The sequence below is a fragment of the Vigna umbellata genome, chromosome 1 (assembly GCF_029865625.1).
Source record: "Vigna umbellata cultivar VRB3 chromosome 1, Vumbellata_1.0, whole genome shotgun sequence".
NCBI classification, from domain to species: domain Eukaryota; kingdom Viridiplantae; phylum Streptophyta; class Magnoliopsida; order Fabales; family Fabaceae; genus Vigna; species Vigna umbellata.
The window spans coordinates 93486706-93558794 of NC_142165.1; the positions used below are offsets into that span (position 1 = coordinate 93486706).

General features: G+C 31.9%; 6 protein-coding genes across 7 annotated transcripts; 4 read left to right on the forward strand and 2 right to left on the reverse strand.

Moving 5' to 3' along the window:
- Positions 1–5921: 5921 nt before the first annotated feature.
- LOC124834316 (uncharacterized) lies at positions 5922–15081 on the reverse strand. The gene is made up of 12 exons (XM_088104815.1): positions 14899–15081; positions 14580–14817; positions 12907–12985; positions 12441–12524; positions 8313–10578; positions 8050–8185; positions 7835–7923; positions 7500–7735; positions 7206–7292; positions 6777–6876; positions 6427–6613; positions 5922–6340 (listed from the first exon to the last, which is right to left on the reverse strand). Exons 5-12 carry the CDS (start codon positions 10542–10544, stop codon positions 6255–6257), a joined length of 3153 nt encoding a protein of 1050 aa, XP_087960941.1. The 5' UTR covers positions 10545–10578; positions 12441–12524; positions 12907–12985; positions 14580–14817; positions 14899–15081; the 3' UTR covers positions 5922–6254.
- Positions 15082–20191: 5110 nt separating this feature from the next.
- LOC124847522 (ATP-dependent caseinolytic (Clp) protease/crotonase family protein) lies at positions 20192–23320 on the forward strand. The gene is made up of 8 exons (XM_088104816.1): positions 20192–20455; positions 20540–20709; positions 20969–21043; positions 21469–21559; positions 21674–21725; positions 21978–22081; positions 22489–22565; positions 22871–23320. Exons 1-8 carry the CDS (start codon positions 20275–20277, stop codon positions 23045–23047), a joined length of 927 nt encoding a protein of 308 aa, XP_087960942.1. The 5' UTR covers positions 20192–20274; the 3' UTR covers positions 23048–23320.
- A 1194-nt stretch (positions 23321–24514) lies between these two features.
- On the forward strand, positions 24515–24994 carry LOC124823875 (uncharacterized). The gene is made up of 2 exons (XM_047296181.2): positions 24515–24706; positions 24788–24994. The coding sequence occupies exons 1-2, from the start codon at positions 24515–24517 to the stop codon at positions 24992–24994; spliced, it is 399 nt and encodes a 132-aa protein (XP_047152137.2).
- A 7850-nt stretch (positions 24995–32844) lies between these two features.
- On the forward strand, positions 32845–41405 carry LOC124847351 (ubiquitin carboxyl-terminal hydrolase 3-like). Of its 2 annotated transcripts, none has more exons than XM_047324830.2 (9): positions 32845–33025; positions 33208–33339; positions 33458–33496; positions 33771–33876; positions 33966–34024; positions 34153–34227; positions 34846–34894; positions 35482–35558; positions 40998–41405. In XM_047324830.2, exons 1-9 carry the CDS (start codon positions 32975–32977, stop codon positions 41091–41093), a joined length of 684 nt encoding a protein of 227 aa, XP_047180786.2. In that variant the 5' UTR covers positions 32845–32974; the 3' UTR covers positions 41094–41405. The 2 variants fall into 2 exon arrangements, with proteins under 2 accessions (XP_047180786.2, XP_087971095.1); XM_088114969.1 differs by having other exon boundaries at positions 32969–33108.
- Positions 41406–46728: 5323 nt separating this feature from the next.
- LOC124847337 (ubiquitin carboxyl-terminal hydrolase 3-like) lies at positions 46729–54436 on the forward strand. The gene is made up of 9 exons (XM_088104817.1): positions 46729–46859; positions 47057–47188; positions 47308–47346; positions 47622–47727; positions 47818–47876; positions 47983–48057; positions 49480–49528; positions 49773–49849; positions 54153–54436. The coding sequence occupies exons 1-9, from the start codon at positions 46785–46787 to the stop codon at positions 54249–54251; spliced, it is 711 nt and encodes a 236-aa protein (XP_087960943.1). The 5' UTR covers positions 46729–46784; the 3' UTR covers positions 54252–54436.
- Positions 54437–66726: 12290 nt separating this feature from the next.
- LOC124847376 (ethylene-responsive transcription factor 1A-like) lies at positions 66727–67821 on the reverse strand. Its single transcript, XM_088104818.1, has one exon. The coding sequence runs from the start codon at positions 67699–67701 to the stop codon at positions 66958–66960; it is 744 nt and encodes a 247-aa protein (XP_087960944.1). The 5' UTR covers positions 67702–67821; the 3' UTR covers positions 66727–66957.
- Positions 67822–72089: the final 4268 nt, after the last annotated feature.

Below are 72089 nucleotides of genomic sequence, written 5' to 3' on the forward strand. Positions count from 1 at the left end.
ATTTAATCTCTCATTTATATAAGTAGAAGGAGTAAAGGTACAAGTGAATGAATATTAATTTATATTTTTTATTTATTTTTTAAAATTAATTTATATGAGTATTTTAGATCTGTTGGTGCTTCTAGGTTTATACGGGATGAGAAAGATATCCTGAGGACCACGAATGACCATGACCTTACAAATTAGGAGACTTGTCTAAAGATTAATCAATGAAATCCAAGTCATAGGTTCTAACCTCAAACTATAACAGAAACTGAGTCAAACACTTCATGTTAGGACCAAAAAAGAAGAAGAAGACGAATTATAATAGAACACGAAAAAAAGAAGAATATTTAAAGCATAGTTCATAACCTTGTTATACTTGTTAAGTCCTACAACGCGATTCTAGTTTCTAAGTAACTTCTCCGACCACACTTTCACGTGTCCACATGTGTGACACGACATGCTTCATTCTGTGCTCTAAAAACATCTGCATTCATTACATGTACTGTATTGTTTTAAGTATACTTTCAAAACTTCATCATTGTTACAAACCTAATTTATCTTTATTAATTCTTATTGGTGATTTCTTGAAAGGATAAGTTAAATTCACATACGCATAGATGTGAGTCAAAGATATAATGTTATATGACTTTCTTTCATTTTTAGTGCATACACATCTGCCATTAATTGCCTGTATTTTGCCTTGTCCCCGTGTTGTCCAAGTTTTCTAACAAGTCATTTCTGTTTGACTCTACAGCAACAAGTTTCAGGAAACTGTCAGTTTAATAAAGACAAATTAATGCATTTAAAGAAAAAATTTAATATAATCAAGAAAAAAAAATCTGTATTAAACTATTAATTAACTGCAAACCTTTCTCACTACTCTTCAGTGATATTTTTAGACATGTAAATTTAAAAGAATTAAAAGGCATGATTTTAAAAGTGTAAATTTGTGTCCGCCTGCTAAACTATGAGAATTTTTTGTATTAACGAGTATATATGTGTAATACTTTATTTTTTAAAATTATATATATATATATATATATATATATATATATATATATATATACTTTTCTTTTTCTTTTTTGTCATTAGTTTCATTTTATTTCAAAAATAATTTTTTTACCTACATTGTTTCATTATCTCTCAAATGTTATTCGATTTATTCAATATTTAAGACATATAAATAATTTTTTAGACACATACTTAATTTTTTTTTGCAGTATTTTTATATAATATATCGTTACTTTTTCACTTGAGAATTTCTTAAATTTAAATGTTCAATTGTACATGTGTATCATTTTGACATTAATGATGGATAATATCATGTTTGTTTGTTTTGCTGCAACTTTTATTTATGTTATAAAAATATTATTTAATTAATATTTAAAACAGTAAATGAGCGTATATAAATAATGTCACTATTTCACTCTTTGTAATTTGAATATTATAAGGTATTGTAGTATTAATTACTAAATTTCAAATTCTTAAAAAAGTGAGATGAAATGAAAGTATTGAAAGAAATGTGTTGATTTAGGAGTAAAGTAAATAGTAATTTGCATTTGATGTTGTGATGATAAATTAAATAGAAATTAACGTGTAACCCTTTGTTTGGGCCAGACTTGATATTTATTGAATGAAGCAAGTAAGTTGCTGCATGTGTGTGACTTTGTGTAACACAATGCATACTTCTTTTTATTTGTTTCAGTCTCCTTAAAATTAATATTGAATCATCGGTCGTCAACGTTCAAAAGAATTCGGTCAATGGACTTATTTCACAGTAAGTTGCAAGATATCTTGTTTAAATAATTAGGCTTATATTTTATATACTAAAAAATTAACTTATATACTTTAATTTTATTAAAATACTTTCATCCACATATTGATAAGGTTACTATTGAAAGTACTTTTTTTCTATCTTTCTTTTATAGATATTTTAGGGATACAAATTGTTAATTCAGTTGATGTTTCCTTTCGGCAATTTCTTTCTTCTTATAGAAATGGATTATGAATTTGTAATTGTACATATAGGGAGTCACAAAGATTATCTAATGAAGCAATTAATTAGCATAATAATGATAATTAATTAAAATAATTAAAGTAATTAATTAAAGTAATTAATTAAAGTAATTAAAATAATTAATTGATAATTAATAGGTCAATTTTAATTAAAAATTCGTTACAAGTATATGTTTGACATTAGAATGGTTGACTGACTTTTTACAACTCATTTCATTAGAGTTATTGAGAAAAACCGCTCCTGGAAGAACCAAACGATTTAAGAGAGTTGTACCCTATTTCGAACCCATAAACCAAAACAGTGATGTTTGTGGTTCAGTTTTTTATCAAATAATTATGAATACTGATTCAATTTTAATTTAAACTATATTTAATTAATATTTCATGATTTAGTTTCAATCGGTTTTTATAACCTTCATTATTATAAAATCGTTAAATTTTTTTTTGAAAAAATAATTGTTAAAAAATTTACAATGAAAATTTATAAACTAATAAGAGGTGTTATCATATTATTTGTAGAGTTTTTATCGTATTTCTAATTTTAACTTTCTTCTATATCATAAATAAATTATAAAATTTCATAGTTAAAAATTTTAATACAAATTTAATATCGAGTTTTGATAGATATAAATATATTATAAGTATAATATAATTATATCATAAAAGCAATATTTAAAAGAAATAAAGTTTATCAGTTGTTTATTAAATTTAAATATAATAACATTATGTTTAAGTATAATGAGAAATTTGTCTTGATTCTTTATTTTCAACATGAAATTCGAACTAGGTAATTTGATTGAGGAAAAAAGATTATTACAAATATTTAAAGAAAATTGAATTTTTTTCCCATTTTTTAGTCAAGTTTGAGGGTTTTTTTATCTGTTCAATTTTAAACATTTTACGTGGACTTTCTTTTATTTCACCAAACAATCAAGTATGACTTAAAAAAGAAATATAGAATTAAAACTTAGTCAATAATATTATCAATATAAAATGAAGTAGATTTGTTCTGATCTTAATTATATGAAAAATAATCAAATTTAAAAATTGTTTAACGATCCTACAAGTATTAAAAAAATGGTGTACATGTTTTAATCTTGGTTTATATGTCAAAGGAATTTTGAATCTTGAGTTTTAAAAATAGTTTTGTACACTAAAGTAAAATTCCTCATTTATAGCTTTTACTCATTCTTAGTCTCTGAAACCGAGTACACATTATTTTACACAAAGTCTGAGAAATTGTTTTAAGCTAAACGTTGACGAGAGATAAGTATGAACACATTTCTATATTTTTTCACACTCTCTTTAGATATATGCTTGGAAAACTTAATAAAATAATATTAATGAATGTGTGGAGTTATTTCAGTTTAAGTAGAATAGATCTGTTCAACTCAAATAGCATTGTATTTAATGATAAGTATCATTGTCTACATTTTTTGTTTATAGATAATGAAGTATGATTCTTAAGATTTTATAAATACTTTGATCAAATTAAATATTACACTATTTCTATGTATGAGATTTTACTTTACCCTTAATTATCTTTAAAGATTGTGGCACAGATTGTTCAGCTAATTGTGACTTGACAATATATGGATTTTAATTATTATTTCAAAAGGAATTAATACAAAGGATTTGTTGCAAATTTTCTTGATAAGTAGTTCTTGTTAATAGTGTGATAATGGTATTCTTTTGTTTGGGATGCTTGAAATGACACAAAATAGTTATAATTCAAAGTATTATTAACTGAATAAAAAGGAATTTAGAAGTACCAAGTATGTAATGACTCTGTCAATTTCCATCAATGGGTTTTTTAGGTTTTAAAACATTAGTTCCTGTAATTTTTTATAGAAATTAAAATAGTATATGATGAGCTTATAACTAATAAAAGTATTTTTTATGCTTTTCATATGACTACATTTAGTTCCCATAAGAATATTTGTTAATTTTAACTTTGTATGTTTTCATGTAATTTTTTGTAAAATAGAAAATTTTAGTTAATGTAGTTAAATTTAGCGAAGAGTATTTCAAATAAAAACAATAGGTTTTTTAAGTAGAAAAATATTTTTTATTTTCAACTAATAATTTACTTGTTGATATAATTTTTTATTTAATATAATTACAATTTACTTATACATTAATAATTTATTTTTTATATATTAATTTTGATTTTACCTTGAATAATTGTTAAATAGTTTTGGATTAAATATATTTTTAGTTTTTAAACTTATACACAAAATTGAAATTAATTCATGTTTTAAAATTTAATACAATTTGGTCTCAAACTTAAAAAATAGTATATATAATTATTTTAATCCAAGATTACGAAATTTTGTTAAGGTATTAAATAATGTTTAAAATGATATTTGAAGTGAACGTATCTGTAATCAGATTAGATACAAACTTGTAATATCATTTAATATATTAAAAATTTTCACATAATTAAATTAAAAAAAAAAACTATATATATTTATTTTTAAGTTTAGTTCAAATTATATTAAATTTTGAGACTGAGACAAAGATCATATTGTCATTCAAATTTAAGAATTAAAAAAAATTATAATAATAGTTTACTTTCTAATATATTTTAAATAAGAATTTTAATAAAGTGATACTTCACATATACAACTTCCCTTTTCTTAATTATTCTCTTACTTTTCAAATAAGGTGTTTATGGAAATGTTCTTTATTCTGGTATGATTTATTATAATTTAATTAATAAATTATAATTTAAAATTAAAAGATTATTATATATTTATTTTGAAGTGTGATTCCACATTTCTCTTCATTTTATTATTTTGCTTATGTGGATTTACAACGTATTCGTATTATAAGTCAAACTATTTTGTATAGACTAATTTTTCTGGTAAGATCCCTATGATTGATAACAAGGTTTGGAAGCTCAACTAAATCACTCTTTGGTGCTAAGGTGTCTTTTTTAACATTGTATTCTAATTTAGATTTATCTAATTTTGAAAATATCTCTTGTTCAGAGAATTTTTAAGTAGTAATAACATAATATATATATATATATATATATATATATATATATATATATATAATAAATTTTACATATAAAAAATATATTTAAATAAAAATTTATAAAACATAAAAGTTATAAAAAATCACTAAAATTATATTTCATATTAAAATTATAAAAATAAATAAATAATAATAAAGTAAAAAAAAAAAAATAGGACAACTTAAACAAAATTTGTATATATTTCGTGTTGTATGACTTGTTCCTAAAAACGTTTTTATAGAAAACGTATTGATGACATTTTTTTATTTTTAGTTTCTAAATTTTAATGAGAATGTTTTCTATTTTGAAATGTTTTAATAAGGCAGAAATCGTGTTTCGAAAGTTCAACTTCATCTTCTTTGAAGTTTTTCTCATAAAATACAGCTTACCATTTATGTAATTTTATTTTAATAAATTTAAATTTAAATTACAATAATTTGATAGGAAATCATATTTATTTTAGAATAAGACATGACATAACAATGAATGGAGTGATTTCTAACAATCACCAAGTTTGGATGATTTTAAAAATTGTCCTTGCTTATGTTTTCGTCACTTTGTTCCACTGTCTTTTTTTTTTTCCTAACTTTTTGTTTGTAATTTGAATTAATTAATTTGAGGAAGATGTTGATGTGATGAACAAAAAAGTAAACTTCCTTTCAGTCACCCTATCTTTATGTTTGATGGTGTTGAACACTACACAAACCAAGTTATCAAAATGAGTGGACATAAAAACGAAGGCAAATTCATTTTGGTTGCATTTCACTTATGCTCAGTGCAGAATTCAACTACCTTTGATGCCAGCTATCACTGATTTTTCTCAAACGAGTATATAATATATTTTAGCAGAGCCAGCGCAAGATCATATAATTTAAAGTCAATAGCAACCAATGTAACATACATCACTTAATAAAATTTTATTGTTGTAATTGAAATCCTATATCAGAGACCTGGGTTGAGTTGAGCTAAGTCAACTGCAATTTTTGAAATCCTGGACCAGGTTTTCTGACACCATGAAACAATGTTTAGATAAAACAAACATACCTTATTAGTCCAAAAGTAAGTCTAATTTACCAATCAAAGTTAAAAACTGGGGAACCCAGACCAATACATAGGTAGCAGTCAATAGTCACCAATAATTTTTGGAAGGACCCTTCTAAGATTTAAGCCTTAAGTTTCTTTGTATCAGCCAGAGCATGAAGCTCCCATCACTACGACTGTTTCACTTCTTCTAATCTTCCTGGTGAGAGGGTCCATGCTCAAGTCTAGCAGTAACCTCTGCATGCTCTGTTTGTGGTTCCAGGTCAATCTTAATTTCTGTAAAATGGGAATATAAGTGAAAGGTTAGGAAGCTTCACACAGGAGAGAAGGAGAATGAGAAGGAGTGAGAGAGAAAGGTTCACCTGCTATGCTTGCTGACAAGTCCTTGTACAGTCTTACAGCACAAGGGAACATTACAATTTTATAGGAGGATATTTCTTTCTTCAGCTCTTCACTCACCTCAGTAAAGTTGTACTTGCGCTTCCACATATCACAAGTCTCCACAGCAGATGGAATTATCAAGTTTTTGACTTTAAGATTGCATAGGAACTACAAAGGGGGAGTGAACACCATATACCGTTATAAATTGTGCATATATAATATTTCTATGAATAACAATGATAGGACATGTGTTGTTTAAAGATCTTAGTCTAATCTCTACCAAATGATTGAAAATGTAACAAGAAATTTTATGATTTTGTTAGTCACCTACCGATTCAATTACCCTCATTAATTCCTGGCAAACTCCTTGGCCCCTGCGTGTCATTTCTGTTGCAATAAGTGGCATTTCTGCAATCCCTGACCCGTGAAATCTATAACCGTGAAGTAAAAATTCAATAAGAATATGAATCTCAATCTTTGTAAATTCATGAGGAAGGCATAGGGTGAACCGTGACACAAAACTAAAGTTGTGCCTGTGACTGACTGGTTTATTACGGGTTTGAATTTGAAACAACTTCGTTGCATATGCAAGGATAAATAATGGCTCTCCCACATACTTTCGCATGGGGAGAAAGTGTTATTTATGTCTAACACATACAGCATCAGAGCACAAGGGTCGTTACTTAGTATACAAAGAGCTTTCACAAACTAAATAACTGAAAAAAGTCCAAAAGATCACTAATGAACATAAAAAGAATACCTTATAGAAGCTGCAGCAATTATCGCATCATCTTCCTCCAGAACAAACATATAAAAACGGCTAAAATCAATCCTGGATAAGTTTGACCTGAATAATAATTGTAACAGTGGATCAAAAGGTTGAATTGTTAATGCCCGACTGCTTATACATAAATTAGTAACTTTAGAAGCAATTAGAAAATGCTGAATGAACAAAATAGCAAGAACATGATGACAGTAGTAATGAGTTGCATGCCTTGAGATTGAAAAAACTAAGTCCTGCAACAATAAGGAATAATACGATATATGTGCTTACTTGCAGCTGTAAACAATACTTCGAACCACATTGATGCCTGTTTTCCTGTCAGTTATTTTCTCAAAAGCTTCATTCATTAACATCCAAGTAACTGCAACCTTTGAATTGTTTTCTAAGAATAGATTCATATATGCAGGATTGTTCTTGTATGTCTCCATTAGGCGGATAACCCTCCAAGAGTATTTTGCCGAATAATCATTTCTGATTCCGAGATATACTCCCATTTTTGCATATATCTATAGCAAAACATATGAAAATTCAAAATGCAATGGAAAATGCCAAAAACATCCAGTATTTGATTTTTCATGAACAAATCAAAGGGAAAGAGTATCTACCCCTTGGCAACCTCGCCCACAATATGATCTTGAAGGTTTGGTTAGTTTTGAGGAATCTTTTTCATATTTTTCAAAGCACTCCCAATGATCTACAAATGTGAAAACAGGCATTGAGGGGGCTTCAGCAAACCAAATGCTCGGTAGGAAAGCAACCCACTTTCAACAGAAAAGGAAATAAAAATAAACAAAGCTAAATGGATAAGAAGAAATTTTACACTTCTTGTCACATTGGGAGCACTTGAAGCCTTCTTTTTTCTCATAGTATCTTTTTTTCTCAACAACTAGGTCCACAACCAGCCCACAGTATTTGCATACACAATATGGACAAAACCAATCATTTTGGGGAACCGTCTGCAGTTTAAAAGGAACATATTTACAATATTTATGTAGAGCATCAAATATATCTCCACCTGAAGGATTGCTTCTATGTAATATGAACAGATCTTTTCAGAAAGGAAAGTAAAATTAATTTGATTACCTCTATATTTATGCAAGATAGATGATATGTGGAAGGACACCTGTCACAACAGATTAAGTCTCCCCCATCACCACAGACTGCACAAACATCATCATCTTGGTCTGCATCAGTTTCTTTTGGCACAAACAAAAACATTTGCCGACGCTTTTGTTCCCGGGCATGTTGCCAAACATCAATCAAGCATTTTCGGAGGGTTTTGCGTTTTCTGTGAATGTAAATATGTTTATAGGGCTGTCTAAGAGTACTTCCAGCATGGTTCTCAAAGGTCCACATTGATATCTCCTCCTGGCAACAGCTGCAGAGAATTCCACCCCTAGTAATCCTTCCTGCTAATGGCTTTTCAATTGTGTCACTCCTATAGCTTACTCGTTCATCTTCCTTAATAATCTTAGAGTCTATCAACCATAAAAACGTTGTTTTCTTACATGACCGTACTCTATCAGATGAAGGTGAACCTCTTTTCTTGTTTGCTGCTTGTCTTTCAAGTGATGACGGACTCTTTTCCATTATTGAGCTTGGTCCAGGATTATTAACTTCTTTGTTTTGTTCTACTATTCTCACCCTCTTCTGAGTAGGTTGGCTTGACGTATCCTGCATGCCCCTTTTTGTGCCTCGTGTACATGACCTAACTCTTTCAAGCCAAAGTGAACCTCTTTTGTTGTTTGTTGCTTGTCTTTCGGGCGATGATGATGGACCTTCTTCCATTATTGATCTTGGTCCAGGATCACAAATTTCGTTGTTTTTTTCTTGTATTCTTGCCCTCTTCTGAGTAGGTTGGTTCAGTGTACCCTGCATGCCTCTTCTAGCACCTCGTTTAGATGAACTTGCTCTTTCAGGAAAAGGTGACTCTCTTTTCTTGTCTGTAGCTTTTCCTTCAGGTGATGATGGACCTTTTTCTATTACACCTCGTTCACAAACCCTTTTGCATCTAGTAATTGACTCCACGTTTGTCTTTGCCATTTTATTCTTCACTGCTCTTGGAGTGCCTGATGTTCTGTTTCCACCTTTTCCAAAGATTGGCTTAAGCGTTCCCATCAAATCAGCCCTAAAGACCACTGTTTCTGTCTCTTTTTCCCTTGAAATGCTAAATTTTGTCTCGTTGTCTTGTCCATGATCCTGATTTTGTTCTGCAATTGAATCTCCACCTGCATCCACCAATTCCATCTCCACTACTCTTGGAGTGGTGCCTGAGGTTGTCTTTCCAGCAATCATGTCTCCACTAGACTCAACAGTTACAACCTCTATTGCGCTTAGAGTGCTTAATGAGGTCTTTCCAACAGCCAAATCCTCACTGAAGACTATCATTTTCGTCTCCATTTCACTTGGAGTGCCTAATTTTATGGTTTCATCTTGTTCACAACCCTGTCCATGTCTTGCATTCAACCCTCCACTTGACTCAACATTCACAGTTTCCATTGCACTCGGAGCGCTTAATGTGGTGTTTCCAGCAGTGAAATCCTCGTCTGAGACAATCATTTTAGCTTCCATTGCTATTGGAGTGCCTAATGGTGTGGTTTCACCTTGTCCATGACTTGCAGTCAAATTCACAACAACGTCCACTGTTTCAGTTTCCATTGCTCTTTGAGAGTACGATGTTGTATTTCCACCATCCTGCCCACCTGTTGCAATCAAATCCATACTTGATTGTGACAATGTCCACTGATTTTGTTCTGCAATTGAATCTCCACCTGCATCCACCAATTCCATCTCCACTACTCTTGGAGTGGTGCCTGAGGTTGTCTTTCCAGCAATCATGTCCCCACTAGACTCAACAGTTACAATCTCTATTGCGCTTAGAGTGCTTAATGAGATCTTTCCAACAGCCAAATCCTCACTTAAGACTATCATTTTCGTCTCCATTTCACTTGGAGTGCCTAATTTTATGGTTTCATCTTGTTCACAACCCTCTCCATGTCTTGCATTCAACCCTCTACTTGACTCAACATTCACAGTTTCCATTGCACTTGGAGCGCTTAATGTGGTGTTTCCAGCATTGAAATCGTCGTCTGAGACAATCATTTTAGCTTCCATTGGTATTGGAGTGCCTAATGGTGTGGTTTCACCTTGTCCATGACTTGCAGTCAAATTCACAACAACGTCCACTGTTTCAGTTTCCATTGCTCTTTGAGAATAGGATGTTGTATTTCCACCATCCTGTCCACCTGTTGCAATCAAATCCGTACTTGATTGTGACAATTTAGTCCCTAACTCTCTTGGAGAGCATGATGGCATGTTTCTTCTTGTTGTTGAGTTTGTAAAGCAGAACCTTGAATTATCATAATTGTATGAGTCAGTTTTAAGATCACTTGAGCTAATTATGTAACAGTATCAACTTAAGGCGTGAAAATATATGTAACAGAATTACAAAACTTAAAAAGGAACTTTATTCTAACAAGCCAGCATAACTATGTTTCATTTCTACGCTAATAAAACAAGAAACTTACATCATAAAATTATATATGATGAAATATGTAATTATTTGTAATATAGTCATCTATAAAAAGTAAAAACTTTATAAAGGATGTATGTTATGCGGAATCTGCACAAAAACATTTAAAATTGAACATTGACAGAAGGACCAAAATGTCCATTCAACATAATAATGGGGGAAAGCAACAAATATTATTCTCTCCATATTAAGTTATTGATAAATTGCTGCTTGAAAACATAATCTCCTTCTTCATACCAAGTTTACGACCAGGACAAGTGACAATGGCATATTGAACAAAAATTGTAAGCAGGTCAAGTTATTTCATGCATTTCCAATGTAGTTAATCTTTTCTAACCAAGTTTTGTCTCATGGGATATTCACTATTATCCCATACCTAATTAATCGATTTATCAGGAGTTATAAAATCAACAGTAAAAAATATCCTCCTTTGTTGTATGGAAACTTCCACCTCAGCTCATTACGATAATTAACAGATACCCATGACCATTTGTTCTTTCCTCCAGTGATTTTAAAAATTGACATTAAAGAGTAAAAAGTTTATGAACTGAAGAAATAAAACAATAAATAAAAAAAAATTAAAAAAAAAAAACAACTCAATAGGAAATGAAATGGTAACCAGAGAAGAAAATCCAATACCCAATATGAGAGGGCCACTTTAATTAATAGAAGCTTGAAAATCTGTAAATCAAAAAGGTTCTAGGAAGTCCACATACATAACAAGGAATGAGGGCAAAATATGGATATTGGGATATTAAGATTTTTTTCTAAAACATTGATAAAACAAATATATCTACAAAAAATTTAATTATATCTAACATAAGAGCATAATACTTTTAAAGAATCATTCACATTACTGATTGCTCATTAATTAATTCATGGATAAATATACCAGTAGTAAATAGATGAAGATTGCAATTCACAGAAAACACTTGGTCATAACAAGTAAGCATAGTTCCATATATTTCCCCCGCCATACCAAAATACACTTTTTTACTATGAACATGTAATAAAAAATATACAAAATAGCCACTGAGGTTCCGGTGTCATAGAAAACATTAGTGATGTCAAAAAGAAGTTTGAATCTGTAAAACATAAAAAAATTGTTTGGAAGATAGAATCTGAAAAGGACAAGTCCTACCTCATCATTTGGAAGAGTCATTTGTTATCAATCAGAGAAACTACTGGGTTTCCATTAAACAGTTAAAAAGCTATAGCAGTTACAAGCTGTGTTATGAGTCGTATCCATAAATTATTGGAGTGGTATCCATGGAGAAATGGAGATGCATCAGGCAAATTAATCTTTTAAAGAAAATTAATGGATACTACTTGGATTCATTTCAGGAAATATTGGTACAAAAAATGCATCCAAAAACTCATTCTTTTACATTTTGAGTATCTAGACTTCACAAAATAAGGTCTGATGGTTAAATCTATACCAAAACAGAGCTTAACATTTGAACATCAATCAGACAAAACAAGCATGCATGCATAAGTTGTCATTCACCATTTCAACATCAACCAGATAAAACAAGCATGCATAAGTTGTCATTCACTACACTTCAATCATGGAGATCCAAACGTTTTGCCAGAACTGCAAAGTGGTAATTAAATTCCACAAATATCAACTATTGAATAAATTTCTTTGAGGGTAAATTACCATAAAGGAGAAATCATACCTTCAATTGTGGTATAGAAATCAGCCCTAAATTATTGATGTGCGATTTTTTATAGATTCATTAAGTATGCGCCGCCAGTGATCACTGCAGTAGAAAATGGTATATAAATCTATGAAACATTTCTACAACTTGAAATAATAAAAAATGCAGTGAATATCTAAAATCGATAAAAGAATTCAAGCTACATTTTCTGACAAGAATAGGAGAATTGATTCCGAAGGACACTAGATTAGGAAAATCTGAAGTCGTAATGGAAGCAAGAGTTAAATACACTGAATAATTCAAACTGCATGACTACAATACGAAACTAATCTGAAAGCCTGTGACCGCAACACAAAATTGGTCTGAAAGCCAGTGACAGCTATGCGAATAGGTCTGAAACCCAGACAGCAATGCAAAACAATCTGAAAACCAGTGACTAAAATGTGAAATTGATATGAAATTGGATTTCATATGATAATTGTACCAGGCAAGGGTAGACCTACTGTATCTTGATGTTGAACAGGGCTTCCACTCTGCGATTAAATAGAACTTCCCTACAATGACTGCAATTAAATTGTCAGGTAAAAATAATCAAGAAAATAGTATTAAGCACCAAAAAAATCGTAATAATGTCAAAATGCCAACTAGGACAATGTGGCCCTTGTCTTTGCTGACTAGACACTTGTCAAATGCGTTTCACACATTTATTGTCTAAAACAATCATTAATTATGAAGCCGTTTAAAGATATGCGATAAGATGTATTTTTATTGCCCTGGATTAGATAAGAAAATTATGTAACTTTTTATAACCAATTATACCATGTAAAAAGAACATTCTGTCCTGTTGCATAGCTTTTACAAAGTTAGACTGGCTTCTAAAAACTGTAAAACACACTTACAATTTGATGCACAGGGGAAACTTGCAGATAAGTATTCTAAATCTTAAGCTAAGTTTTAGCATTTCATCAGATAAAGTGAAACCAAGGTAACAAACATCACTTGCAATTTAATCAAAATGTGGCCCTTCTTTCAAGCTTTAAGGCATTTTGTCCCTTAAAAATTATTATTTGAAATAAAGGACAGGAAATAGAGGAAATTATCCAGACACCCTTTTTTTGTACAGACTCTAAATTAGATGTAATTCCTACTGAAACAAATTAAGATTTGATTAGAAAAAGGGGACATCTTTTGAACTTTTCAGAATGTGGCCAAAAGAATTAATCATTAATGAAGGAAATAGAAGAAGTCCTTTAAGACAAGTCCTGTTCATATAAGTTTAGTTATATCTTCTAACATATTTAGCTGCTCAAGGTTGTTAGAGAGTGAAAGTAAAAGAATTACCAAAAAATTGCCTAGTAGTTAAATAATCTATGTAACCTCCAAAGACCAACCTTTCAAATAATCTATGAAGTTGCTACCTGTTTTGATTATATCATTGCAAATTGGTTAGCGATAATCGAGAGGTAAGATAATAGGTTGATTGCATTAGGAAAACAAAAATCATGTAGTTTTCATCATGGAAAGAGTAAAAGAGATAGATGGAAGAGGAAATTGTGAAATGATCAAATGAGTAGCTTGTTAGACTAGAAGAAACTATACATTGTTTTGAGTCAAACATATGTAATTAGAAATTAATACTTTAAATTATATGTCAGTCCAAGAACTAATTTTCTCCATAGAACTTTCAATTGTGTGTCCAAGAAAAGGATCTGAGTAAACCACATTTAACTCTTGAACTAGTACATTTCCAATGGAGATGTGTTGCATGATAGATTCTCCAGGATATCATTAGGAAATGAAAGAAAATTGTCCTGGCATTATTAATCTTAGAATTTGAGTTTAAGACTATTTCAATCTTAGAATTTTTTCAATGTAACCCCTCAAGCCTACTAACTTTTAGATGGCTAATCGTGTTTAGCCTTAGTTATCTCATGCATATGTATGCTCTCATTCTAGTCAAGCAGGATATTTTATTTTTATAATAGTCAAGGTTCATAACATATAATTAACATTAGTATGATGAAATACAGAACAGAAAAGATCAACAAAACTCACAACATAAAGCAGACTCCCCATAAGACAGGTGGGACCAATTTCATTCCTAGATTTTTCAAAAATTTGGAAAGGTTAAAAAAAATGAAAATTGAACAAATTTACCACTATTGTTTGGCACGCCGCCTAGGTTGTTGAAGGTAATGCGGAAAACATGTTGATGGATTCAAATGCAATATTCCTTTGAAGCTTCCAACCCCGACTACCATTTTTCCCAATTTATACCAACTAATCGTGTTTTTCTCCATCTTCAACTGGTTTTGCATTCCCAGCTTGCCTGACGAGGAATTACACAAAGAAGGATTGATGGCTTTAGTTGCAGTGGTGTCAAGGAAGAACAGTGCTGCATCAAAGTTTCTCAAATTCATTTTTTTTCTTCTACAAATAGCATAAAATACGGAAAATTTCAAAGTAGGGTTCTCACAGTTGATATGCTGATTGGAAACCAACCACCAAAATAGAAACTCCCTTGGATTGAAATCCAGTTCCAAAGAATTTGATTGAAAAGGGTTTGTCTGTGAATATGACAGGGAAAAGGAAGAGATGTTGGCCAAGGTGAATATCACCAAGTTCTCATCCAACTTCAAGTAGGCATATCAATTTTCAAAGGAGCTATTCGGAATGGAGTTTAGAAGTAAGTTTAATTTTATATTTTTTATTAGATTGTCCATCTTTAAAAATAAAAAAGAAATCCATGTTAAACCAATTTTATAAAAAAAAAAGTGCAAATCAGTTCTAAAATATTTATCCGTCCCAACCTGAAAACTAGGTTCTGAAAACAAATTCTAAACATAGTTTTATGTTTTCTTTTTTAAGTTTTAAATTTAACTATATTTAAATGGAATCATTTAAAAAAATACAATTTATGATTTAAAAATATATAATTATTATTTTATGAATAATAAATAGTAATTTATATTATTTTATTTTTTTCATTTCTAAACTATAATAATTTTAATTCTATGCATAAGCGTTGTAATACATGGATGATATGTGGCATCAACGTTCCACATGATTTTTTTCTACAAATATATATATATATATATATATATATATATATATATATATATATATATATATATTAATATTCTTTTGTTTCAATAAATTAAATTTTAAAAACCAATGCGATTTTATTCTTATATTTAAATTTTAAAATTTATTATTTAATTAAAAAATAAAACAAAGAAGTTCCAATTACATTTTAACTTATTTTGGTATTTATAAAAAAAATCATTATATATTTTTGAAATATAATTTTTTTTTAACAAGCTAATTAAAATATATATTTAAACGTATTATTAATATATTAATAAAATATATTTTTTATAATATATATATATATATATATATATATATATATATATATATATATATATATATATATATGTTGGGTTAAATTATTTTTTATAAATAAAATAACTATGTTTACTATGTTTGAATATAATATATTCATATCTATTATAAATATACAATATACAGTTATATTTATAATTATATAAATAATTTTTTTTTATGAATTACTTAAAAGAAGTATTCAATCGGTCGTAGGGAAGTTTGAGAGAGAAAAAATCATCTTGGATGAATATTTAACATTGATTTCTTATTATGAATTTTTAAAAAAATGGTTTATATCAAATGACATTTATTTAATTCATATAAAAAATAATAAATAAAATAAAAATTTCAAACCGGTGAAATTTGTAAAACTCTTAAAAAATAGTTACATTTAATATAATATATATATATATATATATATATATATATATATATATATATATATATATATATATATTATGATACAATACAATACGTGTTACATTAAAATACATATGAAGTTATAATAAAATAGGTTTAAATTCTCATTTGGTTTTCGTATTTGTGTGTCAATCTCAAGTCATCGTGTTTTTCGGTCTCGATCAGGTCCATAAACTTGTTAAAATAAGCTAATTAAGTCCTCTCCATTAAGTTATCACAGACGGTGTTAAAATGTGATGACGTGGTACACACTTAAGATGCTGATGTAACAATGCTATAAATGAAGAGTTGAGATGGCACAAAATTTAATTAGAAATGTGTTAGGGATTTTCAAAGTCTTCATCATCCTACACCGTCTTCATCCTTCACGTATTGTGCAACGGCGTCTCTATAAGGTTGCCGACAGTAAATTTCAGCGTCATCAGCATGTGCACGACAAAAGGCAAAGAAGTTTTCTACCTTAAAAGAATGTATCATGAGAGAAACAAAATGATGATAAACCAATCTGCAGATTTTATAGAGATGGCAAGAGAATTCCTGTTACAGAATTAGGCAATTAAACCCCTCCAACGCAACCTCCTCACCTTTCTCCTTGAACCTTCTCACAGCACCCAAACCCCAAGCCTCTTCCGACCTCCCCAAAGATACCAATTGGTGCTACAGCGAGATCTTGAATGCCGTTAAGAAGGGTAAAGTCGAGCGAGCCAGGTTCAGTAAAGACGATTCCACCCTCCAACTAACCATCATTGTCTGCCGTCAAGCCTCCGTTATCGTCCCCAATGACCCCGACCTCATCGACATCCTCGCCACGAATGACGTTGACATTTTCGTTGCCGAAGCCGAATCGCCTAACAGCTTGTTCAACATCATTGGCAATTTGTTCTTCCCCTTTCTAGCATTCGCTGGGTCATTCTTTCTCTTCCGCAGAGTTTCAAGAAGTCCCCGAAACCGGCGTTGAAGAGGTATTGGATAACGTTTTCAAAGAACATAAAGAAAAACGAAAAGAGGCAAAAGAAGACGGCGTTGAAGTGGAGGATGAGGATTTTGTCGACGTTCTTCTCAAAATTCAAGATGAGAGAACGAATCAGGGTTTTCAAAAAGTCTTCCCTTTTTTCTTTATCTTTGCCTTTTGATTCTTCTTAGGATTAATCACCTTAGCAGGTATGTTCCCTTTAACTATTCAATTCCAATTTCAATTTTTCTTCAAAGATAACAATGTTTTTTGTCTCGTGAATTTTGGGTTTTAATTGGGTTTTTTTGTTTTGATATCAGAATGGTTTTTGTTGCAGTGTGGTGTGATTGCATAATGAAAAATAATGGAGAAGGATTGGAAAAGTTGGAAGATGAAGTAGAAGAGGAAAAAACAAAGAAAGATTGCAGCTTTTGAGCGTTGGAAGAGATGGGAGACGATGAAGACTTTTAATCCCTAACATTTTTAATTAATGTCATATCAGTATTTTAAGTGTGACCACATCAGCACAGGCAAATGACGTTACTTATATTTTAACGGAGAGGGCTTAATTGGCTCATTTTAACAAGTTTAAGGACCCGATTGAGACAAAAAAAAACATGATGACCCACTTGAGATTGACACACAAATATGAGGACCAAATAAGGGTTTAAACCAATAAAATATGCATTTTGTTAGGTATAGTGTTAGGTGTGATATTAAGTGTAGTATTAGGTGTGAACTTTAGAAAGAGATGAAGTTAAATAAGTATTAGCTGTGGTATTAAGTGTGAAAGGTACATGTAGTTATAGTTAAGTTTGGTTTGCTATATATGACAATAATGAAGTGAAAAACATTAAAAAAAAAGGAGGAAAGGAGCTTGGTTACACAAAGAGTATATATTTCTAAAGTGTAAAGAGATTCTCCAAGTTCAAAGGCTACCTTGGTCCATAGAGTATTCTATTTCAGGAATAAAAAGATTGAAGTTGTTTAAGACAAGAAGCAGGGCAACTAACTTTTTTCTTTGTTCTTGATAAATGTATATTTTAGGTTTATGATTATAATTATATGATATATAGCATGTTGGGTTTATTAATGATAGGTAGCTGTCCACTTATGTGCGTTTGGTTTATTTTGACTATTTTTTTTTATTTTCTATTTTTTGAGTTATCTCAATAAAACCTTAATCTCATTTTTTTAATGTTAAATGAAACTAAAGTTTTGATATATGATTTCTGAGATACATTAGTCTACTTTGACCCCTCATGTCTTTAATTTAAGGTTTGTACTTAGATGAATTAATTTCTCAATTTTGAGTAAATTGATCACCACTTTATTTTTATCTCTAATTTACATCAGCAAAATCTCAATCCCCTCTTCGCTTACCATTAGATTAAGTTGAAATTTTAATATATGATTTCTAAGATATATTACTCCAATTTGACCGTTTGGATTTTTAATTTGAAGTCTATGCTCAGAGGAATTCATTTCACATTTTTTAGTAACCTGATCAACATTGTATTTTTGTCCTTAAGTTACCTCGGTAAAAACTTCAAATCCCACTTTGTTTACTATTAGAGTGACCTTAAATTTTGATATGTAGTTCATAAGGAATATTGATTCATCTTTTCGCTCATATTTTTTATTGGATGTATGTGTTTAGAGGAATTAATTTCACATTTTGGGTATAGTTGAAAACCACTTGAATTTTGTCCTTGAGTTCTCGAAAAAATCTCAATTTCTATCTATTTAACCATTAGATTAACCTGAAATTTGGATATGTAGTTCCTAAGGCATATTAATGTACTTTGATCTCTCAAAATTTTTATAGGATGTTTGTATTTTGAGAATTTTGTTTCATGTTTCATAGGGAACTCAACTCTACCTTGATTTATTTTTTGGTCATTTAGGTAAAATTAAGATTTCCACTTCATTAACCGTTAAATTGAATTGAAAATTTTATCTTACATTCTAGATGTATTGTTATTCACTTTTATTGGTCAGATCTTTAATCAGAGGCATGTAGCTAAAATAATGTTTCCATGTAATATTTTAATTGTTTATGTTAACAACGTTTAATCATATTGGGGTGAAATCTTGAGTAATTGTATCATTGATTTATATGTATGGTTGTATAATTGATTTGAACGTTGTTATACCACCAACACAAATTTGGATCAAATATTCAAATATGTGTTGCATGATAAATTGGTTGATGAATATGAACATGATATGAGATTGGCCAAGACTCTCGTGGAAAGATTCTGTGTTTGGAATTGGTTAGTGTATACTCTAAAAACCATTCAATTTTAAAGAATGATGACTTATGTGGTGAAATGAATAAAATGTCATAGTCTATGTGTCGATTTTAGACATATGTGTTAATGGGCTAATAGTGTGGATGACATGATGTATTGTATTGAAAATGCCTTTATAAATAGCAGTCGAGGCTCCCACAAGTGTACAACCTTCCATGATTTTGTATTAACGTTTCATTTAGATGATTGAGTTATGATTATTGCATGATAATATGATCATGCATATTTTATTTTATGAATGATTTGTTGTACGTTAGCTTACCTATATTTATTTGTGTTTGTGTTATAATTGTATAATGTGTTATAATTGTATAATGTGTGTTATATGGAAATAAATGATAGAAAAATGATTGATCCAATATAAGTAAAAAAAGGAGGAAAGAAATAGTGGAAAAGAGTTTATAACCATTTTATTAGTATTTTTATTTGAAATTAAAAGTATGATGTATGTTTGTAATAATGCTATATCATGTTAACTATAAAATATTAAAGGTAAGATAAATAGGATGTTATAACATTTTTTATAAATTCAAAGGTGACCATAACAATGAGAGGTTACATTACATTCACAATGATAAAAAGTATTATTTTATTTTTTAAGAGTTTATTTTCGTAAGAAATTAGTTTGACTTAGTTTATTTTTTTAAAAGAGAAAAGAAAGGTAAAATATAAGTTTAAGCAAACATTAATTTATACTTATCCTGATATCCAGACGATCAAACACGAAACTGGTTGATTTCCATATTGTCCCAAGAAGTGGATCATCTCACTGAAGAAAATGTTCGCCATGAGAGTGTTAACCAAGTGCAGCTCTCATGCCAAAAGTTACAAACCCTATCTCACTCTCAATTTCATCGCACATCAGCACCACGGTCAGTACCAGACCCGTCGAAATCTTATTCTTGACATTTCCCCTTCCGAATTCGTCAAGCTTCACAGACTCACCGGCCCAGATTCTGGTATATTATCTTTTTCTTACCCCATTCACCTTTACAATGTTTTTTTTTTCATTTATTCCAGTCTCATTTCTTTTATTTTTACAGGAATTGTCCAAATTAGCTTGGATAGGCCTGAAGTAAGAAATGCTATTGGGAAAGAGATGCTGCAAGGCCTGAGTCAGGCTTTTGAGTTGATTAATCAGAAATCTTACGCTAATGTTGCTATAATCAGCAGTTCAGTTCCTGGGGTATTTTGTGCCGGGGCCGATTTAAAGGTTAATTGTTAAATTCCCTATTGTTCAATCTTCAAAGGAAGAAGGCTTGGGTGTTTATAATTTATGTGATTCTTTTTCCTTCTGTGGTGACTGTGATCATAAACTAAATTTTTTCAAAGCATAATTATTGGACATAGTTTGATCCATTTTGGAACGGGTTCTTGCTGTTAGTTAAGGTAGTATGGATTTAATTTACATATTATGTTATTGGAGAAAAGTCATCCTTTCCTTTAAAGGTTCTGTGTTTATTGGGCTGCAGGAACGCAGGACCATGAGTCAATCAGAGGCTAAGACTTTTGTGAATTCTATTCGCTCCACATTTTCATTTCTAGAGGTTAGTTGAAATCATTCATAATTTTGTTTTTGTAATTACTGGATCACATTATTGTATTTGGGTTTATTGGGCTGCATTCTAATATTTGTGTTTTGTACTTATCCACATAAAATACCAAACATGTATTGGTGTTTAATTCTATATTTCTATTCTGTTTCACATTCTTTTCTGGTATTGTTTTATCATTTAGGGGATTTGGGGAGAGGTTATTATGTAGCTCAAGAGCTGACCCAACTTTATTTTTCTTTCATTTATAGTCCGTCTTTGGGTGGTACTAAGAAATATTGGTGATGAAAAATCTCCAATTGGATTCTATCGCGTTCTTTTCCTCTGTCTGTACTTCATGTGTGTCATAGCATCTCTGTTTTCCCATTTCAATTATACTACTCCTTGAAATCAGGATAATTTTTTTTCTCTTTATTCAGGTGGTTTGTGTTCCAACTATTGCTGTTATTGAAGGAGTAGCTCTTGGTGGTGGACTTGAGTTGGCTCTTGCATGTGATATTCGAATATGTGGTAGTTTAATATGCTGTATTTATTTTTTATATTGAATTCTATTTGTTTGGTTGCTTCTGAATGTGACGCCAGTATCAGACATTTTCTTCACTTGTTTTTTCTTTCATGGTATAGGAGAAAATGCTCTCATGGGTTTGCCAGAGACAGGACTTGCAATAATCCCTGCGTATGTTTGTTTCATACTATTTTTCTTCAGCCTTTTTCATAGTGTGTCTTTGACGCCATTTATTTCTGTCATGTATCTCTTCAGTTCTGATATCTAATAAAGTAAAAGATTAAATCTCAAGATAGATTGTGGAGTATATTTGAAATATGTAGACAAATATGAATGTATTGGTGAATTTGAATTGTTTTTAATTTTTTGATGAATGCGTGTAGTAAGGTCAGCTTGATGATATTCTTGTCATTATTGATACAGGGCAGGTGGATCTCAGCGGTTACCTAGATTGGTTGGAAAAGCAATTGCAAAGGATATTATATTTACTGGTCGAAAGGTTGATGGCAAAGAGGCACTGTCCTTGGGTATGTTGATTAGTCACTCAGCTCCTTTTTATCTAATTAGTAAAGACATCAAAACAGAGATTTTGAGGAGGAAAATCTGGAGAATACACCGTATATGCTCATTGTTTCGGCCAACTTATATTTCACTTGAAAAGAATATTCAAGACATTACGAAGCAAAAGTCTATGTCCATTGAACTTCTATTGTTTTGGTGTTCATAGCAAACACTTAGCCATTTCCTGTTGAACTCCAGTAAAGCAAAGAGAAAGGTTACTGTTGTGCGACTTTCTATAAAATAACGAATACAAAAAATTTCACCTGAAAAATTGGTAACTTCTTAATGCTTCTTTTCACAAATAAAGCATAAACATTTGTTTTTTATTCCTCCACAAACAGCACGATGGTTGCCTAAAATTTTATCTGTACAGGTCTTGTTAATTACTGTGTTCCTGCTGGTGAAGCTTATTCAAAGGCACTTACAGTTGCTCGGGATATCAATCAAAAGGTATCTCCCTCAGAAATATATCACTCTGAAACTGGTATTATGGTATATCTGTGGTTTGTGACATTTAGAAATGCGTGGATCAGGCCTTTTATGCCGTTGAATGTCCATGTATAAATAAATGGTCGTGACTGATATTTCTAAATGTTGGTTTTCCATTTTGTTCTTTTGAAAAAGTTGATTTATTAAGAAAAGGATAAATAGCTCATGTTACAAGTACATTACTAAAAGCTTTACTTCTTGTGCAAAAACCCCACAAATGATTTAGCGGGTGCAATTGATCCCTGTGCTCCAACTGATTTTAACAGGGTCCAGTAGCTATAAGGATGGCTAAAAAAGCTATTAATGAGGGGGTTGAGACTGATCTAACATCAGCTTTGGTCTTGGAAGAAGATTACTATGATTATGTGTTGAGTACTAAAGATCGATTAGAAGGATTGGCTGCATTTGCTGAGAAGCGGAAACCAAGGTATACCGGTGAGTGATTGGGGTGTTCTTTTGCTGATTGTGTCTAGTGAGCAACATCTGTCATTTAGATTAGTCATCTAGAGCCTGTAGTCAACTTCCTAGATGATGAAATTCCGCTGCAATTTCACTGGGAACAATCTCCTCCCATTTGTGTACAGTCATTTAGTATCTAAACTCACGTAACTTAAAGACATTGGCTTTGAGCTTTTGTTCTTTATTTATACTATTGCCACAAAGACTCAACATTTTCTTCTGGAGGTTTTCTGGCAATAAATTAATCTGTTTGGGAACTTGGAGTATAAACTTGTGGTGATTCAGAGTAAAAAGTAAAGACCATTGTATAATTAAGCAACCCTCAAGAACATGTATTTGTTTTCTCTCGTAAGACTTTGGTTAACGTTGAAATTGAAGGAGACGAAGGAGGAAGATAACGAAATGGAATAGAGTTACCGTCTCATTGTTAATTTCCTTTTGCTCTTAACTATATTTTTAATCGTAGTAAAATGAGTTTTGACTTTTATTTCTATATAAAGAAATTGTTTTTCATATTTGTATAATTTGAAGCAATTTTTTTTAGTCCTTATAAAATGTATGAATTTTCATTTTAATTTCTTTTCAAAATTTGAAATCTCTAATTTTAATTTCTAATATCCATTTTAACGTTGATAATAACATCATGTATATTTACCCCGATCTTACAAGTATTTTTTTAATTGCGTTATCTGTAGGCATAATATTATAATATTAATAGGTACTAATTGGATGATTACTTAACATTTCGCTAAATAAATACATAGTTAACCATGATCATATGATATTAGAGATAAAAATAACAATTTTCAAATTTAACCGGATTACAAAAATAAAGAATATTTAATGATATAATTAATATTAGAAAAATTCGTTGATCTCAACCCCCAAAGCCGGGACAATAGAAAGAGGAATAATACGAAATATATTTCTGTCATGGTACATTTTATTTTAAATATTCTAAACAGTGAAATTTAAAATTACATATTTTAATCGCATTCTATTCTCTCCATCGATGTAAACTTAAGAAGAAGAGGAAAGCAGTTAAGAAATAGATAAAATAGAGGGAGATGTGTTAATATTTAGAAGAGAAGGGTCAATCTATATTACGAGAAAGATACTTTTTAATAATAATAAAAGAAAGGTTTAATACCTCTTTTGGTCCCTCGAAAGGGGGCAAAAGTTCAATTCGGTCCTACCTTTTTTTAGAAGTTCAATGTGGTCCCAACTTTTGTAAAAAGTGTGCAATCAAGTCCTTTTTGGAAACGGCATTGAGTTTTTAACGGAGCAGCTGACAGGGTGGACTGAAGTTAGCTACGTGGCTGTGTGTGGGTAATACGTGGCTGTGAGAGGGTGATACGTGGCTGTGAGAGGGTAAATGTGATAATATTACTGAGGTTAAGAAATCAGATTTAGGGTTTGAGTTGCAGAGAAATTGGTAATTTGAGATACGAATGGCTTCTTCTGAAGGGTGTTCGTCGTGTTCGAGAAGTTGGGGCAAAGGATCTTCTGGGTGGTCCCATGGTTGTGGTGTGAGAGGAGGTGGGATAATCCCTACTTGTTACTGTGGTGATGTTACTGTAACCAAAGTGGCGAGAACTACGAAGAATGCTGGGAGAAATTTCTGGGGTTGTCCACGTTACAAGGTAGGTTGTATACCCTTTTGAGTTAAAGTTTTTTTGAATTGATGCATTTGTTGATAGATTCCCTAACTTGGTGAATAACAGGGTGGATCTTCAATTGACAGCTCGTGTAACTTTTTCAAGTGGTGTGTTGAAGAGAAAGTTGATGAAAAAGATTGCACAATGGTGAGGAGGATAAGTCAGCTGGAAAATTCAGTGAAGGACTTGCAGAAAATGATGAAGATCTTAGTTGTAGCTTTGTGTGTGTGTATTGTGGTGTGCCTTGTTCAGGTTCTGTTTAGGTTGATTTAGTTAGATTGTAACATCCTATGTTTTGAAAGGTCTAAGATCAATTAAGCAATTCAATGTATTACGTATTGACTATTTTAATGAGTTAATTTCAGTGATTAATGTTGAAATCAGTCCCCCTGATGTTTTAACAATGTTGAAATCAGTCCCCTGATGTTTTAAAAATGTTGAAATGAGTCCCCCATTTGCTTTAAAAATGTTCACAAAGGTCACCCCAATAATGCATATGATGCTGAATAATGGCACATAAAACAAATACATAAAACAAAAACATAAAACCAGTTTCATTCATTACGACACATAAAAGAAATACATAAAATCAGTTCAGTAAGTAAGTTAAGTATCTATTACACCACCATGTAACAAACAGTACATATTACACCACCATGTAACAAACAATACATATTACACCACCATGTAATTTAACTATGTAATAACCCAATTTCATCTAACTATCTTTTCTTCTGACTTTGCATTTTGTTGGCCGGGATGATTGGGGACTTGATGACTGTGATGGTTCAGGGGTTGGGGAACTTGGAGGTGGCTGTGATGGTTGTGTTGTTTCTGCTGGCTGGGGCTTTAAAGGGCAGTCATTCTTGTTGTGCCCCATCTGACGACAAATACCACATTTTTTCCTATGGCCACCAACACGCATTTGAGTGTGATCTTTAGTTAGCTCCCATGCTTCCAACCTCCTTTTTTTCTTTGGCCTCCCAGGCATCTTCCTGATCAGTGGTGGTAGTACATCATTGAAATTTGTGGTTTCCCATAGTAGGTGGCTATTGAGTGGAAAAATTATGGACGCATACACCTCTTCATAGGTGGATCTTGTGAACACATTGGGGACAAAAGTCTGTGGATCAACGTTGGAGAAGTTCATTGCTGCAATTGCATGACAGCATGGAATGGCACTAATCATCCACTTTCTGCAGCTACACTCCTTTGTGTCCAGGTCCAGTGTGAACTTGTTCCCAACTGATGAAGTATGCCTAACCTCAAAAATCTTTCGTGCAAACCAGCTGAAACAAATGAAGCACATCAACAATGTAGATAAATAACTTGTATATAAAATAAATTGAGTTATATTACCTTGGCACCCAAAATCTTGACAGATTACATTCCTTCTCAAGTCTCTTCTTTATCTTTGGGCATATTGTGAAGTCCATAGATGCCACCTTGGTTCTATTGGTGGCCCACCTTTTCATGAGATAAACTCTGATATCCTCCATCATGGTTATAATAGGTTTTCCTCTTGAATGAATAAGAACACTCTTGAAAGCTTCACTGATGTTGTTATCTAGTGTATCAGTCATTGCTTGACCTGTGAAGCGAGATCTTGACCAAAACTTGTTGCACACTCAAATGGGTTACAATGCATCAGGGATAGTAAATTGTATGTAATGACTAATGGGTTACCTCGGGGGAATGCCTATGAGGTATTTATATGCTTCAATATTGACTTCTTTAATTTTCAACATCTCTCTCTCCCAAGCCTGTGGATATGTGCTTGTGGCAGCTGTCCACATCAGATTTTTTAAAATTTGACCACCAAACCTTTTCCTAAAGTTTGCATACAGGTGCCTCATACAGAATATTTGTTCTGCCCCAGGAAGAAGCTCTTGGATAGTTGGGACCAACCCCTGCACAAATAATTTTAGTCATAAAACAACATCCTTTAACAAAGCATTAACTAAAATTGAATATAAGGTGTATATTTACCTTCTGCTGGTCTGACATCCACGTGCACCCCCTACATACTTGACTACCCCCGAGGTCTTCAATTAATAATTGCAAAAACCATGTCCAGCTGTCTTTGTTCTCCACTTCTACTATTGCATAGGCAAGGGGTAGCATTTGATCGTTTGGGTCCCTACCAATAGCAGTGAGAAGCTCTCCCTTGTAATAACCTTTCAAAAAGCATCCGTCTAAACATATAATGGGCCTACAACTTTTGAAGCTGTCTTTACAAGCTTTCAGACAAACATACATTCTTTGGAAGATTGGGTCACCATTATGAGAGTCAACTTTAATCTGCACTGTTGAACCTGGGTTACACCTCAACAACTCATGTCCATAGTCGTATATCCTTTTATACTGTTCTTTGAAATCTCCTTCAAGCTGTCTTGTGGCAATTAACTTTGCCCTTCGTGCCTTGGATATTGACACATTTGTATTCCATTTTCTTAATGCTTTAGTACGAATATCATTCACCTTTAAATTAGGATTGTCAACTAAAGACCTATCTATTTCTTCACTCAACCACTGAGCATTCATTAGTTTGATGTTAAGTTGCCTACTACAACCGTGAGTATCAATTATCTTCCTTAATTGCCAAATTTTGCGTGATGGCAAGTACCCACAGTAAGCTACCCATGGGCACTTCCCTTGGCCACCCATGCAGCGCACCCTCACCCTACGCTTATCATTCTTCACAAATTTTAGATCCCTCCAAGCATGAACAACATACCTTCTAATAGCATCCTTAAACTCTTCCTTCCCACTGAAAATGGTGCCCACTTCCCACTTGTAATCTGCCATGGACTTCTGTTTTGCATATTTTGAGAAACCACCCATACATACTCTATCCTCGTTGTCATCCTCCTCACTTGAACTGTTTTCAGGAGTTACAAGCATATCAGACTCCCAATCATCATCTGACAAACCCCTGCATTGTTGTTGGGTTTCTTGATCATTGTCTGCATCCACATATTCATCACCACTCAGATCATCCATTCCTGGTTCATCATCACTGTCCACGTACACTTCCAATTCTTCTTCAGTATGAAGCTCCCCTCCATCCTCAATGTCCGCTTCCAATTCTTGTTCAATATGAACCTCCCCTCCATCCTCAATGTCCACTTCCACTTCTTGTTCAGTAGGAACCTCCCCTCCCTCCTGAATGTCCACTTCCAATTCTTCTTCACTTTCAACCTCCCTTCCATCCTCAATGTGCACTTCCACTAATCCATCATTTTCAAGCTCAACTCTGTCCTCATTCTCAACCTCCACTGCAACCTCAACATCTTCTGCGTCCTCCTTGTCATCCTCCCAGACATTTTCATTCTCAGCATCCTCCTTGTCACCCTCAACATGTGCTTCTCCTCCAACGTCACTACCCTCACCCCTGTCTGCTGGACCTTCACATAGGTACAAAATCTCATAGTCATCATTTTCTACAATAGCTGGTTCGTCCACCCCATGCACAACATACAGGTTCACTTTCCCCAAATAATTAGCCACCTTCATCATGTTCATAGCTCCTTTATCATCATCAAGCTTATGTAAAACATGTTGGATATTGTAATATAATTCTTTTACTTCCATGTAACCCAGATCTTTAAGTGAACCTGATACTCCAAAATAACACCATTTATCGGGATCTACGTCCCAATAAACTATGTCCCCGCCCATATACTTAAAGGGGACTTCTTTGATCAAGGTCCCACCGTGATGGACCACAACCTGAAACATGTCTTCACCCATCCCTACCCCAACCCTGCAAATGCAAACGGGGACCACTAATTTAAGTTAAACTAATATCTATGGGACCACTATCAACCATCAAAACAAGACAACTTTTCACCCCTACTTAAACCCCCTATAAAGCGACAACAGTGATAACATATACAACAACTACATGTCATAAAATTATCAAACATAAACCCTAACTTGATTTGCGGTTTCCAATTTGAGCTTCAGATTTCCGGTATCCAATTCGCGCTTCAGATTTCAACACACTTCCTCCACGATGATAAATCCCAAATTACCAATTTCTCTGCAACTCAAACCCTAACTTCTGATTTCTTAACCTCAGTAATATTATCACATTTACCCTCTGTCGCAACCGGAATCGCGACGGGACGACGATCCAAAAAGAAATCGGTTTTGGAAAAGAGATTTGGAGTCGCCACCATAGTTTATTATGGGAAACTACGGAAAAACCATAAAACGATAAAGCACGGTCCACGAAAACCAGATTCTGGGTTCGGGAGTCGATTACGCGTGGGGAAGGTGTTAGCACCCCACAACGCCTGCCCTAAGGCAGTACCTTTAACTAAATGCACGAATATGATGTGATTTTCAAAATGTTTAACTATCCCCTAAAATAAAATTCTAAAATAAACAAAACATATTTTTTTAGTTTTTTGGGCCCGACAAGGATTGACCTTGCTCCTACGTATTCTCATTCAAAATGAGAAATCAGGGTTACGTAGTTCTTTTAGAAAACTGGTTGAAAATTTTGTTTGAAAATTGTTTAGAAAATTTTGTTTGGAAACTGATTATGGATAAATTTGGATTTTTGGGAAAGTGAACCTGACAAAGACTAGCCTTGCTCCTACGTATCTCCATTTTTGATGGAGAATCAAGGATCACGTAGTTCTGGTAGCAAGACTATTTGTTGTTTAAAATTGTTGATGTTTTCGGGTTTTTTTTTTGAAGATTTTATACCTTTTTTTGTATTTTGTTTGAGAAAGAGAAAAGGTTGTTAGCACAAGGACGATGCGTGCGATCACACATGTGCATAAACCTTTAAAACATATTTTTTTGTTAATTTTACTTAAGGAAAAGAAAAGGTTTTTAGCACAAGGACGATGCGTGCGATCACACATGTGCCTAAACCTTTAAAACATATTTTTTGCAATTTTATTTAAAAGAGGAGAAGGTTTTTAGCACAAGGACGATGCGTGCGATCACACATGTGCCTAAACCTTCAAAACATATTTTTTTTGTTAATTTTACTTAAGGAAAAGAAAAGGTTTTTAGCACAAGGACGATGCGTGCGATCACACATGTGCCTAAACCTTTAAAACATATTTTGATAAATTCCTTTGTTTAAATTGTAAACATTGCATTATTAAATATATATTTTAGGATAAGTAAATATGTAAAATAAGTAGATAGAACAAAATAAAATAATAAATAAAATAAAAGAAATAAATAAAACAAATAGAATAAAATAAGAAAACAAACAAATAAATATAACGAGCGTTGGGGGAATATGCACGGATGTTGGGAATTAAGTGAAATAACGAGCGTTCGTTGCGGGGATTAACGAACGCTCGTCGAGAATGAGGAGGACGAACGAGCGTTAACGGACGCTCGTCGAGAATGAGGAGAAAGATTGAGCGTTCGCTTGGTGGAAATTAACGGACGCTCGTTGAGAGTGGGTGACGAGCGTTCGTTATGGACGCACGTTCATTTGGGAAAGGGGTGAATGACGAGCGCTCGTTCGGGACGAGCGCTCGCTGCGGACGAGGCTGAATGGCGAGCGCCCATTGCTGACGAGCGTTCGGTTTGGAGTCGAATGACGAGCGCTCGTTGGGACGAGCGTTCGTTGTTTGCGTTGAATGACGAGCGTTCGGTTTGGCGAGCGTTCGGTCGGGAAGCTGCGGCTGGATGACGAACGCTGGTTACGGAAGAGCGTTCGTTGGGAATATGGGCGGATGACGAACGCTCGTTATGGACAAGCGTTCGTTGGGAAGATGGGCGGATGACGAACGCTCGTTATGGACGAGCGTTCGTTGGGAATATGGGCGGATGACGAACGCTCGTTATGGACGAGCGTTCGTTGGGGCAATGGGTGGATGACGAACGCTCGTTACGGACGAGCGTTCGTTGGGAAGATGGGCGGATGACGAACGCTCGTTATGGACGAGCGTTCGTTGGGGAGATGGGCGTTCGTTAGGCAATTAGATGCCGAACGTTCGAAAAAGGCCAAAAACGTGCGTTTATCCTGGGCTTGGCCCATGCGGGTGATTTCTAACCTAGAATTCCCTTAGGGGTTCTCTCACTCTACACTCAAATGCTGCCTCCCTCCATCGAGACCCAGGTCTCTTTCTCTCTGACCAGGAAAACCTAGGGCTGGGAGGCACGCCGCCGCCACCTCCGAACCAAACCCGCCACCGCGACGAAGATGGGCACCGCGTCACTGCCCCCTCTGGACCAGCCACCGCGTCACGCCGCGCCTCGATCCGACCACCCAGGGAGGGGTTCCTCTCCGGCGTCTCCGCGTCGCGCCTGCCTAACTGGCCGCCGCTTACCACCGCGACCCAGCCACCACGCCACCACCTCTCGTTCCAACCCTTCCTCTCTCGTCTTGGTTGAACGCCGCAAGAGACCCCACAGGTTGCCGCGACGAGCTTCTCCCCTTTACGCACGAGGAAGATGATTTTCTCCTTCCCCTCTCCCGGCCATGATGTGTTATACGAAACCGCTTTTGATCCTCTTTCCGGTTTGGGTTATGGCCTTGGGTTTGTTGCTCTGGATTGAGATTTTGGATGGCCTCTTTTGACAGAAAGAGTGGAAGCAGACGGTGGTTAGAGGGTAGCTGACAGTAACCGTGAGTGTCATGACATGGCAGTGAATTTGGACGGTGAAGTGGGTATCTGATAAATGGATGATGATGAAAGTTGGGGGAATGGTGGGTTCCTGGTCACGGGTGTTGGAGATGAAAACGAAAAGGAAAATGGATGAAGATGATGGCCGTGGTCATGAGGTGTTTGGAGATAAAAATGAATAAGAAAGGGATGAAGATTGATGATGGTCATTGGCCGTGAGGTAGAGGTGAATGAATGGATGGAGAGGTTGGTGAGTGGCGGACGATATTGGAGGTTTCAGATTGAAGACAACATGTGATTACACATTGGATGATGATGGAGAAACGCGGACATTCACACAACAATGCATTATCAATGGAACAACATCCAGTATGAAGCATAATACATCCAAGACTTATGACTATACGAGTAAGCAAGTCTACTTACCTCTTAGAGCTCCACTGGTTGTCGTTAGCTCAGCTCATCCGATGCCTCCTCCTCCTTCGTTTAAGCTAACCTTTGCCTTTGCAGGTGCCAAAAATGGTGGACCTCAGAAGCAGTGTCTTAAGCCTCCGCTCTCCCAATCCCCTCCCTTTTCTTTGTGTGTTTTTTCTGTTTTTCTGAAACCCCCCGTAGCTCCTCCCAAAATCCCCCCTTTCTCAATGCTTCTCTGTGCTTTTTGTGCCACTCCGCAAATCCGTCTGCCCGAATCGTGTATGTGCCAAATCTGTAGGCTCCAAAACGTCTCTGCCACCACCCGCGGACTCTGCAGAAACGGTTTTCTGCTCCCCTTCCTTCCAACACGCGCACCCCGTACCCTGTCTCCTAACCCCAAACATTCCTTTCTCTTCTTTTTTTTTTTTTTTACTAAAAAACAAAAATGCCTTTTTCTTCTTGTTGTTTTTTTTTTTAGTTATATTAATTATATTAAAATAAAATAAAATATAAAGAGGTAAAACAAAACAAAAAGGAAATAATAAATAAAAGGGAGAACAAAAATAAAATAAGATGATTTATATAAATAAAGATAGAATAAATACAAAATAATAATAGATAACAAAAAATAAATAAATAGTAAAAAGGGATAAAAACGAAAATAAAAATAAAAATAAAAACGAAATTGATAAAGAAATAAAACTAAATAAATAATAAACATAGGAGAACACATTAATAGTAAAGTCAAAAATCAATCCGGACGAAATTCGGTATTGACACCCTCTCACAGCCACGTATCACCCTCTCACAGCCACGTATTACCCACACACAGCCACGTAGCTAACTTCAGTCCACCCTGTCAGCTGCTCCGTTAAAAACTCAACGTCGTTTCCAAAAAGGACTTGATTGCACACTTTTTACAAAAGTTGGGACCACATTGAACTTCTAAAAAAAGGTAGGACCGAATTGAACTTTTGCCCCCTTTCGAGGGACCGAAAGAGGTATTAAATAAAAGAAACTAAAAAGAAAAGAAATGGTGCGATTATGAAGCAGGAGGTGTGAATATCATGGATTTTGCATTACAGATTTACGTGCTAAAACTACGCACGTTGCAGAGGCTCAATAAGGCCCACGAATTCAATCATATATAGTAATCTGAGTTCTGAATGTTTAAGAGTGAGTGAGAAGAAGAGAATAACGTAGCAGCAGTAGAAACTAAAAAGAAATTAGAATGGCGAACAGTTTTCTTCCTCTTGAAGCTAACCCCGACGTCATGAACAAGGCATTCTCTCTCCTCCTATTTCCTTGTCATTGAGCGAAATGTTTCAATCATGCCTTCAATTATGACGGTTTATTCATGGAACAGTTACGCATATAACAAATTTTGTTACATTTTGGATTTACAATTTTTTATTCTATTTGGCAGCGTGAAATTTAAGTGTTTTTTTTTTGGATGAATTACAGGTCCTTCGGGGTCTTGGCCTTCCAATGGAGGAGGCAGAGTGCTGTGATGTTTTTGGCTTGGATGAAGAGCTTCTGGAAATGGTCCCGAAGCCAGTTCTTGCCGTGCTTTTTCTTTATCCCATTACCGCAAAGGTTAGTTTCAACTCACGAAACATGTGAGTTTTTCTTTTACCAATTTTTATTTCTGCTGTCAAGTCATTTTCATATCTTTTGCTTCTGATTTTGTGAGTGTTTTATTTCCTCTTATAAGTCTGAAGAAGAAAGGTTGCAACAGGAAAATGAAAAAAAGGTGAGTGCCTGAGTGGGTATGTCTATTTATGGAGTATTTTCATCTGTCTGTGACTATTCTTTTTCCCTTATTCAAAGCATTCCGCATTTAGTTTGGACTGTAAGGTATTATAAATTATAGATCGTCTTACAAGCTTAATTGGTTATTTTATTAAATATCGTCCAATAAATCTGAATTTTAGGTAGCATATGTCTTATAATTGATTTTTTAACTGCGTGTCTTTCTATGAAGCACCTGCATTTAGTAGGATTTTTGTGTTGTTGTTTTGCTGTAGGATTATAGCAGTAAAGTGTACTTTATGAAGCAAACCGTGGGTAATGCTTGTGGTTTGATAGGTCTGCTTCATGCACTTGGGAACATAACTTCCGAAGTCAAGCTTGGTAGGCTTTTAACAATCACAGCCTTTGTTTAAGTTTATAGTATGAGCCATTATATTTTATTCAGTTTGTGTTGCTCTTGTTGGTATCAGTTGAAGGGTCATTTTTTGACGAGTTCTTTAAATCTACTGCCAGCATGGATCCATTGCAGGTTGTTTATTTCTTCTTACCCGAAACTTTTCTCTTTATTTCTCATATTTCATAAATGCAAACAAATGACACTAATAGCCAGTTAAATATAATGCTAATTTGGCATTTTCAAACTTGCGTATTTTGCAGCGGGCTGCCTTTCTGGTGAATGACAGGGACATGGAAGTTGCTCATTCAGTAGCAGCCACTGATGGCGATACAGTGGTATTTTATTTATTAAATTTAAAGCAATCATAATTGGGGGGGGGGGGGGGGGGGGCGGTGGTAACTCATGAAGAGATTTAGTTTGGTCCCGCATCCTCTAAATTTCTTTGTAATTTTCTTCTCTTATTCTTAATGACTTTCTTGTGGGCAAATGCTGGTGCAACAGTAAGGTAACCTTATGATGTAGAGGTTATGGGTTCAAAATTTGGAATCTATCCTTTAACTTTGCTCCCCAAACCCCATTATGGGGAAGTGTAATGTAGTGGGCCATATATAAGTCAAAGGGAAGCATTTTTATTGAATATGTGAAGAAATGCTTAAATCATCTTTCCATGCAATTTTTGTGTGTGGATAGAACAAAAGGAATGGAAACTATATCCTGAACAGCAAGACCCATCAATATGAAGTGTTTAATACTAATAGCTCTTGTGTTGGATGATTTTGCAATTTTTACTGAGGTTTTAGGAGATATAACTATCAGAATGCTGTCATACCATGAGGCAAAACATGGATAGTATTGTAAATATAGATAACAACCCTCTCTGCCTTGCAATAACATAATTGTTTTTTTCTAACTGTTTACTTTCTTGTCTTACAACGTTTTTTCTTCTAATGCAGGCATCAGATAATGAGGACCCTCATTTCATCTGCTTTGCCTGTGTAGAAGGTAATTTCTTTATATAGATAACTGAGTAATATTTTGTGTCTGTGTTGTCTTCATAAAAAGAGCAAAACAATATACCAAGATGTGATTGTATCAACAACACCACTATAGTGTAACAAAACTGCAAAGAGCAAAGGAGTCATTACCTAGAAAGGAGGATGAGAAAGACGTAGGGGTGGGTATCAGGAGAGGCTCAGGGCCCAAGATAACTAGTTCCAAGTTGAAGGATTACTATTGGCTGGGGGAATAATATATCAGGCCGTTAGGGAGAGAGAAGAGGGTGGACGTGTTGGAATCTTCTCTCTCTGCAATTTCTGTTTTCCTTTCTGTTCTTCTGCTACATTGTTCTTCTACTGTAATTTTTTGTCTGTGTTGTGTTCATAAAAAGAGCAAAACAATATACCAAGATGTGATCGTATCGACAACACCACTATAGTAGGCAAACTAAATGTCGAAATCATAAACCAGCTATATTTAAAGGCTATAACTAAACTATCCATGATCCTATTCATGTCTAGTTGACTTTGTTCTCCTTTAGTAGTTGCAAAAAATTCATTTGATTAATTTCTCGGCAATTGTATGATATGCAGGTCAACTGTATGAGCTTGATGGAAGAAAGTCAGGACCAATATCTCATGGTGTATCATCACCAAGTACTTTATTGAGGGTAAATTTCTTTCGATGTTAGGACTATACTTTTATTGATGCTTAAAAACAAGTATTTAGCGAAAGGAACTGATTTAGTTTGCAAATTCTAGTAATTCTGTTGTTACTTTGAATTTTAAATGATGGATGAAGAAACAAGCAAATTATAGGTAAGTGGCTCTGGCATTTGGAGCACCCACCTCTTATGAGAAAATTTACAGATAGCTAGTGATTTAAATTTGAGTTTGTAAAGTTAGTGAACAAAGAGGCTTCAGAAAGAAATCGTATTTGCTATTTTGGGAATACCTATTTTACACGAAATAGGCTAAAGCTACGCAAATTATACATAGGAGATTGTTTTTAAAGTTGCAAACATCAATCAGGATACAATTCAGAAATTACCATAAACATACAACATTTACAGCTACTGGCATTTAGTGCCACCTCCTATGATGACCAAGATCCTCTGCAACATTGCCCCTCAACCTGGTGAATAGATGTTAATCATTCCTAGCTTACCAAATACGAATTCAAACCTAAATGTTGACAGGCTTTGGTAAGTCCCCATAAAAACAATTTCACATCTGATATGATTGCTTCAATTTTGACATGCTTGTTTGATCACGCTAGCAAGCTTGCAAACCATGCTTGTGCTAATTCACTGTTACTACATAGCTCCATAGACCTTTTCTACAGAATTTTAGGTCTTGTAGAGCCTCTCAATCCAAATCAATGTCATAAACATTTTATGATTGCCACAAACGTAGCATCCATACTTCTCCCTACCACAATGGAGATTGCATTTTGGTTATCCTTGTAACAAGGTTTCCCCATGCCTTTGTGCTTGTTCTATAGCCTATTCCCAGTTGTTTACTAACTTCAGTTGATCTAGGTCTAGCCCAATTAGAATTTGCAAACACTTCAATAATTCCTTTGACTAGAGTTCCCATGGGATATTTCAATATATAGTTGCTGCCTCTAGATGCCTTTCAGTTGGAAAATGCACAAACTCACTGTATGCAGTAGATAATATTGGGCTTTGTAAGTGTCTAATATATCAAGTTCCCTACAACTTTCAGCTCTATTCCCAGTCTACTAGGCATTCAACCTTTGGACTTTCCCACTAATTTCTCTCTACTCTCTAAATGAGTAATGGCTAGCCACTTTTTGTAGTCCCTTTTTGGACAAGTCAAGGACATATTTCTTGAGTATAGCAAGCAGCTGATATAGGAGTACAAGGATCCAGTGGTTCATTAGAATGTAAGACAGCCTCTCCATAATATTTATCTGGAACATTAAGGAATGGGATACCTCTAAAAGGTGTCCGTTCTTGCTTTCTGTAACCACGTTTTGTTGAAGGGTGTAGATGCAAGAGCTTTGGTGAAGAAGAATTCTCTAGCTCCACATTTCAAAAATGTCTTTTGACAATGGCCACATTGTAGTAGTGCCCACCATCGATTTTCATGCCCTATTTTTTTCTATATGACTTGTTTCGAGTACTAACCGATAACTAGTTAGTACACAACTTGGAGAAGTTGTATCTGGTCTAGCAGGGAAGATTAGATATAACCCATTTTCTTCTCTCTTGTAACATCCACAAAATGGAAGGAACAAAAGGTAGAAGGAACTGTGATGAATTTATAGGTTGGTTGGTAGGGGAGAAAAATGCAAGAGGAAAAATGTGTGCAAAAGGACAAATACTCTAAATAAAAAAAGTGATGTATTGTGATATAAATAAGGGTATTAGTTTCGTTTACATTTCAAGCTCCCATTCTTTCCTTTTCTGCCAAAGTGGGAAAGAACCGCTTTTTAATGTGTAGACCATATAAAATTTGTAACATCACTAAACAAAAAATACTCCTAAATTTCTTTCCTTGTATCATTTCTTCCATTTTTATGTTAAAACAATTAGATGCATGGGGAAAAGTTTTTTTTCCTAGTAACCTTTGATTTTGTGTATGACCCTATTTCGGTCTTGCTAGAAATTGAACATATGCTCTTTTTCCATAAATTTGGAAAGCCAGATTGTTTTGTTTGTGTGATGTCATTTAATTTTGTAGAATAAACTAATCAACTCTTGGTGACTATAGCGTACACATTCACATCAATCCTAGTTTATTGACAACAAGAGTGGTATAAAAATAGGAACCGGTTAGGGAAGAAAGACAAGTATAATGCAAAACAAGCATCTGATGATAACCTAAGTAACATAATGAGGAGAAAGATTGAATTAAGCGAAACCCTTTTTAAAAAGCAAATGGGAGGTCAATCTTATAAGGCAGATAGGTGAATGAGTTTGGCTCTAGAGGAGATTACTTGAACTCACCATTAGTGACTGATGGTAAAAAGGCTAGAAGCTTGCCAAATGATTAGGGGTGTGCAAAATAGATGAAGTGATAAACAAACTGAACTGTTATAGAATTGAATTAAATTGTAAAGGCAATTTGCCCAAATTAAACCAAACCTCGTGATGGCAAAGGCGAACTGAATTGAACCATTTAACAATTCAAACAAATGGAATTGCTTTGAATTGACTGATCTGTTTGAACTATCCGCAGTGGACATCTTATTTTGAAGCATGTATTTCACTCTTTTTCAATTTTATAAGTTATAGTTTAATTCAATTGAAGCAGCTCAGTTTAAGGGCATTCTGGTTTTTAAAGACTATATTAGAAAACTGAATTCAATTATTTTTAAAGAATAGTTAAGGTTTCTTAACACAGTTTGGCACTAGTTCTGTTTTTCTTAACAACTCTAATGATGATAATACCATAGAACGTGTAGAGAAGGTGGATCATCTAAAAGTGGGACATCTTTGGTTGGAGAAAGTTAACAAAGATAGGAGGAAGTGTGATATGAGTCTCCTTATACTAGCTTGAAAAGAGTTTTAAGAATTTGACTTGTTTATCTTTTAGGATTTAATAATGAAGATGAAACTCGAGGATGCTCTTCGTTGTATATGAATTTAATCCAATAGGATTATATAAGTGTGAAAGTTTGCATCGAAGGAAAGAACATGAACATAGAACAAGATAAGTACAAACTATGGAGATGGAATGAAGAAGCCAATTCGGCATTGAAAAGAATGGAAAAGGAAAACTTATAGACTGATGGGGTTGTCACAGCACCTAGAGAAGATACAAGATAAATGATGATGATGTTGTTACTTGATCCAAGGATGCAAGATAAGACTCAAATAAGAAGATAACTTTCTCTCTTTTAAAGAACTCTAAAAGCTCTCAATTGATTCATTATTCAGAAATTGTTTACAAAGATAAGTGATGGCTATTTATAGCTTCTTTTTTTTTATTACAAAATTCTAAGCTAAATGTAACTCAAATGTACCTTGAAATCAAATGCAAATTCTAAATCTAATATCCTAATGTGTTGGTCAAAATTTAACGAAGCAACGGAGGGAAAATTTAATTTTCAAAATTCGAAAGGTGAGGTCCATGTTTGAATCACACTTGCCAATCCTAGTCTTTTCCTTGAATTATCTTTCCCTCTTGGCCAAGAATTTGGTGGGCTACAATTGGGGTTGGTTGACTTCAAATTGTTCCTTGTTTCTTTGTCTTCCAATGCTCAAAGCCCCTAGCCTTATTGGGCTCAATAGACACATATACAAAAGTTAATATTTACACCTATTTTACAAATAAAAGAAAACACAATGAGAGTAAATTTTATTCTATAAACATGATGTTCTTGGGCTCTAGCGATAATCTTCGAGGTAAGTCAACAATCTCTGGAGATTGGGCAGTTGGCTGATTCAGTGAAAAGGGGCCAAGCTTTAAAAGAGACTAGAAGCGAGATCCACCAACAAAACTATCTGATGCTTTAGTCTGTAAGAGAGTATGGATCGTATAAGTGTATAAAGTATTTAATGCTGAGTAAAATTGTCCTTTTTCATGTTGTAGAGTACATACATGTATAGGATTCAATAGACCTATCAGTTATGTTAATGATTTATATATGATAATAAGATGATGAAATAATAACAATATAACAGAAAGATAATAATAACTAATTATATTAACCGAACTTGGCTCGGGCCGAGGCAATCCAAACTTTATGTTTGAAAGTAAGCCTCTTTATTTAAAAACGGCTTTGGGCCTTGACTGATTTGGGCTGAGTATGTACTCAAGCATTTTATTTATTTAAAACTGATTAAGATCTTTCTCATTAATGCACTCCTCAAAGTGTTAAGGTAGTTGAGATAGACTCAATCAGATGACGTGGAAGCTAATAAAGGAACACACTCAGACCAGATAACTGCAAACTGATAAAGGGTTGAGGAGTAACATTTATAACCCATTCAAGCCCAAATATAGCCAAGGAACAACTCACGTGAGAGTGATATAAGAGTTTATCAAGCCTAGGATCAAGGTTATATATCAAATATGTTAAACAAATAACTAAAAGGGGACTGGGTGGAGTGACCAGTAGGAAAGTAAAATAGAAGTATTTTTGTCTATAACAGAATAAAGCATCTTGTTGATAAGATACAAGTAGTAAGAACAGCACATCATCTACAAAACGGTCAGCAACTCCAGGTTAGTGTTGTATCATTCGTTCTCTTAAAAATGTAAGTTCCTTCACTAATTCCTTGCGTTGATACCATGTCAAGAGAAGAGAGAAACAAGATAATGATGTAATCCACGTGTTTGAAATACACAGCCAAGATTATTGTGTGCCTAGAGTATTAAAATAAGGATGTAAACAATTAGTTAGTCGTAATCATCTTTTTTACATTCTCTTTATTAGTGTGTATGTCGGCTATATACACAACTACTACTGGATGTCGATCAACCGGCTGCCTATGGGATATAGTTAAGTAACCACAATAATTTGGATATTTGTTTAGTAGAAAATCTGGTGTTTCATGCCATGGCAAAACACAGAGCTCCAGTATCATTTCATTATAGAAAAGTTCCTGTACTTGTGACAAGGCCATTTTCAAATATATTATAGAAAGACTTTGGTTCAGACTTTGGTATTCGAAAACTTTAGAAACAACTATGTGTGACAAGGTACATAGCGAGGCAGAATAATCAAGGGGGAACGATAAGAATGTCCTTTTTTCTTCCTAGCAATGCCAATAGCTGCCAGCCTGCTGCCATATTTCTCAAAGCGGTGGGATACATTTTATCTGTACCATTGTCATGTATTAATTGAGAAAGAATTGTCTTATAGAGGAGATTTTGTGCAGTTAAAGTCCAGACTAGCAGCTTGTGAATGTTATTTCTGGCACCTATTTATACTGTGGCAAACACTATGAATATAGGATTTGGGTGTTTTTACTATAATGAGTACATTTGGGAGGGCTGAAACCCATTTTCAACCCTTGGAGATCCTAGTTATTTGATCATTTCTGAAGCTACTGGGTTTACTATCTTTCATCTTGCATGCTTTTTTCTCTACTACACTATTTTTAGTTAGTAATATGTATATAAATTTACGACAGGATGTAGCTAAAGTGATCCAGAGCATGATCCAGAAAAATCCAGATTCCCTCAATTTCAATGTCATTGCAATATCAAAGAAATCCGGAGATCATTAAGGTAGTTAATTTGGGTGAAGCAGCTTTTGATGTCATCTGCTTTATAATCTTCAGTCATCTGCAGTTTTATTCACTTTAACTTTATTTACGTTTTTTTATTTTCATTTGGAGGCCTATCAAGTTGAGCATCTTTCGTTTCAAATAGATGATGCAGTGCTAGTAAATTTGATCTTAAACAAACTTTGACCTTGAAGCTCTGTTTTTACTGGCGATTAGATTTTTCAGTTTTTTTTTTTTTTAAAATAAGGGACAAAAATGTTGAGACCAAATTTTAGATTGTTTCATCCGCACCTCTAATTATTTTACCCTGCACTTTCAATTCTTTTTTTTTTAAATCTCAAAATAGTAAAACAAAAAATCATACACCTCATTTTTTGTACTTAATATTGAAATTCGATAAAAAAAAACTTTATCAAATTTTGAAATTTTTGAAATTCGGTGAAAGAGTTTTCAAGGTTTTATCGGATTTTGAAATAAAAGAATTTTATTCTTTTTTATTGGATCTTGAAATATGTTAAAATTTTCCGTTAGAATTTTAAAATCTAATGAAGATAAATTGGATGAAGAAAAATATAACTTTTAAAGTTATTTTAAAAAATTGAAAGTGTAAAATGAAATGGATGGAGATGCTGGTGAAACTGTCCAAATTTTAAAATAAGATGCTTCACACATTGTTGTTCCAGCCCTACAAAAGAATCGGTGGATCAACCTGCATCATTTAAGAGGCTTTTTCTTTTAGTACATCTATATAATCATGTTCTGCACTTCGTTCGTTGCATGCAAATATATTAAACAAGTTTTTCGAGTACACATTTGAGAGTCATTCTAGAAAAAATAAAAATTATAACTAGATCCTGAATAAGTGATGACGAAAATGATTCTTTGAAGTTTTAATATGTTTTTTGGAAATGTTTTCTAAAATATATTAAAAATTTCTTGGACTACACAATTCTGAACAAATATATTTCAAAATTCCAGGTAGCGCAACTCTTGAAATTCCATACTAACAAATTAATAGTGAGTTTGGAAATATGGTGTGAATGTGTCAAATTAAGTGTAGTTACTCAAGAAAACGAAGAAGATATATTTGTTAGTTTAATTTGTTTTGAATTCATTAATAATGGGTAGCCAAACTCTGTATAAATTATTTAGATTTAATAAATTTTTCTATCTGTCAACTACCGATAAATTTATTTTTTTTCAATTGAGTCTTTGTTAAATTTTTCTGTTACATAATGTGATTGTTAACATGTCACTTTGTTAACAGTTATTTTATTATTTTAAAATGTTATAAATTATAATTTATGAGCTTATAATTTTAAAATTCTAAAATTTATAAGGTTGAAGTTTTATAATTTAATAATTTATAATTATATAAATTGTTAAATTAAAAAAATATAAAATTAAAAAAAATATGAAATTACAAACTATAAAATTATAAAATAATAAAAATTTTAAATAATAAAATTATAAAATTATAGAATTATAAAGCTACAAAGCTATAAAATCATAAAATTATACAACAATAGAATTATAAAATTATAGAACTATAGAATTAACAAATTATAACATTATAAAATTATAGAAATATAAAATTATGAAATTAAAAATTTATAAAATTATATAATTATAAAATTATAAAGTTCCGAAATTATAAAATTATACAATTATAAAATTATAAATTACAAAAAATTATAAAATTATAAATTTATAAATTATGAAGTTATAATATTTTAAAATTATATAATCATAAATTATAAAATAATTAATTATAAAATTATAAAAAGTAAAAAATAAAATAAAATAATATGTAAGAACTATTCAGAAAAGACAAAATAACAATGAAGTAACCTAGTTATCAGGAACATCACTTAATTAATAAAAAAGATTTAAAGAAAAAAACTTAATTAAAAAACATAAATTGATTAAGTATATTTACAAAAAGTTATTAAGAAATTTTTTAATTTATGATAAATTTAAATTCGGTTATTTATGATATTGTAAATATTACTTCAAATCTCTCATCACCTGAATTATTCTTAAAAAAAACATTATTTCACTGTTGTTTCTCAAACATTTCATTAAAATAGTATAAATACTGTTAAGAAACCATCACTAAATCAATAAAATAAAATAGTTAAACTCTAAAAAATATAAAATATCCATTATCTGACACAATTATAAGTCTATTATATATTTACAATATCAAAATATAAAGAACCTAAATGTTTACATAAGATTTCTCAAAATATATCTATACAACATCGTCTACTCTAATTCATATATATATATATATATATATATATATATATGATCCATTACTTTCCAAAGTCTGCTCAACCAACCAAGACGTCGTCACTTTCTGCTCATATTCATTCAAAAACAAAGAAACACACAGAGGGGTAAGCTAATGTAAAAAGATCGTACAACTCATCTCATGCAAAATTAAACAAACATCGTAAGCATATCATGAACATATACTTGACGATCCGAATAAAGTATGAATGTCGAACTATGGCGAGTTATGCATTTGTGGTGGCCTCTACTGTTCAGCATAATCATTGCCAATGGATTTCACCATGTCACACACACAATGTTAGTCTGTTTCGCGTCTTAAGCCATAATGAAACACCTACACCAGGACCTCTTGTTACTCTCACCACAGACATCACTTATGAATGATCATTAAAGTGTCAAGATAACCCCCAAGACTGAACTTCCTACGTTTATGCACAACTTGAAACAACCACTTATAATTTCTCCTTAGAATTTCTTATTCAATTGCACCTTAATACATACCTTAACCTCATTCATAATCCTTAATAACATTTCATAAACAAATTAAACATGTCATATTATACCAATCAATGCCTAAGATAAATCACAAAAACCAAAAACATGAAACAAAAAAGAGAGAAAACCAAAGACACTGGCCCTGAATGGCACATCCTTGCTGATGAGCTTCATTTTTCGTGCAAACCTAGCGCCTGAGCTTCACTCCCTATAGGTGAGCATTAAACCTCTCGGTTTTCTAGTGTTCAAACTTCGCTAGCTGTCGTTGAGCCCCACACCAGAAGAGTAAAGACCTCTAATTTGACCTTAGTTGTTCCCCATACTTATCTAAATGATTGAAAAGGCATCCTAGAAACCGTGAATGATTTAAAAACAAGTTTATAACTCAAATTAGATACACTAAACCAACTTGACTACTCCAAATTACCTAAACTCACTTTTACACTTTCTAATACATAAATAAACAACCTAGGGGTCTAAACTAGTTAGAAATGACCCAACAAACTCACTTCTACTTCAACACATAACTACTATATTAAAATTTCACTTGCCAAAACCACTAAAATGAACCAAAAATCATACAAAACACACCCTATTAGCTACCACCCATTTCTACATCATATTTTTCCTATTTGAAATCTCAAACAATTTTAAATGACCCTATAATAGACCCAAAATCTTAGTTCTACGTTCCACCCATTTAACCTTTACTTCAAAATCTCACCTATTAACACCTCATTTTTAGACCAAAAACTACCTATAACTCGACCTAATTTCCATTTCTCAACAACACCTTAATTGTATACCTTTAAACTACACCACAATAACACTCACATGATTAATCAAGTCTAAAATAACATCATCCAAGGTATCAAGCATCAAATAGTTAATTACACTTATTCAAATCACAATTAACATTAAAACAAACAGTCCAATTTCAACTAAGTTAATATAACAAACTAACAACCACCAATCATACATATCAAATAAAAATAAACCAAAGAAAGATCACTAACTTCCCATACCCGATCGGGAAAACTACCACAACTCTACTCAGCGCTCTATCTTTATCTCAACTGAGGAAACTCTAAAAACACCTACAAACCAAAGAATCGTGATCAAAATAAGTCCTTAGGATTATTGGTCGACAAAGAGCTAGAAAAAGAGAGTAGATGACACATGTGAGAGATTATAGTTATGTGTGTCTTAAACTAATAAGTAAAGAAAAATGAACATAAACTTACTTGTTTTATCAAGAAAATCGATTAGTAGAGAATGGAGAATTCACCGCCGTAATCTTCTAGACATTTCCTATCGTCAAATAGATGAGTTCAAAGTTAAAAGTTTTAGAAAGAAGAGAAGGAAACTCAAAAAACAAAATTTTAGTGAGATAGAAAGTGTTTTAAATAATGAAACATATTTTATAAAATTTTATTTATATTATTAAATTAATTTAATATTAAAATATTCGATTTAATTATTTTAAAATACTTATTAATTTTAATACTCTATTTTCTATGTTCTTACTTTCTCTCTTATTTATGTTAATTGAATAAAAGAAATAAAATTATGACATAAATTTAAAAAATTAGTCAATGCCTTCTAAATTCATGTAAGCGTTTTGACATGATAATGTTGATTTTACAATTTCTTTCTCAATGTGTTTTTAGGATTTTTTTTTTCTCTCTGCACCTTCATACTTTCTTTTCTTGTAATATATATATATATATATATATATATATATATAAACAAAAGAGTACTGTTGATTTTCGTATAAGCCGATTGAAGTCATCCATTCTTCAGACTCCTTTTTTTCAAAGTCTTTTCAAACCAATTTATTCACATAAGGATAGTAAATATATTAACGTAATTACTCACAGATAAAAGTTAAATATTGTAAATATTTATGAAATTGTTTCTGTTTAATCAATTTTAAACACCACTCATTTGCTCTGTTTCGGACAATACAATGTCCATTTATAATTCATAAATAGTCACCCAAATAGAAATAGACAAAATTAATCCGGTAGGGAATTTATTATTTATTTGAGGGAGAAATTAAGTTGGTATCAATATTTTTATTCATTTTTCAAACCATTTTATTAGCTTGGTTCAAATGATTAAAATATTACTATTTTTTTAATTCTCTATTTTATTATTTATTTATGCAAGATTCTTTCATGGTTATCGAATAAAAGACTAATTTTATATCAATGCGTCATAAAAATATTTCTTGATTTTTAATGAATAATTAATTATTCTGTTTAATATTTAGTTTTCAATAATCATCACCTATCACATTATGTTTCTCATCAATTTTTTCCCTAATCCATCATAAACACGAATAAATTAAGACACTAGGAAAAACAATTCAAAATGTTAAACTATAATGTAAAGCAAAAAGAACAAATGCTTCCTGCACCCCCAGGTTTATATTAGTATCTAGACCCTTTATAAATAAAATAAAGGAAGGTGCTTTATTATAAAAGTGAGTAATTGATTTGAATCTTTACAACTTAATAAGTTATTTGGGATATGAGAAATTTAGACATATTATATATTAAAATATCCCAAATTTTCATAACATTCAACTAATAATACAAAACAGTTAACTCATTGTTCATTTATTAATAATTGGAAGCCAAGGGCTACGCAAAGATACTTTTTAATAAAACAAAAAAACTAAACAGAAAAAATAAAATGGTGCGATTATAAAGCAGGAGGTGTGAATATCATGGATTTTGTGTTACAGATTGACTTGCTAAAACTGTGCACTTAGTAAAGGCCCAATACGGCCCACAAGTTCAATCATATATAGTAATCTCAGTTCTTCTGAATGTTTAAGAGTGAGTCAGAAGTAGAGAATAACATAAAGAAACTAGAAAGAAAGAAATTAGAATGGCCACCTTAGACGAACGCCCATCTGCGAAAAGGTGGCTTCCTCTTGAAGCTAACCCAGATGTCATGAACCAGGCATTCTCTCTCATCCTATTTCCTTATCATTGAGCGAAATGTTTCAATCATGCCTTCAATTATGATCGTTTGTTCATGGAACAGTTACGCATATAACTAATTTTGCCAAACAATTTCTCGCTTTCATTTTGGATTTACAATTTTATATTCTATTTGGTAGCGTGCATAATTTAAGTGTTTTCTTGGATGAATTACAGTTCCTCTGGGGTCTTGGCCTTCCAATGGAAGAGGCAGAGTGTTGTGATGTTTTTGGCTTGGATGAAGAGCTTCTGGAAATGGTTCCGAAGCCAGTTCTTGCTGTGCTTTTTCTTTATCCCATTACCGCAAAGGTTAGTTTCAACTCACGAAACATGTGAGTTTTTCTTTTTCCAATTTTTATTTCTACTGTCAAGTCATTTTCATATCTGTTGTTTCTGATTTTGTGAGTTTTTTTATTTCCTCTTATAAGACTGAAGAAGAAAGGTTGCAACAGGAAAATGAAAAAAAGGTGAGTGCCTGAGTGGATTTGTCTATTTATGGAGTCTTTTCATCTGTCTGTGACTGTTCGTTTTCCCTGATTCAAAGCATTCCGCATTTTGTTTGGACTGTAGGGTATTATTAATTATAGATCGTCTTTCAAGCTTAATTGGTTATTTTATTAAATAGTGTCCAATAAATCTTAATTTTAGGTAGCATATATCATATAATTGAATTTTTAACTGCGTGTCTATCTATGAAGCACCTGCATTGAGTAGAGTTTTTTTTGTTGTTGTTCTGCTGTAGGATTATAGCAGTAAAGTGTACTTTATGAAGCAAACCGTGGGTAATGCTTGTGGTACGATAGGTCTGCTTCATGCACTTGGGAACATAACTTCTGAAGTCAAGCTTGGTAGGCTTTTAACAATCACAGCCTCGGTTTAAGTTTATAGTGTATCAACCATTATATCTAATTAGTTTGTGTTGCTCTTGTTGATATCAGTTGAGGGGTCCTTTTTTGACAAGTTCTTTAAATCTACTGCCAGCATGGATCCATTGCAGGTATTTTATTTCTTCCAACCCAAAACTTATCTGTGTTTCTCATATTTCATAAATGCAAACAAATGACACTAATAATGCTATTTGGTATTTTCTAACTTCCGTGCAGCGGGCTGCCTTTCTCGAGAATGACAGGGAGATGGAAGTTGCTCATTCAGTAGCAGCCACTGCTGGCGACACAGTGGTACTTTATTTGTTAAATTTAAAGCAACAATAATTGGGGCGGTATGATCTGATGTAGAGGTGAAACAGATAACTGATGTAGTAATGAGGAGAGATTCAGTTTGGCCTTCTTATATTCTAGTTATTTGATGTTATCATTATTCTTTGGCAATGATAAATAGATACCAAAGTTGGGACTTTTACATAACACAGTTTTAATTTGTAGGTTTTTTTATAATGAGTAGTCTTGGGAATTAGATTTATTATCTTGAAAATCTTAGTTGTTTGTTATTATCATTATTCTTTCAATATGATAAACTGATATTTATGCTGGGACTTATTTAACATCCTTTTTTAGGTTCTTCTGTGATGAGTAGTCGTGGAAATTAGATTTGGGCTTTTACACTAGAAATTTGAACAAATGTTGAATTTAAGTTGTTATATACAAAGATGTTTCTTTGAAAACTAGTCAAATAAATTATGAGAAGATACCAACCCATTGTAGTCAAACCCTGCTTCCTACTTGGATTTTCCTTCATTTAAGTTCTATGAATTACACACAGGGATTTAGCTTTATGAGCCAAAAAAGGGAGCTAATACATTTATTTTTACTGCAATGTGCATTATATGCCAATATTTGATGCAATTGATTAAAGAGTAATAATCCTAATCATATTTTTAAGGGGGTTTACTTGGTCTAGTTGCTTAGTGAGATAGAATTTGTCAATTGGCTTCTATTTGGTGTGAGTAACATGGTTTTTTTAAAGGAATTTTTTTAGCAGATACTTGGTGGGATTGGATGCTTTGCAACTTCTGATTCTTTTTTGTATTTTATTTTTCATTTTTCTGTTATGGTTCCGTATCCTCCAATTTTTATTTGTAATTTTCTCCTCGTATTCTTAATGGCTTTCTTGTGGGCAAATGTTGGTGCAACAATAAGGTTGCTTCCTTATGATGTGGAGGTTACAGGTACAAATCTTGGAAACTATCCTTTACGTTGTCTGGTAAAGGCTACGTACATCTGTGCTCCCTAAACCCCATTGTGGGCCATATTTTTCCATCCTGATGAGTTTCTTCATTGATAGATAAAAAAGTGAAAATTATATAGGTCAAAAGGAAGCATTTTTTTTGTATATGTGAAGAAATGGTTAAATCATCTTTCGATGCAATTTAGTGTGTGGATGGAATAAAATGAATGGAAAATATATCTAAACTGCAAGACCCATTAATAGTGCTTAAAACTAAAGCACCTGCGTTGGATGATTTTGAAATTTTCACCGAGGGTTTTAGGAGATATAACTATCAGAATGATGTCATACCGTGAGGCAAAATCTGGATAATATTGTAAATATAGATAACAACCCTCTCCACCTTGCAACAACAAAATTGTTTCTTTCTAACTGTTTCCTTTCTTGTCTTACAACTATTTTACATTACAATGCAGGCATCAGATAATGTGGACACTCATTTCATCGCCTTTGCCTGTGTGGATGGTAATTTTTTATGTTGATAACTGATTAATTTTTTTGTCTGTGTTATGTTCATAAAAAGAAAAATTTTATCAACAACACCACTATAGTAGGCAAAGTAAATGTCTAAATCGTAAACCAGCTATATTAAAAGCTTTATGTATGATCTATGTATGATCCTATTCGTGTCCAGTTGAATTTGTTGTTCTCCTTTTGCAGTTGCAAAATATTCATCTGATTAATTTCTCAGCAATTGTATGATATGCAGGTCAACTGTATGAGCTTGATGGAAGAAAGTCAGGACCAATATCTCATGGTGTATCATCACCAAGTACTTTGTTGAAGGTAAATTTCTTTCAATGTCAGGGCTATATTTCTATTGATGCTTAAAAACATGTATTTAGCTAAAGGATCTGTTCTAGTTTGCAAATCCTAGTAAATCTTTTGAATTTTAAATGACGGATGAAGAAACAAACACAAACTGTAAGTGATTATGACATTGGGGCACCCAAATCTTAGGAGAAAATTTACAGATAGCTAGTGACTTAAATATGAGTTTGTAAAGTTAGTTAACAAAGAGGCTTCAGAAAGAAATTGTATTTGCTATTCTGTGAATACCTAATTTACATGAAATAGGCTAAAGCTTCCCTAATTATAGATAGGTGATTACTTTTAAAGTAGCAATCATCAATCAAGATACAATTCAGAAATTATCATAAACATACAACATTTACAGCTACTGGCATTAAGCACCACCTCCAATGATGACCAAGAGCCTCTCCAACATTCCACCTCAATCTGGTGAATAGATATTAATCATTTCTAGCTTACCATATATGAATTCAAACCCAAATGTTGACAGGCTTTGTAAGTCCTCATGCATCATGGTTCCATGATATAGAAGATATTGATAGTTTGATAACCCATAAAACAATTTCATATCTGATATGATTGCTATCAACTTTGACATGCTTGTTTGATCATTCTGGACAGGCTTGTGAACCCTGCTTGTTACTGATTCACTGCTACTTCATAGCTTCATAGACCTTTTCTAGAGAGTGTTAGGTCATGTAGAGCCTCTCAATCCAAATTAATGGCCATAAACATTTTACGATTGCCACAAACTTAGCATCCGTACTTCTCCCTGCCACAAAGGAGATTGTATTTTTCTTATCCATGTAACAAGGTTTCCCCATACCTTTGTGCTTGTGCTATAACCTTCTTCCCAGTTGTGGACTTACTAACATCAGTTGATGTAGCTCATTTAGATTTTGCAAACCCTTCGATAATTCCTTTGCCTGAAGTTCCCATGGGATATTTCAACTTACAGTTGGCTGCCTCTAGATGCCTTTCAGTTGGACAATGCGCAAACTAACTGTATGCTGTAGATGATATTGGGCCTTATAAGTGTCTAATATATCAAGTTCCTTACAACCTTCAGCTCTATCCCCAGTCTACTAGACATTCATCTTTGGATTTTTGCTACTAATTTCTCTCTACTCTTTAAATGTGTTATGGCTGGCGACTTTTTTTAGTCCCTTTTTTACAAGTCAAGGACAAATTTCTTGAGTATAGCAAGCAGCTAATATAGAGTTTATTAATGAGAACTGTCGTAAGACAGCTTCTCTTCATAACTTTTATCTGGAACATTGAGGAATAGAGTAAAACCATATCATAGAATACTCACAATTAACAATATTACAGTTTAGTTTTGAGAGAAAAGGGGGTACGTTTATGACCGAACGGCCTTACAAAAATACTACAGAATTTAAACTTTACAAAACGAAAGACTAAACTGAACGGTTCTTCAAGCTAACTACAATCGAACGGTGTACAAAAAGATATATACACAAACCGAACGGTCATACAGTACTATGTACAAACCGAACGGCCCTAATTTAAGAAGATGGGGGCTCCTCGCTCAGCACTTGCTCCAGGGAGTCTTCATCGCCTTCTGCTTACATCCAAAGGATGATCATTGCAGTGAAGAGAACGACCGAACGGACAGGGAAGGACAAGACAGAAAAGTAGGGTAAGCTAGAGTAATTTAATTAATCCATACAACACATTATTTAACAAAGATAAAAACCAACAAAGAAAACAACATATCAACCATACAACCATCATGTACATGTTTCAGGCAATAATCGAGCACACAACAAGCAAAGACCGACCATGTAAACTTGACCATTCGGATTGTATGAATTGTGTAGCTAGACGTTTTTGCACCCAGGTGGTGTAGTAGCTGGGATACCCTCAATAGCTGCCACCCGAGGTAAGTCCGTTATGTTGTCGCCCATCTCACCCTATGGACTAGGACCTCCTGCCGTTCTCACACATGAGTTACTCCTCTCTACTTGAGAATGAGTAATCATAGAACATCAGGATAAACGACACTTAGCATGACCACATTCATACTTTACCATTCATGTGACATTCCGCCTTGGAATTCTCTTCCACATTACTTTAAAGCATTTTCATACACATATTATATTTTTACTCATAACACCGAACGACTCTGTGAATGTTGGAGACCGAACGGAAGTACTGCTTTAACCTATGAACATAACCAAACGTTAAACCCCTTAACCCTTTTTAACTTACACCGAACACTATTGGCTTACGCCGAACGCTACTGGCTAAGACCGAACACTATCGCCTTAAACTGAACCCTTACAATTTATACCGAACGCTACATACAAGACTGAGTTCTCTTCAAAAGTCCGAGTGCCAGTACAAACCGAACACTCTTCAAGAAGCCGAGTGTCAGTACCAACTGAACACTCTTCAAGAAGCCGAGTGTCAGTACCAACTGAACACTCTTCGAGAGACCGAGTGTCAGTATAGACCGAGCACTCTTTAAGAAACCAAGTACCAGTCTAAGACCGAACACTCTTTAAGAAGCAGAACAAGGTCGAACGGTCAACACTAACCATTTCAGCGTTCTGAATAATTCTGCAGAACTTTTGCAGAATTATGAACAACACCCAACATGACCATTTCTAAACACTTTGGCTAACTTCTAATCCTCAAAACTTGAATCATATATCAATTCACACCTAATTAGATATACTTAAACTTCAAAAACACAAATCTAGAGAGTTTCATGACAGATTTCACCTCCATTTACACAAAATAAGAACCCAAGGACCCAAAGTCAGATTTCTCACTTCTCATACCTTACAGAAGAACTTAAAGGCTTTATCAAGTCTAACTAAACATGCTCAGACACAATTCATTACCTAATTTCATTTCTAGCCTCAACTTCTCAATTTCACTCATTCACTTTCTCCAACCAAGAACAAACCCAACACTATTTTAGCAGAAACCAAACAGTTCACATGTCTCGGTCATACACACAAATCAGCAACACAATCATTCAATCATACATGCATACATTCAAACAACCAATTCCAATACAAAAAACGTAATTAAATTACTAGCTTCCCTTACCTCGAATCAAAGAGACCACTTTTACACGGTTCAACCCGAGAACTTCTACAACAGCTACAATTTCTGGTCGGTGCAGCGAAACCAACCGAAGAAACCAAAAGAGAAAAGACTCAGGAACAAATGCAATAACACATGCAAGCCGATCAATGCTTGCATGCACAGAAAACGCAGAGAATTCACAGGAAGAAGGTTCAGACTTTACCAGCTTCAAGAAAGGATTTTGATTGATGTAAAGTGAAGCCCTTGACACCAAGAGTGCTCAGGCACCAACTGATTGTTGATCAGAAGAAGAAGGAAGGAGAAAATTTAGAGAGAAGGTGGAGAAATATAAGGAAGAAAGTAGAGAGGAGGAGGAGAAAATGTGTAGAAGCTTGGTGGAGAAGAAGGTTGCAGCAGGGAAGTGGCACGATTTTTTCAAAACCCCAGTTTAAATACTGCTGTCAAAAACCGTTCGGCCATTCTCTTACTTACACCTGACTTCCACTCTCTGCACGTTTTCTCGGTCTTCACAAAGGGTGTGTAGATGCAAGAGCTTTGGCGAAGAAGAATTCTCTAGCGTCCCATGTCAAAAATTTCTTGTGACAATGGTCTCATTGTAGTAGCGCCTTCCATGGATTCCATTTTCTATTTCATCATACTTCAACTCTGATTTTTGAAATCACACCAAAATTGTGCATGGCAAAGAAGACGTATAAAAAAAACTGAAATCGTATTTTCCATGGTCGACTTTAGTTCAAAAGTAAAATAAGTCGTACTTGACATGCAATTTAGAAACAAATTGCGATTTCTTTTCGAAATTACACCAGAATGGGAAAAAACAGTCTATTTGTGTGCGAGAGAGGGTTTGAGATATCATTTTTGTCTTTGTATTTTACTTTCTATCACTAAATGGAAGTTTCGTTCAAGTTAATTGCTTGCCCACTCACGTCAAATCCTACAAAAACCCATTATAAGTAGTATCCTTGGTGTATAATTTTTTCTCATAGTTCTCCACCTTCATCAGATTTTATATAGCCTTTTTCTTTGTGCTCCATGTAGTCAAATTTGGGAGGGCTGAAACTCATTTTCGACCCTTGGAGATCCTAGTTATTTGATCATGTCTAAAGCAACTGGGTTTACTATCTTTCATCTTGCATGCTTCTTTCTCTACTAAACTATTTTTAGTTAGTAATATGTGTATCTAAATTTACGACAGGATGCAGCTAAAGTGATCCAGAGCATGATCCAGAAAAATCCAGATTCCCTCAACTTCAATGTCATTGCAATATCAAAGAAATCCGGGGATGGACATTAAGGTAGTTTAATTTGGGTGAAGCAGCTCTTGATGTCATCTGCTTTATAATCTTCAGTAATCTGCAGCTTTATTCACTTTGATTTTATTTACGTTTTTTTTTTTTTCATTCGGACGCCTATCAAGTTGAGCATCTTTCTTTTCAAAGCGAGTAAATTTTATCTTAAAAAACAAAGTTTGACATTGAAGCTGTGTTTTTACTGGCGTTTCGATTTTTCAGATTTTTCTTAAAATAAGCGTAATGGCAGTGACAAAAATTTTGAGACCAAATTTTAGAATAGGATGGCTTAACAAATTGTTGTTCCGGCCCTAAAAAAAATCTGTGGCCCAAATTTTAGAATAGGTTTTGAGACCATTTAAGAGGCTTTTTCTTTTAGTCCATCTATATAATCACTTTCTGCACCTCGTTACATTCGAATATATTAAACAAGTTTTTTTTTATTACACATTTGAAAGTTATTCTAGAAAAAAGAATTATAACCAGATACTGAACAAGTAATGACGAAAATGATTCTTTTAAGTTTTAATATGTTTTTTGGAAATGTTTTCTAAAATATATTAAAAAGGTTCATGGACTACACAATTATGAAAAATTATATTTCAAAATTCTGAGTAGCAATACGGTGTGAACGTGTTAAATTATGTCCAATTACTCAAGAAAATGCTGAAGATATGTTTGTTAGGTTAATTTTTTTTAATTCATTAATAATGGATAGCCAAACTAGGTATACATTATTTATGATCTCGTAAATATTAATTAGTTGATATCTTGTATCACCTAAATTTGTGTTTAATAAAACACATTACTCGACTCTGGTCTATATACCATTTCTGTTATCGTTGTTGTTTGCTTTCTAATTGAATACAAAAGTGATAAAATTTTGTCATAAATCTAAAAAATGGGCCAATGCCTTAGAAATTCATGTCAGCGTTTTTGTGTGATACGGACTATTGATTTTTCCCTTTTCTTTTTGCAATGTGCTTTTCTATACTTTCCTTTGTTGTAATCAAAATATAAAAAAAATATTGTATGAGCTTCACACCCATCTTTTTTTGTTCATTATTCGTTTTGTTAGAAGCCTATGAAAGCCATCTATTCTTCAGAGTTAGATTCCTTTTTAAAGTCCTTTCAAACCAATCTATTCACACGATTTAGTTACTTTAAACTAAATTTAACCGTAATGAGGAGTGTGTTATGAAAAATATTCTATTTGATATTTAAAAGTTATTTTTTTCTATCTTATACACACGTGTAAGGATAGCAAATATATTCACGTAATTACTCATTGACGAAAGTTAAATATTTTCAATATTTAAATTGTTTCTCCTTAATAAATTATTAATATTATTTAATAATTCTCGTTCATATATTATTTAATAACTCTTAATTATTCAGTTGAATTGAGTGTTATTAATACTAGTCCCATCATACTTAGTAAACTCCCACTAATGACAATAAAATCAGCTATTCTCGCTTACAAAATACTAGCATAAACCTAAATATTTTTCTCAGAAAATGTGCCTATAGTCTGTTCGGTTACAAGTTGAAATCACCAACGTAAAAGAAATACTCGCTTGACGTTATATTTTATATTTTTGGAGTATGTGAAATTGAAAATGGATATCGAAACATGTACCACAGTATAGAAATGGTGATCCAAATTCTCACTGATGCTTTTGTTTCCGACATGTTTGTCTCCGATCCAATCGCTTCACATCACATTAGCCGCCATGCCATACCACTTTTATGTATATAATATGAACCTGCTCTGGTCGGATACTGGCTAGGACTGTGTGTGTACATGTTATGTTATGCTGTGTTGCAATTATTGAACACCTTGTTTTCCTCAGTCAGCTTTCTCTCATATGACTTTTTATAAAAGAAAATCGTTCCTCGCTTTAACAATGGTTGAAAACTCATACCAGAAAAGTGAATGTCAAAGTTTGAAAGTCCAAGGTTGAGGATAAGGTGCGACATCTGCGTAAGGTCTTGCATACTGTGTCGTAGAAGAACACGTGCGGTGCTTTTCACAGTTGACGCAAACTTTCCTCATCTTTGAACCTCAACGATTCTCATTATTGTGTACCACAGTTGTCAAAGACAACACTGTTCATTATTTTAGAACAGTGCAATGTGAAGAAGTCATTACAGCTTATTCAAAATATACTTTTTATTTGAATATTAATATCTTTTAACATGTCTTGGTCCTGCTTACACGTGTCGTTTTCACGTCACGTGTGTTAGTGAGTGTTGTTTTTGTCTTGGCTAACTCTTACTTTTTCGTTTATAAACAAATGGGTGCAACGGTACGTTAGTGAGACCTGAGAATTCATCTTTGAATTGAATTCCGAAATGCCCTCAATTATTGTTTTAAATTAATATTTCTTACGCCAATGAATGTTGAACAAAAGGGAGAGTTAAATATAATAATTTGAACGGTGTCTGGTCTCTCAAATCATAAAATAAAATATTAGCTTAAATAGCTTTTCATAAGACAATCCACGTGGAAGTGTGTAACACAATATTTCTCATAACATTGTGTAATTTACCATGAACAAAATCCCAACTTGAATATATGATGAGCAAGAAATGTTAGCTTAGCTACAAGAAATTGGAGGTCAGCCTTTCTCTTGCAAGCTATGTCTAGTATGAGATTATAGACAATATGTTTGTCTCTTAGGACTACCTAGCTAATAAAATTATAACCGATTTTATTACACAAGCTTATCAAATGTGTAACTTTTTTTCCTTATTCATATATGATATAAGTGAGACATTATGTAACTTAACCCTGAAATTCAAAGAAACTAAAGTTTTTTTCATTTATTCATTCCACACAAATATATATTGTGTTCAACATAATTATATATTGTATCAGTGGCTCTTATTTGTAAAATAAAAAAATAAACACAATAACAAAATACAACAATTTTCTGTGGAGAATAAAATTTACACTTGTAAATAATTTCTTAAAGTAAGTGTGGCTCATACTTACTTAATTTAATTGTTCTTAAATTGCTTCTCTTACTTAAGTTAAGTTTCTATCATTTCAAGCATTTTCTTTCTTTTTCCTTTATGAGTATCTCTGATAATCTTGTCATTGATAATATCAATTTGTATATGTAATAAAATACCTCATTTAATTTAATTTGGATAAGAAATTCAAACCATAAATATTTTGTTTCCCTTTAAATCATATTTTTCTTTTAGAAACTTATTCCTTTCTTAAACTAGAAATATTTAGGGGTTGTGTTGTCTATTTCCCTCAGCAACATACTAAAATTTGAAGTAGTGTTCTTATTATAGTGATATTGTCATCAACTTATCAAAGATTGAAATATTCGAATTCTATTTCAAATGTTGACTCACAATTAGTTAAGTTTTCTATCGTTTTCAATTAAGGAGTTGTAAAATCATATAATCTACTTATAAGACATGCTATATGTTTTAATGCTATTAAGATGCCCAGCTGGTTTCTGAATTTATATGTTTCTATTATTTCTAAAATTTTCTCTTATTATTTTGTATAAAAAGAGTTGGGTGGTATGACTTCATTGCTGGACTTAAATTGGGTTACGTGAACTCATAAGTAAAAATTGAAAATGGATGAATCTAAAACAATATTAAGATTATAATATTTTTATCTAAAATATAATTAACTTTTAATTACTCTAAAATTTCAATTTTATTGTTTTAAACTAAATTCATATGGTTACTACCGAGGGCGGGCAACCGACCGGGAAAATTGGGACAATGCCGAGCTGCTGGAAGCAAGGCTAATTTGTCCGATCGGGTGTCACAGGCTGATATGTCCGATCGGATCTCTTAAGCACAATATGTTCGATCGGGCAGATGTATAAAACTGTGGACTGAAGACAACAGTTGAATGCTCATGAATGTGTATTTAATGAGGTAACGGTCATTGTCGAGTATTTAAGGTGTGCATTGAAAGCCATTAAGAGGTAAATTAATGGGTAATATTCTCTGAAATCACATAAATAGCAGTCAAAGGAGAAGGTAAACTCTCTGTTCTTTGATAGAGAAAGACCGATAGGAGGAGTGTTTCCAGACAGAGATAACAGGTGTTTTTTCCTGTGCCATTCAGCAGAAACACATATTATTTTTCTTCAGTCTTGTTTATTTTCTCAATTTTTAATTTTCCATATTTTCGTATTTATTAGAATGCCTTGATTTAATCGTCAATAGGTTCGGTTGGGTCAATTATCTTCAATAAAGGAACATACTGGACTTCACACAAGTAATTTCTTGTTATGTTAACTCACTATTAATTGAAAACTCCACGTATTACAACTCATAAGGATATGTAAGATTTATTCTTATAACTTTTTATACTACACAGTTAAAATTAGGGATCATGGCGACTATGGTGGGTGGATGTTTGATTATACCCTTTTCCTCTTTAAAATAAAAATTCAAATTCATTTTTTATTTATTTTTAATGGATACAAAATTCGTTAATAATTTATCTCTTTTTCTATCTAGTGACGGTATAACTGTATTCATTCTCGTAATGTTTCAAGTAGTAATTAAATAAGCTATAAAAGAAATAAAAGATTACAATAAAAATATATGATATTATCAGGTATTATGCATCAAAATGTTATATATTTTAATTTTATGATTTAAAAAACGGAATAATATTAAAATATTTATCAAATAACAATTACATGATTGAACAATTGAAATTAATAGTCAAACTTAACATTCTTGTGTGATCAAATATTAACATCAAATCAACATATTAAAAAAATGATAAAATGTTTGACCTATAAATGATGTAATTCATACAATTGTGAATTATATTTTCTAGAATACATCAAATTGTTTGAAGGAAAAGGCATAAAGAATATATATATTATTAAAAAAATTAATATATATAATATGATTGTAACCAGCGAGCCAATCCGGCTCATCACGGATTTGAGCTGAATTAGGTTTTAAAAAAAATGTAATTTTTTTACGCGGATTAGTTTTCAATCCAGCTCACTTAGAACCCAGTTCACCGGGTTGAACTTGTAATGAGCCGGGTTGGCTCGCCAACCCACCTAATTTAATTTAATTATTTATTATTTTTTGTTTTAATATTATTAGTTAACATTTTTTCATTATATTGTAGATTAAAGAAGAAGATATTTCAAGAGAGAAAAATATTATCGATTTATATACTAAAAACTCTAATATTATAAATGGACAAGTGATACAAAAATTATCAATATTAAAAACTTATTTATTCATCTTTTGTACATGTTTTTGGATTACGTTTGGACGATATGATACTTTTTTTCTTATTTATTTTGAATTGTCTTTAGAATTTAACATCATTTTAGTGTGACGTTTATTTAGATTTCAATTAAAAAATTATAATTTTATTATTTTAAAAAAACTTACAATTAAATGAGTCCATGAGCCAACCCGTTAAACCCACCAACCTGTGGTGGAGTCGGGCCGGGTTCAAATTTTTTCAGCTCGCTAATAAGTGAGTCGGGTTGGGTTGGCTCACTAAGTGACCAACCCGTGATGAGCCAGACCGGGTTGAGCCGGGTTACCCGTTTTGACAACTCTAGTCAAAATCCATAAGAGACGTTCAAATTTATTAATAATGATATTTTCAACATATCTCTGATTAAAATCCTTCAATAATAGTTTAGATGGTATTATTTATTGATGAAATTTTTTATATGTTGAAAATTATGAAGAGAAAATTGTTGATAATTACAAATAAAATTTGACAATGATTATCGGAAAACAATAAATTTTGTCATTAATTATCGAAGAAAAAATTCATCGAAAAATTTTATCGATAAATACCACAATCTTGTCTTTTACTTTTTTCTTTTTTCTTTTAGGGCTAAAACTATTCGTTTTCCTATCGTATAAATGCTTCTACGCTCCTCAAGATTCAGTTGTCTCATCCTCTCAACCTCCATACTAAAGTTTTGGTAACCTAGATCGTTGGCATCCACAACAATTAGGGTTGGGCATAAGTATCTAAACTATACTAAACTATAATAAATTATAGTTAACTATATTTCTAATAAACTAAAAATAATTGAACTACATATACTATATATAAACTGTATTGTTAACAGTTCAGTTATAAAAAACTGCAGTTATACCAATTAACTAATAACCAAATCCTTTCAAGATCATCAAGTCAGTTTTATAAAATTCCTTACTCTTCCGTCACTTTTACGGAAAATATTTTATTTTGAGTTTTAAACATTGTTCTTTTGTTTTTGTCTTTAAGATAAGTTATATATTCTTAGACTTTATACCAATCATATAAAATATTATTTCTATTTTTATATGTTATCTATTAAAAAAATTCATATTTAAAAAAAATCATTTATCAGAAATTAATGTAATTTTAAGAATAGATTATTGGAAGTTTGTTTTATTTAAAACGTTTACTCTTAAACCTCCGAAAAATACTTCAGATTTATTTCAAACTTATTGTATAAATAAAATTAAATAACTTTATAATATTTTCTATAAACAAATAATTAAAATTAACATATAATTCTAATAAATTTTATTTGTTTTTGGTTTTCCTTTTATTCTTTTCCCTAACTTTCTTTCTTCAAAACTTAGTCTAACTCTCAGAAAAAAAATATATTTAGTTTAATAATAAATTATTCTTACAAAATATAAAATACATTTAACCTTTTAAATTATATTTGTCTCATAATCTTTCATTTTGTTTTATATCATAAACTATAAAGACAAATTAAATATATAATTTAGTTTAGTCATAAAACTAACTTTTAAATAATTTGAATATATATATATATATATATATATATATATATATATATATATAACGCTTTTATTTTTAACAATGATACTATATAATACAAAATATTCAAAATATTTATGGTCAAGAATAATTTCATGTCAATTTTTATTTTTTAATAAAATAAAAATAATAATTATGAGATTAAATAATAAATATAATGAATAATGATTAAATAATCATTGAACAATTTATGTTGTCATGTTAAAAAATTAAATAACAATGAACTACATATGTTTTGTTAATTTTTGTTTAGATACAAAATAAGGAATATATACAATTTATTAAAAGGTAATGTTTATTTAAAATAATAATATAAAAACTTTAAAATAAAGTATAAAACAAAGTTTACAGTTATCTTACCTTAGTTGAAAAAAATACATTGATTAATTAAATTATACATCAAAACATAATTAAATTATCTTAATTTAACTTTTATTTTAATTATATTAATTTATACTTTTTATTTTAATGTTAAAATAAAAATAACTAAGGATCATATTTAAAAACATTAAAAATGTTAAATATTTAAAAATATTAATTTTTATACTGAATCAATATTTTTTAGCCAGAATTTATTTATTTTAAGTTGAGTTAGATTAGTTGAGAATGAAATGTAAATATCTCCAAAAAAACGACATTAGATTGATTTGCGTGAACATGAATTTAAATAAATAAAAAATAAATATTTAAAAATAAATAAAAAAATAAGTATTTAAAAGTGAGATAAGATTAATACTACACGTAACTAGGTTGAGTTTTTCATAGAGTTATTCATCTAACTTACAGTTTTAGAACAAAATGAAAGTAGAAGTGATAGGAACTCACTAAACATAGTTCAGTTTTTAGTTAACTGCACTAGAAATATAATAAGTTCAGTTTTTCTAAACTGAACTAGACAATAGTATAATTAGTTTTTAGTTAAAATAGATTAGTTTTTTTTAGTATAAAATAGTACAGTTAACTATAGTTTAGTATAGTTAAGTTATTTTTGCCCAGTCCTAACAACAATGACAACGATGACATTGAATGATTTAATGATTTTCACAAAAACAGAAACATTGTGCTAGATGGTGGAGGTGGCTGCTTGTTCACCATGTTGCTCCAACATAACCTTGTCGCTAAAAATGAATTTCGAAGTTCATCCATGCTATGCAAAAAAAAAAAAAGAGGAAGTGAGATAGGCACGCATAAGAGAAGGAGAGATTGTGTTTTCATCTTTAACTCAGTGTACTTTGGGTGAGAAATTTGTCGTTTTTTAAATGACAAAATTATTGACAAATTTTTTATTGATAATACATTTTTAATTTAACGATAGATTTATTAATAGATTTTTCTATCAGTAATACATTTTTATTTATCGACATATTTTCTGCTAGTAATATATTTTATATTTATTGACAAACTTTTTTATCAATAATAAATTCATTATTATAATTTATCAATAATAAAAATATGAAAATTTATTGATAAAATTATTGATAATTCAAATTTATCGAATAGTTTCATATATTTCTATAATACAGTTATATATATTTATTTAAAAGTAAATTATTTTTAATCCATAAAATGATTTCTAATTTAATTAATATAATGATTAACTATTTTGGTCACAAAATTTAGTTATTATTAAATAATTCTTTTTAATGTAAAGATACTGTTGTTTTTTTTTTAAGGAATGTATCATTGAGATGTTCCTAATCACGCCTAATATAGTAATAAACGAATAAAAGAAATCGAGAAATAGATTTCCTTAATAGGCAAAACATATCAATAACTAAATGTATTTTCCTTAATGGGTAAAAATCGACATAAGTACCTATTAAGTTTATTTGTTTTTGCAATATATAAATATATTTTCCTTAAAGATGTTTACTGAAACAATAACTATCATATCAATCTTCATGGAGTAAAAATTGAGATTTTTTTAAAAATAAAATAAAATATTGATTAGATCATTTTGTTGAAAAAGGTTTAAAATGTAATATAGGACATTTAAAACAATAAAACTCAAGATGATTTTAACTTAAATTTTATTAAAAAAAATAGATCATTTGAAGCAAGAGAGTTTAAAGATGCAAGTTCAAGATAAATGTAACTAAGTTATTAACGAGTTATGGCTTATGTTGAAAGAGGACGTTATAACCTTTATGGAAGAATTTCATATGAATGGACACCTTCAAAAGAAGATGTAACTTGACCTTAAATTCCCTTAATTCCAAAGGAAGACAATCCTAAAAGTTTAAGAGAGTGCAAACCTATATCCTTAACAAGAAACCTCTATAAATTCTTACTCCAAGTTCTTGCCAATATATTAAAAAAAAAAAGTTTCTTCCTTCACTAATAGAAAAGAGGCAAATCGTGATAGAAATATGTTGCTTTATTATTATGATGGTGAATAATATGGTAAATGAAGCTAGAAGATGAAAAATGGAGTGCTTAGTTTTCAAGGTGCTCTATGAAAAAAATATATGACTTGGACTTTTATGAAAGATAGAATGTATAAAGTTGTGTTACATTTCGACTATAGTTAATAAAAGTCTACCACAAAATTTGGATGAGACCCTTAACACCCTTTTTATTTAGAGTGGTGGGGACCCTCATTGCATAAAAGAATCATTTTTAAAAGTATAATCACAATTTTCAAAGTAATGCCAAGAATTGAAAGTTAATTTAATTAAAAACAAGTATCGGTAGATTCTAAATGTCTTAATAATATCATACGAAATTATTATTTTAATGTATCTTAATCTCAAATTAGTTTGTATGAATTTAAATTTTTTATTAAATAAAAATAAAAAAGTTGAATATTATATAATGAAAACTTACAAATTTATTATCTTGAGATTTTAATTAAATTTTTGTTAATCTCTTAAGAAAATTGGACTTAAATCTCATTACTATTTATTTCTTTGATAATCTTTTCCGTAATCCGGAATATTTCTCCAAAATCTAAGCATAAATCTAAATTAAATTAAAATAAAAAATATCATATAAAAATAGAAATTCACAAATCTATTATCCTTATATTTTAGATTTCATTGTTATTTGTCTTTCTCAAAAAATTCACCTGAAAGATTATTTATGTAATAAATTTTCATAACATAATAATATATATAGAAAATAGTGTTTTGACCTTAAAGTATTTTTGGATGTTTTGTTTGGTGGTTCTTGTGATGGTAGAGAGCATGATTTGATGACCCATAAATATCACTTGATTGAAAGCTTTTTTGAGTTAATAGGTAGTGCCTTTTGTAAGGGATAACTACATCACCAACTTCAATAAAGAGAACTGGAAAATAAGAGATCAAGTTTTTCAAAAAGCTCAAGTACTTGTTGATTCTCTTTGGAGTGCTTCATTCCATGTAAAGTATATCCTGACATGTATTTTCTATTTTCCCTTCTACCCAATTGTTCAATCATAACTCAATGCAAAATCATAATGTACACAACTTTTTCCTATCTACCACAGTGTCTTCATAGTTCCTATCTCAGTGAGCATTTGATCAAACCTTCTTCAGAAATTGTAATGTTTTCCTTTACTTATTATACCCAAAAAAAATAGTATGTTAATGTAGCAAATATTACCTAATTTCATTTAAAAGAAAAATATTCATTAGTATCATGATAAAGTCCCACTTTTATTATTATTTTTAGTTCTTTATATTAAAATGCAATTTTCTTCACAAATTTCAACAGATGACACTTTCAACTTTTAGGCTTTGTTTACTTGGAGGAGATGATTTGAGGGAGAGTGAGTGGATGAATTTGAAGGGATTTGAGGGTAAATTTTTTGTTGTTTATTTGAGTGGATTTGGAGGTAAGTGAGAGTAGATTTAGGAGTAAAGTTTGTGAGAATTAATGTAGAATTTGATTAATGTGACACATAAAAAAATTTGTTTATTCAGTAAAAATTAAAGATTATCAAAATACCCCTAGTTATTAAAGTAATATAAAATTATATTTATTAATAATATATTTATTGATAAAATGAGTTTTAAATATTAAAAACAAAAACAATTAATAAAAAAATTAAATAAAGTGAAATTATTTTTTTTAAACTTCACCAACACAACAAATAATTACAAATAAACTTCACCCACATAAACCATCATTATATAATATACACTTTTGTATTATTTAATCATGTTAATTTTATAGAATTTACTACATCATCTAATAAAGCTTCAAATTCAAAAGCATTTAAAATAATATGACAAGAATTATCAAATTAAACCAAGACTTTTTAAAAGAAAAAAAATTGCGGATAAATGAATACTTAAATGGTTAATTAAATTAAGATTTCAAAAAAGAAAACTTTTTTATTATAACAATTTTATTAGATTTTATATTTGGAAGCGAATACACTTTTATGCATAGAAAGCAATGTGTTCAGTTCTCTTTTCTCTGTAATTATTGCATAAGGGTAAAATAAAAATTTCATTGTCGTTTTAAATCTGCACAAAAGGAGAAGGTTGAAATTTTTAATAATTCCTCAAATCATCTTTCTTCAATCCTTCTAAATTGATGAAAACGAACATAATATATCTCCTAATTTCATCTTTACAAATATGTTTGAACAGTAATATACATCCATCTTTACAAATAACTTTTACAGTCTAGCGTTTTATCTGAATTTTGATTTATTTATGTTTTACTTATTTAAATAAGTTATGTATGTATCCAGACTCTGACGGCTCGTACAATCTAATTTATCTAAAGTTTTTACTAAAAAATGAATAAGGTAGTTGTTATGATTTAAAATATTCTTAGACACTTGTGAGCTTTGTTTGATCATGTGATGAGACAATGGATTAACGAGCGCTTATCGTTTTTCTTTTAAAAAAATCAATTATTGCAATTAGTAACTGTGATGGCGTTGGGGCTGCGGGACACCATGTTCCCTTTAAAAAAAACACATAAATGTTATTTGTTTGTTTTCTCGTTACCATGTTATCGTTATTTGAACTTCATGTTGTGGTGTCATATGTTCTGCAAAATATTAAAAGAAATTATTTTGTTATAACCGAAGAATCTTAATTATTGTAAACAGCATGCGTTTATTTTGTATTTATTTTTCCAGGAGCATCTATCTTTCATTCCTACCCATTAAAATATAAAACAATTATGACCTCATTTTCATTAGATAGAAAATTCCAAGAATTGCTTGCTTTTTGATCTTCAAGCAGTTACATAAACCTAGTTTCTGACTACCTAATTTCACCTCTGAAGACAATTATTGATATTAAGTTACCATTCCCCTTTCTTAATATTTTTTATACTACCAAAATAATAAGTGTAGAATTGAAGTGTGAATTCGGAAAAGAAATTGAATAATAATAAGTGTGGTGTCAGTCACAACTCATAATTTGTCCTCTCTATTACAGCACCTTTTAGTAGGGGCATTCAATGTTTGTAAGGTACTCAGTAATTTTTTACCGCAAATGGCACTCTTTGGAATTATTTTTTCTTTTAGCTTTTCAAGAATTAAATTTTCATTTCTGTTTTGTTATTTTGAGCGACAAAGTCTTTTTGGCATGGTAGGAGAAGGGAATGAGTGGAGTCTAATAGGTCAGCATTGTGTTGTCTGTTACGTTTTCTTCATCGAAATTTTGGGTTTCTAGAAAGTTTATTTTCAAAATTAACCCATTCATAAAGATAACTTTTAACAAAGAAAATAAGAAATTTGGTATTCACATTGCTAAATCACATAATCTCACTCTCCTTCGTTATCTTCTAAATTCTATATTTTTTAAAGCTCGGTCCTCTTCAGCTTCGGGTTTTTGTAGCTTCCAAAATTGAGTTGGATGATGATGAGTGGGGTAAGAGCAATACAAGCACCTCAATAATTACAATTGTATTTAATTCATTAACACAGCACCACCCAATTTCTCTCAGCTCACCAATAATTCTTCGCCACGTCTGCACTCTGCCACTTGACTTCCCACTTGCTCAGACCCCCCCACTTTCTTTTTCTTCGCCGGACCCGCCCCACTTTCCGGCGATGAAGACCGCTTCGAACTCACCCTCACCGGCTCGGGTTCGCCGGAGTTAACTCTCAACGGAAAATTCAGCAACGCCCTCGACCCCCGCATACGGTAGGCGGCACGGTCGTAGGCTAACGCCGCATCCTCCGCGGTCTCAAACGTTCCCAGCCAAACCCGCGCCCCGTTTTTCGCCGGGTCCCGGATCTCCGCCGCGAACTTCCCCCACGGCCGTTGTCTCACGCCGCGATAGTGCTTCCCCTTCGCCGGAGAAGCCTGCTTCTCCTGCTTCACCACCGCTGTCAAAGGAGGCGAACTCGTCACCGCTGGCATCACGTCCGGCTCCAGCTTCACCGTGAAATCCGTAGGAAAACCCGACAACACGGTATCGGGCGACCCGGCCTCCAGAGATGGGACCCACCCCACGTTAACGGCGTCACGGAGCACGCCGTAGAGCACCATGTCTTCGGAATCATCCTCCTTTAACGGAAGGTCACCCCAATTGTCGCTCAAACAGGAGTACAATAGGCTGACACCGGATGCCCGACCCGATGCACATGCGGGGATTCCGAATACTGATTCGGAATCGCCGAGCAAGTGGCGGCGAATCGAATAGAGTGCCAAATCTGATTCGTATGTACTGTGTCCGTACATCTCCGGTTTGTGATGTTCCTATTACAGTGGTGTGAAATTTGCAAAAGATTTGAGACAGTGAGGAAAATAAGGATTTTGGATATTTTTGAAGAGGGTATTGAATATTCGAACTTATGAGAATCGGAATTGGTGGGTATTTATAGGATTGTAGGTTCATGCACTTGGGATTTTCTGATTTATCCTTTGAATTTTTTTTATATTTTTATATATATTTTTTTTTTGTGGATGGAGAGTGTTAATTCATTGCTTTTTCTTCGTGTTGGAGTCATCCACTTAGCTTCGCTGAAGGTTCGCATGTGTAAAGTGTAAACGGCAAGGAATTAGTGCGCATTTTCCTCACGTGCTTGATTTGAAACCATTTTTTCCGCAGATTTTTCTTACAACAAGTCTTATGATATTAATAACTAAGGACTAAATTAAATCCAGAAAATCCTAATACTATATTGCGTCAAGTCTTTGTTCTTGGTCTGTAATAAACAATAAAATGAAATTTCAAATTGTAAAATGACAGCGAAAATATAATTTAAAATATGTTATATAAATATCTTAGATGTATATCGTTTCTCTTTTATTTTTCTTTATTAATAATAATAACTTTGTGTCGATGTATGGTGACGAAAGCCGTACAGGAGTGACGTCATTTCGCTTACAGGTGCAGACAACTTGCTTGGTTTTTGTCTTCACTGATGTCACCTTTCCAAGCTGCATATTCGCCGATTATTTTCTCATACGCCTATATTATATCACTATTTATTACAACCAGGCCTTTTTTTTTACTTCTTAGTCAAATAAATTTAAAATTGTACTTACAGATTGGGATATTTATATAGGGAAATTTTTGGCTTTTAAAGGAGTATTTAACCGTGTAATATTTTGTATTCTTCTAATATCTAAGTGTTGTGAGTCCTTTTTAGATTGTTTTGGGAGTTTTTGGATCTGTGAGTGAGGCTTTCCATGGGTGAAAGTTTTTAAATTCTACTTTATTTCCGAGTTTTAATTTTTTTTGTTAATTTCTATTTTTGTTATTTTCTTTTCCTTTGGCTTTCTTTTCCAGACACTTTATTTTTGTTTATGTATCTTTCAATATTTGTATAGTCACTGTGATGAGATATATCAACTGAAAATCTGTTATTAGTCTTTTTTTTTACGGTAAAGAAGAATTCAGATAAAAACAATAAGATATAAGAATTATCATAATGATTAAATCTAATTTAAAACTAATTATATAAAAATTTTAACATGGATATGATATCATTGTTTGGTTTCTTGTCTCTTATTTTTTTATAATAAAAGAATAATGAACAAAAATTTAAAGCATATGGACGCAAAAAGTAAAGGGTCGACACATCTGACTCCTCCATTCTCTTCTATCTCATTTTTCTTCCTTTTTATTTAATATTATATATATATATATATATATATATATATATATATATTGAATTTTCCAAGTATGGTTTCTCTTTGTTTATCCAATTAAAGATCATATCGGAGCAACTCTATTTGTTCTAACACTCGTGATCTTGGACCTCTTTCTGATTCCTCTCGTATATGCCCAAAACGAGGTCATTTATCCTATGTCACTTTCTACCAAAGCTCTTTTGACAGAGCTATTTCTGAGACCACCTTCTTCAAATCAATAGTCTCATTGGAGAAACTACGATGTCTTATTATTTTTACTTTTGTTGTGTGTGTGTGTGTGTTTTTCTCTTTTTTTTTTTTATTTTTTATCGGTCATTTGTGGTTGTATTTGTGTAATTTTGTATAACATGTACATTTAGATAACCATTTTAAGGAATTTTTTTGTTTTTTTCTTTGAATTTTTATTATGTTTATTTCACGATGTAGAACGACACAATAATTCTTTAAATCTATCAATGATTGACATTATGTTGATTATCAACCCATGTCTCTTGTAAGTGTCAATAGGGGACAAGAATTAACACACATGAACTTGCTTAAGGTCTTTTAAAGATTTTAAAGTATATAGACAAACAAACACAATTGTCCCAATTTGGATTTCAAAATGAGGGAAATGAACGATAGTAGAAAAACATTTGGTCAAGATTTAGGTTCAAAGTAGAGTATTTGGCAGGAAACAAATATGAAGTTCACGAAGAATGAAAGGGGATGCCCCTTGTTTGTGGTCGGATAAAAGTAATCAAGTGGGTTTGTGGTCGAATAGTAACAATTAAGACTGGTCGCCTTATGACAAAGTATAGGTAATAAAACTAATCAGCTTGTGACCGGGATAAAAATAGTAGGCTTGTAGCCAGATAGAAACAACAAGTTTGTGGTCAGATAGAAACAACAAGTTTGTGACCGGGATAAAAATAGTAAAACTAAAAGATTTATTTAAATTAAAATATTTTCATGTTATAATATAATCATAATTTAGTGACTATTTCACTTAATATTTAAATATTAGTAATTGTATATATTCGAACACAACTTTCTGAATAGTGTCTCATGATTAGGAATGACAAAAAAAAATCGCGTTCACAGATATATGCGGATAAAACCCGCGACGGATAGTTAATATTCGCGAATATTTACTACCCGCAGATTGCGGGTATTTTAATATCCACTTACAAACGAGTAGAATGTGAGTATTATACTATTCGTACCACTAGATATCCGTTACTCGCAAAAAAATAAAAAAAAAAATTATTTTATATTTTATTAAGTTAAATTTAATTAAAATTAATATTAATTTATATTTCATACAGTTAAATTTAATTAAAATTAAATTTTAATTTATATTTAATTTAATTTATATTATATTTTATATATAATTTTGTTATTTTAATAATTTATAAATATATATATATATATATATATATATATATATATATATATATATATATATATATATATATATATATATATAAATATTTACCGTATCTACGAAATTCACGGATTTGAAAATATTGGCGAATTTTTTTTAAGCGAATATACGAGTAACAGATTGAGTAGCAGATTAATTTTTTTTGTCAGATGAAGTGGTGGTAGACACTATCCGTTCTGTACTCATGACACATAAATTGTTTTGTATTTAAACACAAACCTTGAGTCTTGAACTTTTACTAAGAAAATCTAACATAAGCGAAAAAAAAAAGTAGCTATATGAAATTTTAGTGTGAAATAGGACGTGTCATAAATGTAAAGTGAATAATTTGTGTATTTGAGTGAAAAAGGAATCTTGGTGAAAGAAGAAGGCAAAGAAAAGCAGGAATTGGAGAAGGACACGAACCAAACATTCGGGATACAACGATTGTGGACAGATTTGCGATGTTTGCATTGTCACTGTTTGTGATAAGTCTGTTCCAAATTTAATAACTTCCACAACCATAGGACCCCACTGCTCTCAATTTGCGTCACACATCATCACAGTGCTAACTGCATTGGCTTTTTGCTTTTTAGTGTTTTCCAGAAGGGTAACCACCAATCGCCATTCAACAAACCATTACCTTTTCATATTCCATCATTTAGGTTTCGATTTACACCCATCAAAAACATGATCCATCACTGCCCCCATTTTATCATTATTTTATCCAAAAAATCAGTTCTCACTAACTAAAACAGCTATCACCTTACTATGTTGCTTCTTCATTTCAATCTGCCTCAATTTGGACCCTAGTGGATGTGTATGAACGTATTTGCAATTCGATTGTTAAGTTTGATCTGCCAAGTGATTCATAAAGATTTTTGTTCAATTTGGAATAGCTTTGAATGATCTGTTTCTATATGTGATCTATTTCTACACACACATGTCAAACGGGAATTATATATTTTATTTTTAATGACAACTATTTTATGACTTTTAGTATTTATATTCAACGTTGAATGTTATTTTTTTCAAAGGCTGGGAATAACATTCATATATTCTAGACTACAAGTAAATGTTAAAGTATTTCAAGTTTTAAATTTAATTATGAATGAAAAGGTTTTAAATTTGATTCATTTAAATAATCGGATGAAGCTTTAACTGATTTATATTATATAAATTAAAGTTTACTAATTGAAGTAATTATGTTTTGTTTGATTGGATAGCTTACTCAATGGTTAAATGATCTGATAAATTTATTTATTTGTGAAATATATTTTCCTTGGTGTAATATTTGATTTTACATTTAAAAATAAATATTTTTTTTCTTTTGATTTAACATTTGTAGAACCAATTCTTATTTTCATGACATGAAATTAAAAATATTATTTGGCTCCGTATTATAATTAAATCTTCTTGTCACTCGTAAGTTTGTTTGAACAAATTTTATTAGATTTAATTTATTTTATGTTCATACATTTATATTATGTTTTTATATTTATATTTCATTTTTATATTATTTTAAATAACTATATATATAATTTGTATTCTTTTATTATTATTG

Excerpts from the sequence above, each read along its gene's own strand:
- LOC124847522 (XM_088104816.1), top strand. The coding sequence starts at position 20,275 with ATGTTCGCCATGAGAGTGTTAACCAAGTGCAGCTCTCATGCCAAAAGT. Across the intron at positions 21,726-21,977 it reads GGACTTGCAATAATCCCTGC|GGCAGGTGGATCTCAGCGGT; the intron begins GTATGTTTGTTT and ends TTATTGATACAG. Across the intron at positions 22,082-22,488 it reads CAAAGAGGCACTGTCCTTGG|GTCTTGTTAATTACTGTGTT; the intron begins GTATGTTGATTA and ends TTATCTGTACAG.
- LOC124847337 (XM_088104817.1), top strand. The coding sequence starts at position 46,785 with ATGGCCACCTTAGACGAACGCCCATCTGCGAAAAGGTGGCTTCCTCTT. Across the intron at positions 46,860-47,056 it reads ACCCAGATGTCATGAACCAG|TTCCTCTGGGGTCTTGGCCT; the intron begins GCATTCTCTCTC and ends GATGAATTACAG. Across the intron at positions 48,058-49,479 it reads CCACTGCTGGCGACACAGTG|GCATCAGATAATGTGGACAC; the intron begins GTACTTTATTTG and ends ATTACAATGCAG.
- LOC124847351 (XM_047324830.2), top strand. The coding sequence starts at position 32,975 with ATGGCGAACAGTTTTCTTCCTCTTGAAGCTAACCCCGACGTCATGAAC. Across the intron at positions 33,026-33,207 it reads ACCCCGACGTCATGAACAAG|GTCCTTCGGGGTCTTGGCCT; the intron begins GCATTCTCTCTC and ends GATGAATTACAG. Across the intron at positions 33,497-33,770 it reads AACAGGAAAATGAAAAAAAG|GATTATAGCAGTAAAGTGTA; the intron begins GTGAGTGCCTGA and ends GTTTTGCTGTAG.
- LOC124834316 (XM_088104815.1), bottom strand. The coding sequence starts at position 10,544 with ATGCCATCATGCTCTCCAAGAGAGTTAGGGACTAAATTGTCACAATCA. Across the intron at positions 7,924-8,049 it reads CTCCCAATGTGACAAGAAGT|ATCATTGGGAGTGCTTTGAA; the intron begins GTAAAATTTCTT and ends TCACATTTGTAG. Across the intron at positions 6,341-6,426 it reads CTTGTCAGCAAGCATAGCAG|AAATTAAGATTGACCTGGAA; the intron begins GTGAACCTTTCT and ends CCCATTTTACAG.
- LOC124823875 (XM_047296181.2), top strand. The coding sequence starts at position 24,515 with ATGGCTTCTTCTGAAGGGTGTTCGTCGTGTTCGAGAAGTTGGGGCAAA. Across the intron at positions 24,707-24,787 it reads GGGGTTGTCCACGTTACAAG|GGTGGATCTTCAATTGACAG; the intron begins GTAGGTTGTATA and ends GGTGAATAACAG.
- LOC124847376 (XM_088104818.1), bottom strand. The coding sequence starts at position 67,701 with ATGTACGGACACAGTACATACGAATCAGATTTGGCACTCTATTCGATT.